This window comes from Acinonyx jubatus, chromosome B3, assembly GCF_027475565.1.
Source record: "Acinonyx jubatus isolate Ajub_Pintada_27869175 chromosome B3, VMU_Ajub_asm_v1.0, whole genome shotgun sequence".
Taxonomy (NCBI): domain Eukaryota; kingdom Metazoa; phylum Chordata; class Mammalia; order Carnivora; family Felidae; genus Acinonyx; species Acinonyx jubatus.
Genome location: NC_069386.1, coordinates 143,242,358 through 143,312,380, shown reverse-complemented (window position 1 = coordinate 143,312,380; position 70,023 = coordinate 143,242,358). Strand labels below are relative to the sequence as shown.

The following is a 70,023-nucleotide window of genomic DNA, read 5'->3' as shown; positions in this document are numbered from 1 at the left end:
CCCCCCGAGGGGGTCCCCCGGGCATTTTACAGATGGGGAAACAGAGTCATGGGGGAGGGTGCTCGGACGCACCAGAGCTCACCCATGGGAGACTTGGGGCCTTCCCCTCCGACCGAGGCACGGCCAGCCCACTCGCCCCCTCTTTCCATGCTGGGGACCCTGGCGATGCTCGCTAATAGCCCCGGGACTTGGGGGCAGCCCTGCCTGCCAACAGCCCACTGTGGCCGTGCACCCCTCCCTCCCGGGGCCCCCGAGGCTGCCTCGGCGGCTTCAGCCGCTCTTGGCCGGCAGGTGTGTGTGGCGCTTGAATGCACTGGGTGCCCGTGAGCCCGGGGGTGGGGGGCACAGGTGGGGACCAGGGATGTGGAGAGCAGGAGGACTGGCCCCGACCCCCCCAGCTGTGTTCTGATTCTGGGGCCCCCCTCCCGTGGGTGCTATATCACCGTGCCCCTGCTAACAGCAGCTACCTGCTGCTTCGTGCCGAACTTACTCCCCGGAGGGCGGTTCATCCAACACAGTCCGTGCAGACACCTGTCGGGACCCCCACGGCGGGGGTAGCGTCCGAGATTCCAGGGGACTCTCCACCCCAGACTCTGCTTCCTGACCGCTTCCCGCCAGGCTGACACTGGACGAGCAGGGTCCGGTGTGGGGGTGTCTGACTCTCCCTTAGGTGGCCTTACCAGTTTTAGCCAAGGCCCAGGGATCGACTGGTCCAGAGGCCCGACCCTCTCCGCTCCGAACGTGGCCTCACCATGCCACAGAGGAATTCCTACTCCTTGTTTCTAGCACATACTTTCCTGACGTTGGGGCTGCTGTCCTCACTGCCATCCTCCTGGTGCCGTGGCTCAGGGCCCAGCGCCGAGACCAGGCATCGGGCTGCTCTGTAGAACTACCGGGCAGAGCCTCCCAGGGTTGAGCAGTGCACCACCCGCACACCACACCCAGTACTTCTGCCTGTGATCTGAGGTCACGGGCCTGGGCGTGGAGAGGTGCAGCCTGGCTTTCATGGCCCATGTCCTCTCTATCACTCAGAAATCTCTTTAGGAAGTTAAAAGCGGACTCTCAACTTGCTCCTTGCCGCAGGAGGAAGCCAGGGCTTCCTGCACGGAGGGGCTGAATGCGCTCACCTGCCCTCCCCTTGTTCTGGGCGCAGATCCGTAAGTCAGCGGCAACGGGTGCAAGTTCTGAGCTCTACAGCCAAGGCCATTAGAAGGAGGAGGGGAAGCCCAGCCCAGGGAAGGAAGGAAGCAGCTCAGACCTGAAGGCAGCTGAGAAATATGTAGGGACAGACGGTGGGGGGGGGGGGGGGGCAGGGGACAGGGAAACCCCTTCAGTGTCTGGGAGGCTGTTGGCTCTTGGTCAGGGGGCTCTGAGCTCTGGCCTTTGTGGGGCGAGCCAGAAGGCAGGCCCCTCTCAGAGACAGCACTGGGCCTGGAGGTGCCCTTCCCTCAGACCACACTTGGCGCACAGGGTGGTGGCTGAGCCCCTGTCACAGGAGGCAAGAACTGGGTGCAATTTCTCCTTCTGACGTGATTGATCCGTATTTGCTCAAAATTTCATTTTGTGAACAACTTATTTTGTCTGATTAGAAAAACATATATGTTGGCAAAGAAAATTTGGGAATTCTGGGTGAGAATCAAGGAGAAAATCCAAATCCCTTGTAACCCATCACTCAGACCAGATTTGATGCATTTGTTTTGAATTTGTTTGTATGACATTCTAACTCTGTAATTATTTCTGCACTGACTGGTTGACTTTCTGGGAAATTCTGAGGAATTTGTCTCTTCATTTTTTATTTATGTTCATATGGATTCGCACGTTCTTAGTGTGTGAGGTTCCTACCCATTGCTACCACTCTTTATTTGTGTGCTCACATCGTCCCCAATTTGGCCTGTGGGAGCCTCAGGAAGCCCCAGTGTCCTTCGTGACAGGCCCCTCATTCTTTTTTTTTTTTTAATTTTTTTTTCAACGTTTATTTATTTTTGGGACAGAGAGAGACAGAGCATGAATGGGGGAGGGGCAGAGAGAGAGGGAGACACAGAATCGGAAACAGGCTCCAGGCTCTGAGCCATCAGCCCAGAGCCTGACGCGGGGCTCGAACTCACGGACCGCGAGATCGTGACCTGGCTGAAGTCGGATGCTTAACCGACTGCGCCACCCAGGCGCCCCGACAGGCCCCTCATTCTTACAGCACGTTCTTACCTTCTGGCACCAAAGGTGTTTCAGGTCCATTTTCATGTTCCATGGAAAGAGCTATATGAGAAGCCTTGGTTTCTTTTAGTGGAAAATGGTACGTAGAAGCCAAGATCGGGACCCTAAGTGTGCTTAGCACTCTGGGAGTCCTTGCTCCCGGACTCTCCTTGCCAACAGGGTGGTTAATGTGCTTTTCCACAGACCATGCGTAGAAGGACGAACCTGTATCCAAATACCTTATTGGGGTTTCATAGCTGATAGCTGCATTCCAGCGCAATGCTGTAGGGACCCATCTTTGTTTTGCAACTTGTCATAGCTGTAGCTTACACTCTAAAGGGAGAAACTTGGCTCACCTGATCCCCAGTGTATTTTTTTTTCCTTGAGCCTAGAATATACAGGAAATAGTTTCTGAAATGAAATGAGGGGGAAAGCCCTACTAACTGGGATTCAATATTTGTTTTCAAGGTGTATGAGACAGAGAGAGAGAGAGAGATGGAAGGAGAAGGAAGGGGAGGAGGGGGGGAAGAGGAAGGGGAGGAGGAGGAGGTGGGAAGAGGAGGAGGGAGGAGGAGGAGGAAGGAAGTGGGAAGAGGAAGGAAGAGGAGGGAGGAGGAGGAGGGAAGAGGAAGGAGGAGGTAGAAAGAGGAGGAGGAGGGAGGGGGTGGGAAGAGGAGGAGGGAGGAGGAGGAGGAGAGAAATGAAGAAAAGGAAGAAGAAGGCAGTGAGTCAGAAAAGAAGAGTATTCACACCTAGTGCAATGCTCAGATCTCAAGGGCAAGATTTGAGGAGTTTTGTCAAACACGTATACCTATGTGTTCGTCCCCCTAATTAAGATATAAGACATTTCCATCACCCCAAAACATCTCTAGTGCCCCCTCCAGCAAGCCCCCGGCCCTCGGGCGACCACCGTTCTGACTCCTATCACCATGGGTGAGTGTTGTCTGTTCCCGACCCTGATTTGAACGGAAGGATACGGCCTGCACTTCTGTTCCTGGCTGCTTTGGTCAACATGATGATTCTGAGACACAGCCACGTGGCTGCCCGCGTCACGGCTGACTCAGTCCTGTTGCTGACAGCACGCACGGCCGAGTGTTCCCCATCCCCCTGCTGATGGGCACCTGGGCCGTGTCCAGGGTTTGGCCGTCATGAATAAGGCTGCCATCAGCACCCTTGCACAACCTCTCTGGGGACGTGTGTTTTCATTTTTCTTGCCTGTGGACACATACCTGGGAGCGGACCAGCTGAGTCACAGGGTAGGTCCACGTTTCACTTCACAGGAAACTTCCAAGCTGTTTTCCCAAGTGCTTGCCATTTCCCCTCCCACCAGTGGTGCTCCTTCCTCGGCGACGCCTGGTCTTTCGGTGTTTCGTGAACCCGGGGCGATGGGAGGGGTAGCTCCTGTCACTGTGGCTCCCGCTCGAACCTCCTGATGACTGATGGCGTCGAGCACCTTTCCTTCCCATTGTAACTGGCCGTTTGTATTTTGTATCTGCCGAAATGTCTGTTGTAGTATTTTGCCTCTCTTATTGTTCTTTGTCTTTTTGTGAGTGATTTTCAGGGTTTCTTTATTCTGGATACAAGTCCATTGGCCGATTCATGAATGGCGAGTTATTTTCCCCAGGCACGGCCCTTGTCTTTTTTAGTTCCTTAGTTATGTCTTTTGAAGACCAGAAGCTTTTGTTTTTGCCAAAGTCAAATGTAACTGTATCTTTTTTCTTCCGGGGGTTGTTGTTTTTTTGTTTTCTGTCTGAGAAAGCTTTGCCTTTCCAAGGTCATGAAATCATTCTTACGTTTTTTTTCCTAGAACCCCTACACCTATAGCTCTTGGGTTTACCTGTATAACCCATCTCGAATAATCCCCGAATGTGGTGTGACCTGGGGACTGAGGCTTTTGTCTCCCCATAAATTCATCCTGCTGGTTCAGTGCTATTTGTTGATAACCTCCTTTCCACGTTGAACTGCTGGGTATGTTATTCAAAAATCAACCAAGCGTGCAGATACGGGTGTGTTTCAGGACTTTGTATTTGGTTCCATTGAATGACTTGTCTACACTTACACAAGTATACATCAAACGCCTCCTGGTCTCCGTTACTGCAGCTCTACAGTGAGTTTGAAACGTGGGGGTGCCAGCTTCACTTTTCTCTTTCAGAATTGCTCTCCTGTTCTTGGTTCTTTGCGCTTCCAAACGAACTTTTTAAGATTAACTTGGCAATTTCCGCATAAACGTCTGTGGGCTATTGAGTGGGATGGCCTTGAATCTGTCATCCAACGTGAGAACTGACCTCACGATATCAAATCTGTGGTCATGTTCCATTTCCCCACTTATTCCGGTTTTCCTTAGGTTCCTTCGAGATTTTTTAAATTTTATTTGGGGGAGGAGGGGCAGAGGTGGGGGTGGGGGGTGGAGAGAGAGAATGCCAAGCAGGCTAGCAGACTTCACGCCCGTTCGGAGCCTGAAGCGGAGCTCGACCTCACGACCCTGATCGTGAGCGGAGCTGAAATCACGGGTCCTGATGCTTAACCGACTGAGCCACCCGGGTGCCTCAAGATGTTTTTTTAATGAAAAAAGTGGGATTACGTTCAGTTTACAGTTGTAGAGGCTTGTTTCACTTTCAGTAAGTTCGCAGCCTACTCATGTTTAAATGCCACTGTAATTGGAACTGTCATTCTAGTGTCATTTTCCTCTTATAAGTTGAAAATCTACGGTCATAAACTAATTTTGGTGGGTTGACCTCGAATTCTGCATTTGACAAAATTCACTGATCAGTTCTTCTAGTTAATGTTTCCCAGATTCATTACAATTTTCTGCATAAGAAACTATCTGTGTTTAAATAGCGTTGAACTTCTTTCCAAAGGCACGCATTTTCTATCCTTTCCGTGCCTCAGTGCCCTGTGAGGACCTCTACTATATGATAAATAATAGCGTTTCTGGCTCTGGGCGGGGAAAGTGTCCCACATTTCACTATTAACAATGACGTTGGTCATCTCCACATTTTTAGCAGGAGGTTTCTCAGCAGTTATCTCCAGGTTCTTTATGACGCTGAAGAAATTTTTGCTGTTTGCACTCCGTCCAGAGTTTTTCATTTTATCCTGAACAGGTGTTGGATTTTGTCAAACGCTTTCTCCATTCCCGTGAGATGATGATACAGTGTTCCTCCCCTGGAGTGACCAAAGTGAGTTACATGGGATGGGCAGGGCTTTTAAATATAAACCAACCCTTCACCCCTGAAATAATCCCAGTTGATCACAGTGTCATGTCTTTTTTTTTTTTTTTACTTTACTATTCATTTGCTAATATAGATTTAATATAAGTTGCTAATATATGATTGCTTACATTCATTTTGCTATTATATAATTCGAGACATGCACCCGGGTTTCATAAGGAATATTGGTCTTTTTTTTTTTTGTGTAATGTCTTTGTCACATTTTGGTATCGGGATAACGTTGGCCTCATTAAATGAAATTGGAAGTGTTCCCTCCTCTTCTAATTTCTGAGACGCTCTGTGCAAAATCGGTGTTAATTTTTTAAAAATGTTTCGTAGAATTTGAGAAAACGTATGAGCCCAGAGCCTTCTTTGTGGGGAGGTTTTTGGTGATGAACTCAAGAATTAAAATACATATAGAGCTATCAGATTTTATTTTATCTTATGTCAGTTTTGATACGTTTTCTGAGAAATGTGTCTGTTTCACTATATTGTCGTGTTAAGTTGTTCATGACATCTCGTTATCCACGGTCTCCTTGGTGATGTTCCCTTCTTAATTCCTGATCTTACTCATCTGCTTTTCTCTTTTTTCCTTGGATTACTCGAGTAGGGAGGAGTTTATTAACCTTCTCAAAGAACCACGTTTTTCTTTGTTGATCATCTCTACTTCTTTTAAATTTCATTTCTTTATGTTTGTATCTTTATCCTTTCCTTCTTTCTCTGGGCTTAAGATGCTCGTATTTTGCCAGCTTCTCAAGGTGGGAATTTATTGGCCAATGTTTTCTGCAAGGGAGGAAGATTTTTCCTGACCCCAAACAGGTGGCGTCCCACAATTCAACTCAGTTCTGCCGCTGTCTACCTGGAGCTGGCACCAGATCTCACAGGTTAGGGGCTCGGCCCCACGGGGCTGTCACCTGCACAGCTGACGAGTCAGGGGTTCCCCCGACCCCCGCCTTGGGTTCGGTACTTTGCTAGAACAGCTCCCAGAACTGAAGAGGGTGCTTCATTCACATCTACCTGTTGATTATAAAGAAGAAAGTGAGCAGCCAGAGGAGGAGGCATACCCCGTGGACTTGGGGTGTGCCACCTCCTGGCACTGGGATGTGTTTGCCACTCGTAGCTTCTCTGACCTCCTTATCTGGGGATTTGTATGGAAGATCCGTTAAGTTGGCACAATTGATTAAATCATCGACCGCTCCTCCCTGGAGGTCAGGGCCGGGGTCTTAAAATCCCAAGCCTCGGGATGTCAGTTGAGCATCCAACTCTTGATTTCGGCTCAGGTCTGATCCCAGGGTGTGGGATCGGCCCCGGGGGGGGGGGGGGGGCTCCACACTCTCTCCCCTCGCCCCTGCCCTGGGTGCCTGCTAGGGACCTCTAACAGGGCCCCCAGCTTCCAGTCCTTAGTACACAAAAGACATGCTTAGCACTCTGGAAATCGCAAGAGACTTAGGAGTTGTGGGCCAGGAATCAGGACAAAACCACAATGTTTATTTCTTTTTAAATCGCATGGCCAAATAGCAAATATTTTGGGCTTTGTGGACCATCTTGTCTGTTGCAACGACTCCGATCTGCCTTTGCAGCGTGAAAGCAGCAGAGATAATACATAAATGTATGAGCATGGCTGTGTTCCAATAAAGCTTTATTTGAAAAACGTGTGGTTGGCCCACAGGACGGAGTCTGCCAACTGCCGCCTGGCTTGATTTTAACCTCTTCCTCTCCTCTAACGTAAGAATTTGACACTTCCCATCTCCCTCCCTGCATTGCTTTAGTTGGTGCCCACAAAACCCGGCAGTTTCGTGGTTACTCTGTTTGAGGTACTTCCGGGTCCCCCTGGGGATTTCTTTTTGACCCACGGGTTATTTTTGAAGGGTGTTACTTCGTTTCCATGTAGTTGGGGGCTTCTCTCGATGTAATAGCGTTATTATTGATTTTGAATTTGATTGCACTAAACTGTAGCCTCACAACCCGAGACCAAATCCTCCGCCTGCAATCTTTTGACGACTTGTGAGCACGATCCTGTATCCCTTCACACGGTTTGTCCTGACGAATGTTCCAGACGCTCTGGAGGACAGTGTCTTCTGCAGTCGGTGGAGGAACACCCACAGATCTTCAGGTCGGTCGAGGGGCTCGGTAGCCGCGTGCAAGTCCGCCACACGCTCGCGGAGCTGCTCCTTGGGCCCGTGTCTCAGAGGGTGGGGTCAAAACCTGCCCTGGGGGTGTCCTTTTCTCATGTTGGTTTCGCTGGTGTCTGTCCCATGGGTTCCAAAGCCCTTGGCAGATGCAGGCACATTGTTGGCCGTGATGTCTTCCTGATGAGCTGACCCTGTGTCATAATGAAATGTCCCTCCTTCTTCGGCTGACAGTTACGGTCTCGAATTCCACTCTATCCAATATTCTGCAGGCCCCTCCACTCTCTTGGGGTTATTGCTCTTGGGTGTTACATCGCTTTCCGTCTTTTTTCCTTTTACTCCATCTGTGTTTTTACATCCAAAGTGGGTTTCTTGCCCGGGGCGTGTAGTTGGGTCTTCATTTTGTCGTGTCTGACGATCGTGGCCGTTTAATCGGATGGCTTAGTCCGTTCACCGCAGATACCTTCGTTCACGTGCTGGGACTTAGTTTACCGTTTTGCTCGTTTTCCATTTGTCTCCTTTCTTTTACGTTCGGCGTTCCTCCTCCTTTGGAGTTAATTGAATTGTCTCTTATGTCCGCTTACTTCCTTGTGTACGGTTTTCATTTTCGTGTTTGTGTTCGAGCTCAACCTCCTTGTATTCCATTTCATGTTTGCTCCAGGGACTTCAGTCCACATCCTTAATTTGCCAGTCTGCTGAGCGTTAATGTTGTACATGTGTATACGGTGGAGGAAGCTGTGGCCGTCATTCCCACCCAACCCCCGCCCCCGACACTTGTGTGGTTGTGATTACTGTCATCTACCTCATGTCTGCGTATGTTATTAACCTGACTGCACGCCTTTTGCTTTAAAATGTACAGAAATGGAAATACAGGGAGAAGACAGTGTTTTGTATTTCCCCATAACTTTGCCTTTTTGTTCCTTCCAACTTCGCTCGCGACGTCCCTCTGCCGCTATTTCCCATCAGCCCTGGGAACTTCCATTAGCATTGCCTGTAGTTCACTAGAGACAGAGCCTCTCTACTCGGTTGTCCAAAAATATCTTCACTTTTTCTTCATTTTTGATGGATAAGTTCTTGTGGAATTCCGGATTTTGCTTTGCTTTCTTTCTTCCTTTCTTCTTTTCTTTCTTCCTTTCTTCCCTCCTTTCTTTCTTTCTTTCAGCACTTAAAGATGTCGATCCATTCTGTCTGTCGAGTCTCTACTGTGAAGGGAAGTCAGCCATGATGAACACCCCTGTTCCGTGCGTAATCTGTCATTTTTCTCCAGCTGGTTTCAAGATTCACTCTTCACTTTTGGTTTTTAGCACTTTGACTATCATTTCCCCGTGGTGGTTTTCTTTGGGTTTTTTTCTTTTTTTTCTTACTTGAAATTTTCTGCGGTTTTGATTCTATAAGCTGATCTTTTTCACCGAGTTGGGAAATTTTTGTCGTTAAATTTTTTTTGCTCCATTCACTCTTTTCTGTACTCTTGGATCCCGGTCATGCTTGTATTTCCGGGCTTTTGTGTGGCCTCATGTGGCATTGAGGAGCTACTCATTTTTAAAGATGGCTTTCTTCTCTGTTCTTCAGACTGGATAGTTTTTACTGACCTGTCTTCAACCTCACGGTCCTCCTCTCTTACCTTTTCCCTTCCACTGTTACGTCATCCGGTGAGGTTTTCATTTCAGCTACTGGAGTTCTCAGGTTTAGAATTTTCATTTGGTTCTTTCATGTATTTTCCACTCTCTTGACGAGATTCCCCATCCGTCTCCTCACTGTGTCCGTATTTTAAAGTCCTTGACTATATTTTAAGTCCTTGACCATATTTATAATGGCCACTTTTGTAAAATTCATTTCTGCTGTTTCCAACATTCGGGTCATCTTCAGGCCGGGCTCTATTGGCTGCGTATTCTCCTCACGATTCTAGTAATTTTTATTCCATGTTGGACATTGTGCGTGCTACGTCGTAGAGCAGCCAGATTCCGTTTTCTTCTGAAGCATGTTGACGTTTGTTCTTGAGAGCGATCAGTTTCGCTGGACAGAAACTGCAAATTCTGCTTCACTGGCAGTGGATATCAGCTGACATAATGTATCTGCTTGGTTATCTCAGCCTGTCAGCTCGAGCTTTGTGCTGGGCTCCTTGGCACTGGCTTTGAGCCTGTGCGGTGAGCTGTCAGCTGACGTGAGCAGCGCTTGTCTGCACATCTGGAGGCTTCTCGCTCTGTGGTTCTCCCCTCCAGGATTCCATCTCTATGTCTACCTTCTCTGGCTCCCCCCCTCAAGCCAGAACACTTACAGCTTTCCGTTTCAGTGTTAGCTGCCCCGAACCATGAGGATTAGGGATTTCGCTAAAGCCAAAGGTCCCCCAGCTCAGCTCTCTTCTCAAAAGCCAATCTTCTGTACTTTCTGTTTGCTTTTGGCTATCCTCTGGTGTCCTCAAATAATAGGCTTTTTTATACTTTGTCTAAGTTTATATTTGTTATTTGTAAGAGGATTAGGCTGAGACGAGTTCCTTCTGGCGGTTTTCGATGCCTATGTCATCCCACCTCGTAGGTAAAAATGGCAATGTATTTCTTTTTCATTTCTTTGACTATAATATGGTCGGGCACCTTTTAAATAACTTTTTGTCATTTGTAATCATTCATTTATGAGTTGTCCTTTGCCAATTTACTTTGAAATGATAACGCCTTTGTGGGGCGGGGTTTAAAAAATCTTTTTTGGGGCACCTGGGTGGCTGAGTCGGTTAGGCGTCCAACTCTTGGTTTCAGCTCAGGTCACGATCTCATGGTTCGTGAGTTCAAGCCCCAGGTTCGGCTCTGTGCTGCCCATATGAAGCCTGCTTGAGATTCTCCATCTCTCCCTCTTTCTCTGCCCCTCCCCTACTCTCTCTCTCCAAATAAATAAGTAAAACTTAAAAAAAATATTTCGTGTGTGTGTTATATTTGTTGCAGATATTTTCAAAATTTGTTGTTTGATTTTTAGTCTTGCTTATTATGTTTTTAATACATAGAATTATTAAGTAGTTACATGGGCCATGCTTTTTTGCATTTAAAAGACTTTACAATTCACTAGGTGTTTTTTATCAGGAATACATTTTCAAATGTCCTGAATAATATTTCAACATTTATTTAGGTAATATTTGGAAGCCTATTAATGTATTATATGCTGCTAACTGTGTTATATTAACTCATTCTTCCTTGCCTATAATAAACCTTCAGAGATTGTTGGTTAAACATACAGCTGCGTTTCATTGGTTAGTATTTCATTTTATTTTTAGGCTGAAATTTTACATTTGATAGCAGACCTTCCTGAAGGATATTCCCCAGAACACCACTCCCAAGGGATGCCTCCAGGTTGACAGTGTCCTTTGATTGACAAACAAGATTGGGACACGCTGCAGATAAAGTTTGCAACACACATGTGCATGTTACAGACTTTTAACCATTCCACATTCAAGCTTCTGTTGGCTTTGTTGAACCCAACTGTTTTCTTTAACCCTCATGAGATCATGGAATCTTCTCTTTTCATATTATACCTATTTAATATAGCTTGAAGAATACATGGTGGGTTATATAATATTTGTCAAAATTACTTAGCGAGTTTTCCAAGTTTATAAATGTCTAATACTGAGTACCTAATTTTGGAATTAATGGCCCTGTCATATTTCACAGTATCTCACCAATGAGAGTGCCTGAGTCCAGAGGTGATTCTATTTTCAACATTTTCCCTCCCCCCAGGGATAATGACTTATTCATATTGCTTAGCACTTTCAATGTCAACTTTGATCATTTATCTATTTCATTCAGATTTGTTAGCATACAGCAGTGCAAGTAATTCCTTGTTAATTTTTAAAGGTGTCTGTATATTTGTTTTATTTCTTACATGATTTAAATTTGTTTAATTGTGCTTTCTCACCCCCCTCCCTTTGTAATAACTAGATTAGCCAGAGTTTGGTCTGTTGTGTTGGATTCTTCAAAGACTTGGCTCTTTAATTTGCTTATCTCATAGGTCTTAATCTACTTATCAAGTCTTACTTGTCCCTTTTCTAATTTAATATTTTCTGCTATTATCTCCACTGTTTTAATCTTCCTTGGAACTGGTTTTAAAAACCTCGTTGACTTCAAAGTTTTGATCTTTTTTTTTTTCTTGTTGGGTAATGAAAGCATTTAAAGATGTGACTTTATCTTTGAGAACAGCTTTATAGAAACCCATTAGTCATTAGCAATTTCATTATTTTTTTGATGGTCTAGTATTTAAATAATATTTTTTTCCTCAAATATTTTAAAATTATTTTTTAATTACCAATTGGTAAGAATTTTGTATTTAGAATTTGGTTAATAATTTCTAGTTTTTATCCTTCAACACCAACTGATGTCTTTGGATAATCTTAACTTTTTTCCCATATTGAAGTTTTATTTATTTATTCGTCCAGGAAATGTCATTTTTGGAAATCTTTCATTGATCCCTTGAAATATATATATATTTTTAATTTTTATTTATTTATTTTTGAGAGAGAGCGAGCAGGGGAGGGGCAGAGAGAGAGAGACACAGAATCCGAAGCAGGCTCAAGGCTCAGAGCTGTCAGCACAGAGCTTGACACGGGGCTCAAACCCATAGACTGTGAGATCATGACCTGAACTGAAGTAGGACGTTTTACTGACTGAACCACCCAGGTGCCCCTTGAAATATCATTTTTAACTACCCAAGTTATTATGATTACATTGTCACAGTAGTAAATAGCAAACGTATTTGAACCTAAAACACCCCTGCCCTCTGCCCCAGCGCCAGTCGTCACTTGGTCACTTTATCTGATAGAGCAAATCCTCTGTTTTGTTCTTCTTCAAGATTGTTTTACCCTCATCAATTGGTGAAAAATCCCTTGGATCTTAACATAATTCGTGCTGCCTATAGATTATTTTGAGAGTTGACATTAAAATGTCAATATTTAATCTTCCGATCTACGAACACGAATATTTCCCATTTATTTGGGTCTTTGTTAATTCCTTGCAAAGATACTCTGTAGTTTTCAGTGTGGAAGTCCTATACATCTTTGGCTACAAACGTCACAAAGATGTCATCTCGAGGTTGGATTTTTCAACACTATTATAAATAGTATGGGTTTTAAATGTTTATCTTCCAAAATTGTGTTGCTGACATATAAAGATACAGTTGGTGATTTTGCCAAATTCACTTCTTAATTCTCAGAGTTTATGGTTAGATTGGCTTGGCTTTTCTGTGTAGTACCAGTAGTCATGACATCTGCACATAATGAGTTTCTTTCTTTCCTATATTTCCATTTATTTTTCTTGCCCGAATGCACTTACTACAGACCACAATATCATCTTGGGTAGAAATATCGATATTGGGGACCCATCCAGGTCCTGCTTGTGATACCCACTCTATGTCTGCAATGTATTCTCCTTATCAGTTTAAGGAATACTAGTCAGATCTCTTTCAAATCGTTGAGAATTTTTTCACGACTGTGTATCATGGGATTTTATTAAATACGGTACTAATTGAGGTGAACCGGCCATGTCTCTTTTATATACACTGGCTTTTGAATTCTCTTTGAATTGGTTGCATCCCTAGAATAAACCCCGTATGGTTCCAGTATATTATTAGCCTTCCGTATCATTGGATTCACTTTGCTAACACTTCCCCATCTTCATGAAGGCAGTCGGTTTGTTATTTCCCTTTCTTCTCATGTGGAGTTTCGATATCAAGGTTATACAGACCTCATAAAATGACTTAGGATATGTTTTCTTTTCTACTCTTTAGGACGGTCTGTGTAAGATCACTGTTGTCTCTCCCTTACACGTTACACCGAGGTAGCCATTTGAGATTTGGGTCTTCTTGGTTAAAAACATTTTAATAATGGGTACAATTTACTTAATGAATATCAGATTATTCAGATTAAGTCAAAAACCGTGTGTCAATTCTGAAAAGTTGTGTTTTAGTTGGGGCATGTGCCCATTGAATCTAAATCATCAAATTGGCTAACAAAGTTATTCATAGTATCTCCTCCTAATTTTGTTAATGCCTTGTTTTCTGCTACTATTTATGTTTTCTCCCTTTCCCTCACTTTGATCACTTTTACTAAAGATATATCCATTTTATTCATCTTTTAAATTTTTTAAATGTTTATTTATTTTTGACAGAGAGAGACAGAGCATGAGCAGGGGAGGGGCAGAGAGAGAGGGAGACACAGAATCCGAAGCAGGCTCCAGGCTCTGAGCTGTCAGCACAGAGCCTGATATGGGGCTCAAACCCATGAACCTCAAGATCATGACCTGAGCTGAAGTTGGACGCTCAACACACTGAGCCACCCAGGTGCCCCTATTCGTCTTTTTAAAAAACCAAATTTGGCTTGGTGCGTTTCCTCTGATGTGTGTTTTTTCTCTATTTCATCAATTTCTTGTCGTGTCTTTATCACTTTGTTTCTTCTGCTTTCGCTGGGCCTGGATTTTTTTTCAGTTTCTGGAAATGGAAGCTTAGATAATTGGTTTCCAGCCCTTCTTCTTTGTAAATGTACATATATGAGGCTATAAATTTCCCTCTGAACACTGCTTTAACTGAATTCTATTTTGATATGGTGCCTCTGTTGGCAAGCAATCACACTGTGTTCTTATTGCCTTTGTGACCCATGATTTAGAGGTGCGTGGCTTAATTTCCAAGCAGCTGGGGATTTTTCAATTGTATTTATGTTTTGATTTCTAGCTCAGTTCCGTGGTGGCCAGAGAACACACTCCTCGATGATTTCGAGCCTTTGGAATGAGACTTGCTTTATGACCCAGCACACGGTCATCATAACGAGCGCCCTGATGTCATTAAGAAGAAAAATGCTGTTGTGGGGGCAGAGGTGTGTACCAGCCTGCAGTGAGCCAGGTCTGTCAACTGTATCATTCAGAACTTCCAGATCTTTTCCGATTTTTTTTTTTTTTTTTTTTTTTGGTCTGCTTAGTAAATCATCCATCAAGAGAGGTGTATAAATCCTCCCTCTAGGAGTATGGATTTGTCCTTGAATTTGGTTAGTTTCTGTTTCCTACATTTCACATCACTGATGCTCATCTAGGGCTGAAATGTCTTCCTCGAATATTGATCCTTCCGATGCAGGTCTGTACTAGCCTCCAGCACAGCATTGCAGCCTAACGTCTGCTCCAACAGTGGTGCATATCCACCGGCTTCCTTCTGGTTCCTGGTGGCACTTTCTATCTTCTCTCCCTCTCTCTCTCTCTCTCGTTCTCTGTCTTTTTCTTTCAACCTGTTTCATGCTCTTAAATTCAAGGAGTGTCTTTTTTTAAGTGGCTTATAATTGGGTTTACATTTTTTGGTGACCTGTCTGACACTATGTGTCTTTTGCCCGAGATAGCCTGTTCTGTGTGATTCAATCTCGGTATTGTCGGTTTGTTCTTGGTCATCTGCTTTCCGATTTGCCTACCTGGTGTGACACCTTCGCGTCCTCCCATTTCCCATCTCTTGCCTCGCTAGTTACACACTCTTTTTCCACTTCGGGTGGGAATCGTAGCAGTTCAGGCTTTCCCCCTTGACCCCTGTGTACCCATTCGGCATGAACTGCTCTGCTCGATCACTGGAGCATTTTCTCCACTTACAGTGCAGCTTTTTCCTTCCCGGTTTCATTGCGTTTAAATCTCACATGTATTTTCTGTGCCAGAATCCGTTGTTGCTGCTGTTACACCGCACATGCCTGTTGGTCTTTACCCAAGTGCCTTCCTTCTCCACCCGCTGCTCTCATTCTGTCTGACGTTTCCACGTTTCTGCTGGGATCATTTTCTTCCCTCCTGAAAAACTCATTTACATTTTTTTTTAGCTCAAGCCTTGGGGTGATGAATTCTCTCAGTGTTTCCCTGCCTGAAATGTCTTCATTTTTGAAGTGTCTTCTTACCGTCGTGGAACTCTAGATGGGAAGCTTTTTAAAAAAATTCCAGTGCGGAAACCCTGTCAGCCCAGCACCATCCAGCTGCCTTCTTTCCGGCGAGGACTCAGCTCTCAATCTCATTCGTGCTTTTCTCAAGATAATGCATTATTTCCCCCTGGTTGCCTTTAAAGATTGCTCTTTAACTCGTGTTTTCAGTGCCTTCACTGAGATGTGTCAAGTCATGGCTTCCTTTGTATTTATCCTGCTTGGGGATCGCAGAGTTGAACATCAGTTCTGGAAAGTTCTCAACCACTATTTCTTCAAATGCTGCCCCTTACCTTCCCTGGGCTTTCTTTTCCATGGCACACAGGACAGGCATCTTTCCTGCTTGCCCTGACTGTCCGCTTCACTTTGGACGGCTGTAAATTCACTGTTTATTCAGTTCTTGGACCCAGAGTCCTGCTGTGTCTGAAATGCTATTAAATCCCCCCACTGGCTTCTCAATTCCAGATATTATATTTTCCAGTTTTAGAACTTCCATGCAGGTCTTTGTACGTGTTCTATTTCTTCAATAAAGTTCTTTTTCCTCTATTTTCTTGAACCTGTGGATCACAGGTGTTTTAAAGTCCCTGTCTGCAGTGTCCCAGCATCCAGGCCGCCTCTGCTTCTGCCCCTGTTGTATTTGTCATTCTTGGTTTTTAGTCACGCGTTTCTTGGCACACCTGGTCATTTTCTGTCTGGCTGGTGGTTGGTTGCTGGACATCATGTATAAAGGAAATCTGTAGAAGTTTCCCAGGGTGCCTTCCACCAGAAAATATCCCTCCTTCTCTGCAGAGTGTGGGGAATGATCACCCGGTGCAGAGACCTGAGCCGAGTCAGGGCTGAGGGTGCAGCTCCTTCAGAAAGTTCAAATGTAGGCCTGGTGGGCTCACAGGGGTGGTGGTGCCCAGGGGGCTCCGTCCTTTAAGTGCGGATCATCTGCAGGACATTGTGCTCTGCATTTCAGAGGTTTGAAACTCAGATTGGAGCTTTCCACACCAGCAGCTTCAGGACTCAGGTCTTGCTGGCCACGTGCTCAGGCCCACGTCCCGAATCTTAGGGACCCGCCCCCGCACCGTGGCTCTGCCCGGACCCAGAGCCACAAAGGCCCAGGGGAAACGTGCTGAGGACCCTTATCTTGCCTCTGGGGGTGATACCCCCTCGGGGCTCTGGCCCCTCTCATCCTTGTTGCTTCCTCAATGATACCTTTAAACAGGTTGGTTTGTATTTCACGTAGCATTTCCATTTGCTCTCAGCCTGAAGTGTTAGCCGATGGCCCAGAGGGAGCTGCACTGGGTATTTTGGAGGATTATTGCTAAGAAGTGGGTTTGCTGAGCCACACTTAAGAGCATTTAACACTTTATTAAGAATGACCAAATTGTCCCCTGGGTCAGCCGGGAAGGGCTGGGCTCTGCCGCGGTAGCAAACACCCCGGAATCTCAGGGGTCGCGGCAGCGAGGGCTCCTTTCTGGCTCACGCTGGCTCCCCATTCTCCTCACTGTGGGAGCCGTGAGGGGGCAGGCCTCTCCCCGGTCACCGTTGGCCACGGTGACAGTCATGGTGGCAGAGGAGAGGCCAGCACCGTGGGCAGCATGTGGCCGGAGCTTCCACAGGGAGGTGACTAGAACGCGTCATGTTGGTCACACAGGAAAACCAATGTCTGGATCACAGCCGACACCGCCCTCCAAAGACGGAGGTATTTTTCTTCCCTTTCTCACCACGATTGTTATTTAAAATACTTTAGAAAGTCTTTTTGATGTTTATTTTATTTTTGAGAGAGAGAAAGAGAGACAGAGCCCGAGCTGGGGAGGGGCAGAGAGAGAGGGAGACACAGAATCAGAAGCAGGCTCCAGGCTCTGAGCTATCAGCACAGGGCCTGACGTCGGGCTTGAGCTCATGGAACATGAGATCATGACCTGAGCCGAAGTTAGACGCTCGACCGACTGAGCCACCCAGGCTCCCTGAAAATACTTTTAATCTTGCTAATCTGGCAGTTGAACGATAGCCCATTTCTGAACAATGTCTATGTCCCTAATGAATGGACAGGGTCACTACTTGTGTGTCCCGTGTGTTCCATCGACTCACAGACCAGTGGGTCGTGTGGGTCTGGGGTAAATGTCACATGGAGGACACGGGTGCCCTCCTTGTTCTGACACATCCAAGGCCCAATTGGGCACACGCTTCAGACGCTGGGCTGGAGCTTCCGTCACAACCGCCCCTTGTGTAGACAGCACCCCCATGTTCCCGGTGTAGACAGCACTGCCCTTAGTGTGTTCGGATGTGACCTGTTGCACACGCGAAAGCTCAGGGCCGTTACAGCCGTGACCGAGCGCCGCGTAAGCCTCCCGCACGCTGGTGGCTGGGAGACGCTGGGCGTTCAAGCAAGAGTCTGAACAGACCATTCTTAGCAAACTGAGTTCACTTCTCTCCTCGCTGGAGAGCCCCCCGCGGGCGTTTCCGGAGTCCTCCCCTGACGCCCCACACGGCCTGTTCTCTGTCGTGTCTTGAGTGGCACGAAAGCTGATCGTGTGGTTCTCAGATGCAAGTCGCCCGTCACAGCCCCTTCCCCCCGCAGCCGCTCGAGCTGACTTTGTGGTCGATAGGGCTAATCAGCTCGGGGGGGGGGGGGGAGCCACAGCCGCCCGGCCCCCACCCCCCCCCCGGCCTGCAGGGACGTGCTTCCGTTGCCTGGGAGACAGAGGGGGCCCCCGCCACAGGACGTGGGGCAGAAAGCCAGAGCCCGGGGTCGACATGGTGACGGTCGGTCGGAGCAGCCGGCGGGGGGGGGGGGTCACCACCGCGGAGGTCGCTGGGTCTCCGTGCTCCGCGCGCTCAGTGCCAGCCGCACGGGGGTCTCCGCGGGCCCTGCCGGCAGCGAGGCCCTCACCAGCAAGGCTGCCTCTGGGCGTTGGTGGGGGCCTCGGGCCAGGCCTGAGTCCCGGGACCCAGGGAGGGGAGTCCACAGTCAGTCACGGGCCGGGCGCTCGAATGCCGTTAGAGAGAAATCCAGTTCCCGTGGGCCCTAGACTTCTCATGGGACCGCGTTCTTCAGAGCAGACCCCGAGCCAAGGACGCACGGCAAACGATTTCTTGAGAAGCCAGTGCTCCCGGAGACAGGGAGGCGGGCCGTGGCCGGGGAGCACAGCCCAGCCCCGCCTGAGCCCGAGGGAGCCCCGGGGGTGAGTGGTACCGTCTCTGGGTACCCTCCCACGCCCAGGGTGGGAGGCGTGGACTCCCACCAGGACTCCCACGCCCCAGGGCCCCCAGGTTCAAGGACCGAACACCACTGGTGCCTCGTCCCCATCGGCCACGGAGGCGGTAAAGGTGGGGGAGGCTTGGTGGAGAGTGTGTGTCTAGGGTGGGCGACGCTGACTCGGAGCCCTGCCTGCGGACCCCACGGGCTGTGCCACCATCGCGTGTGAGCCCTGCACACCTGCAGCCTTGCTCCCAGCGCCCCGGCTCGGATTCCCTTCTGCTCTTTGCCTCCTGGCCGATGCCCATCCATTTCACAAAGCACTGGGGTCGAGCGGCACCCTCGATTCACGAGTGCGTGTGGCAAGGCTGGTTCCTGGTTCAGTTTGAACAGTGGTCGTAGGACCTCAGCTGACACAGAATCCCCGGCTCCTCCTTCTGTCCCTGAGGACAGCGTGGGCCTGGTGTCGCGCTCTCCCAGGGCTCAGCCCGCAGGTCGCGCCCTCTGCCTTGGGCGCCTCAGTGTCGTGGCTGAGGCCACACTGGCCGTGGCGTCCCGCGATTTCTTCCCCATTTTCTTTTCTTTTCTGCCATTTTTCTTTAATCCCCCGACCTCTGTTCTTTTCGGTCTTGTTTTCCTCGCTCCGTCCGAGCCCACCCGCCTCCGGCTGTGTCTCAGCGCCGTCTCCCCACTCTGGCCCCACCCGGCCGGCGTCTTGGGGCCCTTCTTGTTCCTACACCTGTTTCTTGAGCCTGTTCCCCGTTTCTTCTTGTGTGATCGCTTCTTATCTAAGCCCGCGCTGGCTTCTGCCGTTCCTGACTTTAAGCAACAAGGTGAAGCGTTGGTGCGCCCTCTTCAGGGTCCCTCCCCGAGTGTCTGTGATGCACCCCCCCTTCTGTGTGTGCTTCCTTTTTCAGGCAGTATTTTTTTTTAAGTTTATTTATTTTGAGAGAGAGAGAGAGAGAGAGAGCAGAGGAGGGGCAGAGAGAGAGAAGGAGAGGATCCCAAGCAGGCTCCACACTGTCAGCACAGAGCCTGATGCGGGGCTTGAACTCACAACCATGAGATCATGACCTGAGCTGAAACCAACGGTCAGATGCTTAACTGAGCCCCCCGGGCGCCCCTCAGGCAGTATTTTTCATGGGTCCTTGTTTGTTTTTGTGTGAAGGGAGTCCTCCCTCAACCAGCCATGTGCAGAGTTGAGGGCAGTGGGTCTGGGACAAAGCACCCCTACCCCGGGCGGGGGCTCCATCAGTGCCCGTGACCTGATGGCCCTGGCGGGTCTGCCTCGAGCCCCAGAGGGCCTGCGGCTGCCGTATTTCCTGTTTTCCGGGAAGATAGAACTCTCACCTCCAGGGACGAAAAGGGAGACAACTTTGTTAGAAGTTCACTTTAGCATGACCAGACCGGTTCTGTTGGGTGGGTTTTCGTGGCCTGCCTCGTTCTATTTGCCGGAACGAAAACAATAACCAGGAAAACCCAGAAAACCCTTCTCTCCGTCCTGCTTCCCACGACGTTTGCCGCAGACACGCACGGCCTGGTCTGGGGCCTCCGTGGCAACTGTCGTGGACTGAACACGAGTGCCGCCCCCGATCCGTATGTCGGAGGCCCAGCCCCCGGGGTGGGGGGGGGGCGGGAGGTGGTTAGGGTGAGGGGTCCAGTGTGTGGGACCCCACGGTGGGCTCAGCGTCCTTATAAGGAGAAGGCGGGACCAGAGCTCTGTCTGCCATGTGAGGACAGGGAGACGTGGCCACCGTGGACGAGCCAGGAAGTCCTCCCCAGACAGCAGGTCGGCCGGCAGCTTCCTCTTGGACGCCCAGCCTCCAGATCTGTTAGGAATGAGTGCTGACGGGGCGCCCGGGTGGCTCAGTCGGTTGAGCGTCTGACTTCGGCTCAGGTCACCATCTGGCGGTTCGTGGGTTCGAGCCCCGCGTCGGGCTCTGTGCTGACAGCTCGGGGCCTGGGGCCTGCTTCGGATTCTGTCTCCTTCTCTCTCTGCCCCTCTCCCGCTCAGGCTCTGTCTCTCTCTCTCAAAAGTAAATAAACATTAAGCCATTTTTAGGAAGGAATGTTGCTGCCGAGCCCCCGTCTGCGCTACTCTGGTGTAGTGGCCCATCCTGGCCAGCGCTCGCGCTCAGCCCTTAGTCCATTGAACACCGCCCTGGCGCACGGCCTGTGTGCGGTGGCCACAGAGCTCCCGGCTCCGGCCACACGGCACGGGTGGGACATGCCCGGTCCTGCCCGCCGGGAGTCCTCTGTCCTACCCTCAGCCTCCTCACTTCCCAAGAACGAGACGTCCATACCGCGGCCCCTACCAACAGCACCACATCTGTGTCCTGGGGTAAATACCGGCCGGGGCCACCTCCGCCAGGGCGCCAGCTCGCTCCCGCAGGTACGTCCCATACTCACTACCCTTCAAGAACATTTCCGGAACCTCACCACTGCTCCCCACCCCCGCCACGGCCCCAGGCCCAGCCGCCTCCCCCGGCCAAATCAGTAGTGCCCTCACTGGGCTCCAGCCCCCCTCCTGTTCAATCAACTCTGCCCTCGGCAGCCAGAGCGACCCTCACAGTGGAGTCCGACCCTCATGCCTCTGCACTCGGGTGTAGAATAAAATCCACATTCCTCAGAGCTTCACCGGAGCCTGCGGATCGGGCCCTGCCCGTGCCTCCAAAAGCACCACAAAGCATCCACCACGCACCGTGTCAGCCCCATGGGTCTTCTTGTGTTCAAACATGCTGAGCTCCTACCGCCCCAGGGCCTTTGCACTTGCTGTTTCCCCCGCCGGTGTCCTTCTCTAGACTTTTGCAAGCTGCCCTCCCTCTCTTCAGTCTTTGTTCAACTATCACATTCTAAGAGAGAGCTTCCCAGATCTGGAGTGGCTCCCACCCCCCCCCCCCCCATTCCTGCCCTGCTTTTTTGTTCATCACGCTCAATGTCTGAAAGTCTATTCCATTCTATTCTCTTCTCTTCCTTTCCCGTCCCTCTTTTTTCCCTTTCACATTACTCTTCCCTATCTGAGCGGAGCCTGTGCACCCCCCGCCTGCCTCCCCTCCACCAGGACGTCACCCCCGGCAAGCACAGCCTGTCTGCACCGGCAGCTGAATCCCGCCGGGCCAAGGAAGGTGCCCGGCACTAGCCGGAGATCTCTTGGCATTGGCGAACGAAAGGCATGTTCAGGAGGAACCATAGCTCATCTGGGCTTTGCTAAGAACGACGGAGCCCACGGCCCAGCAGAACTGCCCCAGAGGCACGGCTGACAGGAGCACCCATTGGAGACGAGGGACAGAAAAAGGGAGACTCATTTAGACAGCGTGATACCCTGGAAACTTCCATGTGGTTCTCCGAACCTACTCACCGTTCTCCAACCTGCTCTGGACCCCCAGCGGCTGACCTGCATGGACCACACGAGGGACCCCCATGTCCTTGGCCGGTGTGAGGGGTGGCCCCACCCCACTTGGACAACTGGACAACACTGAGGCAGTTTGGGCTTGAAAAATCACAGACCCCGGGGGCCCTAACATACTTCCTAAGCCGCTGATTCCAAACAGTTGGTTAGCAGGCAGTTTCCGGCTAATTTGCAAATACTTCAGATGTTAATCCCATTTTTTCCACTAGGAATAAGCGAGCTTTTAAATTAGCTTTGTCTTGTGGGGTGGTGACTTTTATTCATCGTTTTAGCTTTCGCACCACTTCCCGGAGTCGGTGGGGGGAACCTGGATGTAGAATTTGCCAGAAGATTTCAGACGCCAGTGTTTCCAGGGACCCTCCAGTACACCTGCTTGGCCTTATTTTCCAGGGATGATGCCCCTTCCTCGCCCGGCCAGGCATGGAAGGACAAGAGCAGTGTTGGGGGGCAGGGGGGACCCCTGGTGGGTCACAGGACTGGCCTCTGGCCCTGACCCTGCATGGCGACGGAGCACGTGACGTGTGGGAGGGGCCCACCGGTGACCGGACCTCACCTGTGACCTGGCCCACCTACCTTGCAAGGCTGGGAGATGCTAACTGGGGACCCGTACGGGGCCTGCTGCCTGTGGGACTCTCCTTCCCCTTTGCCGTCAGGAGCACAGACAGCCGAGTCCCAGGTCCCCTCCCTGCAGCAGCAAGGGGTGTGAGGTGGGCGACACTTCAGCACCTGGGGGCCTAAGGGCAGACCCCAGAGCTGGAGGTCGTGGGAGGGGTCCAGAAGGCCAACCAAGAGGCCCCAGCAGGGCTGTGCAGAGGGCGGGGGTGGGGGGAGATCTGAGAGGGAGGCCACAGAGGGGTCATTGTGAAGAGGTCTCTGGAGACCCTCCACACACACCCAGGAAGGGAAGTCTGGGTTTGGGAAGAGCCCTGGGCCCCAGACGTGCCGTCAGCCCAGCGGCCCAGAGGCTGAGGTCACACTGTGTGCTCAGGCTTAGGGCCGCTGGGGGCTGGGATCAGGAGCCCTGTCCCGCACCCCTCATCTGTACATGGACCATCACCCCGAAGGCTTCCTGGGGACCACAGTGACACCAAAGCCATCACCACGCGTGGCTGGAGCCGAGCCCAGGCGGTAACTGGGGACAGAGGCGTGGCGAGGACGCACCTCCGGGCCCCGGAGCGGAGTTCCAGCTGGCGCTGTTCCGTGGATGCCCGAGAGGGCCAGCCGGAGGCCGGTCCTGACAGTGGGGTCTAGACGGGACGGCCTCTCCCAGAACGTCAGGTCTTCAGGCCCAGGCACCTCCGTGGCTGCTCTGGATGCCGGCGTGGGGCGCGGAGGGCGCCCCAGGCTCCACGGAGGTGGGTCCCGCGTGCTGGCCTTCCTACCGAGCGCCCCACCTCCAAGGTGGGGACCCAGCCGGGAGGGGCGAGGGTGCCCAGATGGGCGGGGCGGCCCCCGGGCTCTTCCCACAGCAGAACAATGCCTCCCTGAGAGACAGATGCTCCCAAGCCTCGGGCCCTGCAGGCCCGGGCGCCTGCCTCCTAACACTGCCCGGCAGGATGTGGGCTCCATTAACTCCGCGGCCGTCACCCAGTGGGGTCAGCGAGGGCTGGAGAGCCAGGCTAGGCCAGCTGTGGGCTGTCACAGGTCCCACAGGTCAACCGAGGTGGCTGCGAGGTTGATGGGGGTGGGGCACCTAAGACCCCAACCCCTCTCTGGAGCCACACCTCTCGGAGCCACGCCCCCTGGCCGCACCCTTCCCACACCAGCTCCTGCTGCCCACCCAGACTCCCCGCCCGGCTTCCGGTGTCCACGTCACGCAGGCCAGGAGCCGGAGGGTCTGGTGAAGGCCACCTTGGCCGGGGGTCACAGCATCAGGGCAGAGGTGGGTCTTACTCAGATCTTCTGGCCCTGGCCCAGGCTGCGGCGTCCCCAGAGACCCCCACGGCCCAGGCTCTACCCCATAGAGGCCCCCACAGCCTGGGCTGCACCCCCAGACCAGCTGGTCCTTATCGAGGCGCACAGTCTCCCCCCTTGTCGCAGCCTCCTTGCACACCCAGCATTGAACCTAGCCTCTCCTCAGGAACCCCCCAATACCCCCAGAGACTTTGCACGGCTGCTCCTGCTGCCTAGAGACTTCTCTGGCTGCAGGCCTTGCTGGAGCCACTTGCTGCTGGAGGCCCTCCCGCCCCCCTCCCCGCTCAGGTTCCTCCACCACACCCCAGGCCCCCAGCCCTTCCCGTCAGAGCACGTCCGCAAGAAACTTTGCCCGCTTTCCCTTTTAGACTGTGACCACCTCCCCTTCTGCTGCGGCCCGGGCGCCCAAAGGAACAGGGGGGGACCGTGGGGCACGGACCGCCCTTCCCCAACGGGACCCTGCTGCCAGGTGTGGGCAGGAGGGGAGGGGAGCCTGGGCCCAGCTGGGGCACCACGGCGGGCAGGGGAGGGGAGGAGCAGGTGGCTGAGAAGTCATCACAGGCACGGGGATAGATAGGACCCTGCGTGAGACCGGGGTCCGGGCCCCTGGCACCTATTCCATTGTCCTGTTGAATTTGGCTGACAGAACCCAAATCCAGAGGTAGAATGATGAAGAATTTCAAGCTGCCGTCTCCTGTCCAAGCGTGGGACCCCGCCGCATGCCCGTGAGGGTGGCCCTGCTCAGGCATGTCGGTGAGCGGGCCACACGTGGTCCCCCTTCGGGCCCTCGCCTGGCCCTGGCTGTGGCCCAGCCGCCTGCCTCCCGACAGGCCCCCGGCTACTTTTCGGTCATCTCTGGTTGCTCTTAAACCTTCTGGATGGTTCCAGGAAGTCGCTCTGTGGGCGGACGGATGCCACAGACAGGCCTGTGCCAGCTGACGGGCCCGCACCCCGTTCCCTCGGCTCCCGTAACAACAGCAAAACGCGCAAGAACAGCCTGCCGTTGACAAAGAGGTTCTTGTGAGAACGGCCAGTGCGTCATGTGCGCTAAAGCCCTCAAGCTGTTCCTGCCGCAGTGAGCGTGCACGGTGGCGCCTTTCCCTGGGAGGGGGGCCAGCCAGAGGCTCCCGTGAAGGCAGGGGGCTCGAAGGGGCGCAAAGCCGCCCTGAGCGTTGCCGCGGTGCCGGCCCCGAAGGTGACCCCACGCGGCCCCCGTACCGTGCCCTCTGCTGGGTCAGGCCTCCTGTGAGAGCTGGGCACAGCCTCATCAGGCAGGCATCCTGGGCTCCTCTCCCGCTCACTCACTCGGACACAGCAGCCGCCTCTGGGGACCCAGACTCGGAGAGTGTTAGAAACACAGGCGCAGGATGTCCCGGAAGTTTCCAGAAACCACAGCCTTGACCCAACTGCAACGTGTTGAGTGCTCCTGGGTGCCAATGTGGTCCTCCTGCCCCCGGCGGCTGTGCCCCCGCCCCCTTTGGAGGAGGGGGTGGATGGGGGTCTGAAGGAGCCCAGGCCACAGGGCTGGCGAGGGGCAGCCGGGACGTGTGGAAGGGAGGGTCCCTTCAACAATCACCCCTCCCCCAGTGCAAGGCTGCAGCAGTGGAGTCAGGCTCTCCAAGTCCTGGAAACAGGACGCCCCGAACCCCCGCTGGCCCACCTCAGAGGAGATCCCCAAGGGCTCCTGACCTCTGGCCTGAGCGTCCCTTTCAGGGCGAAGTGTCTGCTCATGCAGAACTTTCCAGAAAAAGACCGCAAAGCCTGACCATCCCTTTCAGGGCGAGGTGTCTGCTCATACAGAACTTTCCAGAAAAAGACTGCAAAGCTCCGTGGTGGCCACGACCGTCCACACGAGCTCCTGAGGGCCGCCAGAGTCCCCTCTTCCCACAAAGCTCCTGGAGGTGGGCTCATGGCCCAGGGCCCATATAGGCTTCTGGAACGTGGCGCAGGGGCCCCGACAGACCCAGCCAGGGCCAAGGACACCAGGCCCCACCACAGCTCTGAGGACGCAGTGCCTGAGCGGCCCGGCATCGGGGGTGAGCCCTCGGATGGGGGTCTCGGGTAGACTGCTGCCCTCAGGGTGGGTGTCAGGCCCGGTATGAGATGCAGGGGGCGGTCTGCTGGCCTCTGCTCGCATGTGGCTGCTGGTGGCCTGTCTCCCATGGAGCGGAGCCGGCCAGGAGTCTGCCCCGGCCCAGCCCGGCCCGGGTGTAGGCGGCCTTGCAGGCAGGTGACCCCAGGTGAGCGCCAGCAGCCATCCCCAGCGGGGACTGCCTCGCGCCTGGACACGGCAAGCCTGCTTGTCGCTAATTTATTGCAAATTGTTTGGGAAAGCCGGTTTAATTAAAATCTAAATGAGCCTCCCAGGAGGGCCCGCTCCCCCGGCCCCAGCCAGCATTAATGAGGAGAGACGGGCGTTTCTGGACTGGCGTGGCTTTCATGTTTTTGTCATCCGAAGCCCCCGAGATAATACAATTTATTCATGGAATTCACACTCCAGTGGTGTGAGTAAATGGTGGGCTGGGGGACATAGAGAATGTCGTGCAATCCCAAAGCAGAAGCGAGCAGTGATTCAGGGACAGCTCTTCCCGTCGTAAATTGGGGCGCCGGGGAGGTGCTGAGGGGGAGGCAGGGGCCCCCTGGGCAGCGGGTCGGGGCGCGGCCGCTTTCTGGAGGTGCCCAATAACACCCCGGGAAAGCATTCTTCTGGCTTGTCTCGGGAGGACACCGATGGACCGAGAAGCAAGGTGTCCTTCAGCGGCCCAGGCCACGCCAGGGCCAGAAATAGCCCACGGGCAGGTGCCCTCCCAGGCCAGGCGGGGGGCCTCGCCATGTGCCCCCCTTCTCTGGAGACTCGGTTTCCCCATCTGCCGTGGGAGGTGCCTGGACCAGCGATCCTGCAGGGCCTGTCTCCCTCCGAGCGTCTGTGTTCTGTGAAGCAGATTGGCAAGTACCCAGCACTGTAGGGAGGGATGTGCTGGCTTGGGGTCCCACCAGACCCACCGGTTCTTCCTCCACCTGGCATCCACCCAGAGCTGACGTGACCCAGGGAGTGGCTGTGTGGGGCTCTGAAGGCATACACCCCTACGTGCCAGCCACTAGCACATAGCAGGGGACAGGCAGGTGGCACGGCCTCCAGGGCAGAGGTCAAGGAGGCCTGCTCCAGAGACAGACAGCTGGGCACACGTCCCCAGCCCTCGTCAGCGTCTCAGCCGTCAGCCTCAGCTGTCGGCTGGGGAGAGTCACGTGGCCCCCGTTCCAGCGACCCTGACGCGCTCCTGTGCAGACAGCGAGTCCGGGACGGGCCCCATAGCGGCCCCTTCCTCATTGCCGGTGCCTGTCCCTTCCCCGGGCAGCACCCGGTCTCACGGGCCTCGCCTCGCCCACCCCCACTGCAAGTCGGTGGATGGGCGGACGGGTGCACGTGACACCCGGCAGGCTGGGGGGTCTCAACACACCCGAGGAGCTCGGCCACCCTGTTTTGTCCTGGGGCCCCATGGGTTTAAAAGCTGCAGCTGCCGAAGGGAAGAAACCCGCCTCGTCTTAAGATCCCGTTGCCAGCTCCAGGCTCCCATGGGCTCCCTGGGCGGCGCGGGAACAAGACGTCATCTCCAAGCGTGGCGAGGCGTGGCACCTCCGTCACCGCCTGGGGGGGCAGCGGGACCACGCGGCCCGCCCCAGCCCGCTCCCCTCCGCGGGCCTGCCCCACCCGTCCCCCGCGCCGAGGCTGCGGCTCAACACGCTTTGGCGCTTTGATCGGGGCCTCTCCGGTGTCGCGATAAATAATTGAAGCTAAACCGCGTGTGTCGAAGTAGGTGAGCCTCGTGCGGAGGGGAACGAATCCGCATAGCCTGAGCCGTTGTTCTCCGGGGACGCCGTAAAACGAGGCCGCAAGTGAGGACGGGACCTGCCGCCCGTGCTGCCAGAGGAGGGGGGGCCCAGAACAGACGCCGGCCCCCTGGAAGGGCCCGGGGGCCACCTGGCAGGCGGGACGCTGCGGCCCTGCCCGTGGCTGCCTGGGGCAGAGGAGACTTACCAAGCCCACCGCTGCCCTCGTCTCCCGCCAGGGCCAAGGGCCAGGCCTCAGGACCCACCAGCCCTGTGTGGCTTCGAGCTGGCTGCCTGGCACGCAGGCGTGGCCCGAGAGCCGTGGCACCGCTGTCCTGGGACGCGGCCATGTTTGTCCAAGCAGACGGCGCAGCGAGCGGCTTCTCCAAACGCGGTTCCAGCTGCCCGGCCAGGCTGGGGACGCGGAGAGGGCCCGGAGGCCCAGCCACAGCCTGTGAGCCGTCCTCTCTGCCTGGGCCCGGGGCAGAGCGCCCCGCGCAGGCCAGCCGACCGGGAGCCCGGGCCGGGGTCGCGCCGGCCGGGGGAGCCGCGAGCCCGGTGGGCGGGAGCGCGTCGTTAGACACCGATTTACGCTTACTGCCACGCGCCCAGGTGCTCCTCCGCGTTAAGTACACTCCGGTTTTTTATGCAAGGTTGAACAACTTAACGGCCTGAGCGAGTCGGATGACAAGACTTTAATTGCTATTTATCTCCCCCCGTCCCTCGGGAGAGTAATGTGCAGGCATTCGGAGAAGTTCATAAAACAGGAAAGAAAGCAATTCACAAAGTTCTGTGCACACTCACTTCTCGAGCATAACACGGAACCCCCCCCCCCCCACGGGGAGGGCTGTCACTGTCTCCAGGGTCCCCAAGGCCTTGCAGGGAGCCCCCGGGGGGCAGGGAGAGGAATCCCCGAGGGCGAGGCCAGCTGACCAAGCAGGGGCGTAGCGCTGAGAATCCAGCAGCCTGTCTCCGACCCCCCCAGACTCCTGGTTTCTCGTTCCCCCATCCTGGCACCGAGGGTCCACAGAGCGACCAGCACGTGCCAGGCCCCGCTGCCCGCTGCCCCCGAGGACGCCGATGGCCCGCTGAGGAGTGGGTGCCGGGTGGGGGAGGGGCGGGGGCCCCTGGAGCCCCGAGTGTCTCACTTCCTGGGCGGGGGATCCCAGGGCCGCATGATCAATACCGTCGATACTTGGCCGCGGTGAAGACGTGGGACGCCTGTCTGCGAGAGCGTTTTGTCTGCAAAAGGCATAAATTCCAGCGTGGGGGATGGGAAGGGAGGCAGAACAAGAGCGATCCTCATTTGTTAGCCAAGGCCCCCACCTCGCCTTCGGGGCCGCGTGACAAACAGCTTCTTAAGAACATTCAGGAGGCCAGTGGAGATCAATCTCCTCTCCTCTCTGGTTCCCGGCGGCGACTCCGAGGGCTGCCTCTGCGGCTCCGTCACTCGTCACTCGGACGCGTTCAAAGGACTCAGTGAGGCTAGACTTTCCCGTTTAGAAATCGCTCAGGACGGCAGGTTCCCCAGAAGAGCGTCCCAGCTGACACCTCTCATTAGCCGCCTCCAGGAGGGCCTCCGGGCCCAAGTGGAGGAGGACAGAGGAGGACGCTGTGGGGGGCGCTGCTTCAGAGGGGGGGGGGGAGGGGGGGGGGGCGCCGGCTGGGGCGCTGACCCCCCGAGGCAAAGTCGGCCTGACCTTCGGGCCTGTGGCTGTGCTCTGGGCACAGACCTCGGGGTTGGACGAGTTTGTACAAACGTGGAGACTGAGTCTGCAGAGGGCCTCCGGAGCTCAGGACCTCCCCGCCCAGCGCCCCCCAGATCCTACCCCCCACCCCCCCAGGAGTCTTTGCTCTGCAGCCGGGCCTGGTGCTGGCCCCGCACGGTCCGTGGAGGACGGGAGTGCCAGCTGCCTAAAGAGAGACAGGAACCAGGCTCAGACCTCAGGGGCTCCCACAGACATGCCTACATGTGCACACGCATACACGCACAGGTACACGTGTGCATGCACGTGCCGACCACACACACTCGCAGGCACAGATGTACACGCAACCTCGCAGCCCCACGCGTACCATGCACCCCCACGCGTGTGCACAAGCATGCACAGACAGCCTCACACGTGCAGTGTGTGTGCACACAGCCCTGTACACACGAGCACCGGGAGCAGAATCAGGCAGGCGGGACTGGGGCCCCGCGAAGGGTGACCCGGCCAGCAGAGGCTGACAAAAGCAGGGAGGGACGAGCTCCGTGTGACATCATGTCTCAGGGCGGGCGGCTCCTCAGGCAGCCTGGACCTGCCCCTGGAGGGGGGGCGGGGCACGCCTGGAGAGGGAGCTGCTTGGCCAAGGTCTGGGGTAGGACCCAGGGCGTGCGGGCAGGAGGCCAGGCTGGCAGGATGCTCGCAGCTGGTTACCAGCCGCAGCTGGGCCAATGGCTGGGGCGGGGGGGGGGGGGTGCCTCTCTCAAAGGCCAGACGCCACCGCCGCCCCTGGCCCAGCCTGGCCCCTTGAACAGGACGCCAATGAGAGGGGAGGGGAGAGGCCCCTGGCGGGGGATGGGCTGAGCCACAGATGAAAGGCCTTTGAGGATGGGGGAGGGTGTCGCACTCGGCAAAGGAAATATTGAAATGAAATCATTTCCCAGGGTTGGGGGAACTTTCCGGCCTAATTAAATAGCCGAGACTCTCGCGGCCTGCTGTCAGAGAGACGCGCCCGGGGGAGGGAGGGAGCAGATGCCGCCCTTGGAAGAGGGGGATTAGCAGGCTGCCTTCCTTTGATGCCCCCCCACCCCCACCCTGGCTCCCAGGGGCGGAGGGAGCAGCCATCGCGCACTAATTAGGGCCGGAGCCTGCCACCGCCTGTCCTTAGGCACAAATCCATATTCACGTGCTGGGGCGGTGAGGCCCCTCTCACTCCTGGGCCACCAGCTCCACGGCCACCGGCCCCTCACGCCTGTCTACAGAGGAAGACATGGCTGGTGGCCCGAGGGGGCAAGAGGAGAGGTCAGCGCAGGCCCGGGAGGAGCGGCCCGAGGGCCTGGGAGCTGAGCGCTCGCCCCTCTGGCTCTGCCCACCCTCCCCACCCCAGCCTGCGCCTGGCCCCAGGGTGCAGAGGGCAGGCTTGCGGTTCTTGGCTTCTTGCGGGCGGACAGAGCCCTTGACTTAGACCTGGAAGTTAGGGCTGAGTTCCCCGCGAGTCAGGGGGGCGGAAGGAAGGGATTAGCAGACCCAGTGTGAGCATGGAGAGGGGCACGCCTGGTCACCGTGAGCGGTGGCTGCGGAGTGAGTCAGGGGTACAGAGAGCAAAGAAGCCCCTTCCCCGGCCTCTGACGCCACAGCCCTGACCCCAGACTTCTCCCCTGGGAGAAGCCAGGGAGCCAGGACCCCACAAACCGGCTCTGAGAGCAGAGGCCGCGGCAGGGCCGAGAAGAACTCTTCCTGCCCTGTGGATGAGACGAGGGCTGGGACGCGGGCACCGTGGCTGCACACAGCCCCCCTGCCTCAGCCCCTCATCTCCCTGTGGCTCCGAGAGCCAGGGAGCCCCGGAACCCCAAACCTGCCGTTCCCAGACCTCCAATGCCAGAGGCGCCTCGAGGCCTGAGGCCCCAGCTGGTCCCCCGTGTTCGGCACGCAGAGGCACAGGGGTGAGGCCATTGGCCCAAGGTGGCACCACTGGGCCCTGAGGCTAGCCCCCGACCCCCCACGCCGGGAGCCAGAGCCCCTGGGCCCCTGGCACGGCCTCTGGCATGACCGCCAACCCCTCGCTCTGAGAGAGCTGCTTGAACGAGCTCCTCCTCCCCTCCCCTCAGACCGTGAACCTGGCAATGGGCCGCCGTGTGCCCAGGCCGTGTCCTAGGGGTGGGGGGACACTGCAGGGCCGGGCACAGCCACCCCGCACCCAGCGGGCATTTCGTGTTCCCCACACGCGTGGCGAGGCTCCTGGGGACAGGTCCCAGGCGTCTGTCTGGGGTCATCTCACCCGTTAGAAGGGTCTTCTTCAGCATCTATGTTGGTGAAAAATTCGCGTTTTCTTTTATCTGAAAATGTCTTTCACTTTCATTCTTGAAGAACAGTTTTTCTGTTTATAGGATTTTTTTTTCCTTTTAGTACATTAAAAATATCTCCCACTGCCTCCGGCTCTGTTCATTTCTCACGAGAAGCGAGCATTTACCCAAATTATCGCTCCCCCGAGTGCCGTGTCGCTTCTGGGCAGCTGCTTCCAAAAGTTACTCTTTGTCCTGCTCTCCAGCTGTAACGGGCTTTGACATCATTTCCCTGACTTGGACTGACCGGGGCTTCCTGAGCTCGTGAAATCTGTGAAATCAGTGTCTTCCGTCAAATTCAAGCAATTTTCAACCACAATTTCCTTAAAAATAATTAAAATGTAGGGGCTCCTGGTGGCTCAGTCGGTTAAGCGTCCGACTTCGGCTGAGGTCATGATCTCACAGTTCATGGGTTCGAGCCCCGCGTCGGGCTCTGTGCTGACGGCTCGGAGCCTGGAGCCCGCTTCGGATTCTGTGTCTCCCTGTCTCCCCGCCCCTCCCCCCTTCACTCTGTCTCTCTCTCTCTCAAAAACAAACATTAAATTTTTTTTTTAATAATTAAAATGTAAACATTTCTGCTCTCTGTTCCCTCCCTTCTGAGCACACGAATATCACACGTGTCAGATTTATTCCATGGGTCTTGGAAACACTCTGTTTTTTATTGGGTTCCCCCCCCCTTTTTTCCCCTCTTCTTCAAATTAGACAATTTCTGTTGCTCCCTCTTGAAGTTCGCTAACTCTTTCCTTCGCTGTTTCCATTCTGGTATTGAGCCCATCCCATGAACTTCCATTTTGGATTTACATTTTTCAGTTCTAGAATTTCCACTTAGCTCTTTCTATCAATTCCTATTTTCTACCACAATACCCAATCTTTTTATTTGTTATGAACATATTTTCTTTTATTTCATTGGCCACAGTCGTTACAACAGCTTTGAAATCCTTCTCTGCTCAGTTCAACGTCTTAGTCACCTTGGGGTTAGTCTTTATGATTGTCTTTTTTTTTTTTTTTTTTTGAAAACGAGCCACATTTTCTCCTTTCCTCTTACCCCGAAATTTTGGATTGCATCCTGGGTTTTGTAGACATTCCGCTGTGGGGCCTCCGGACTGAAGTGCATTGGTATTCATTATCTTAACAGGCAATTCATCTGGGGTGATTCAAACTAGAAGATGTCCCTCTAGGGTGGATCCCACATGGCCGTGGCCAGGCTGCTTGGGGTCCGCCCCGCCCGAGTGTGGTTCAAGAGCCGTGCGGAGACAACCCGGGGTTTATACACACGTCTTCGGACCCACCCCTTTCTGGGATTGTCTCTTACCTTCCTGTGGTTGAGGCTGCCTTAAACTCAGTTCTCTGGTTTTCAAGCCATGAATACTGCACACTTTTTGTTGGACTTTGGACGATGTTTGTGACCTGCGTGGTGTGAACTCGGGGCTGCCCTCAGGCTGGAAGCTGTTAAAATGGGAACGTTCCTCAGTTCTGGTCCTTTCTCCTAAAGGCTGACTCCTGCCTGTTGTTCTCCCGTGACTTCAGCTACTCGCTCTAGCATCTGTTTGGTCCAGTGTTTATACTTGTTGCCTCTGGGAGAGTCGGCCTGATAGGAACTTACCGGCTGCTACCAGAGTCAGAGCTCTGAGGCTTAAGTCGAGGCTCCCGATCGAGCCCGGCAGCCTTCCCCCAGGGCTAATCTAGTCCTCCTACTGAGATCCCAGCCCTTCTGGAATCTCTCTGAATGCCTTGCGTGTTGCTGAGATGGAATCGTGTCTCCCACAACATCTGGAGGTTGAAGCCCCCGTGTGGCTGGACCTGGGGAGAGAGGTTTCAGGAGCTTAAATGAGGGCGTAAGGGCGGGGCCTTGATCCTACAGGACGGTGACCTTACAGAAGAGGAGAGCGTTTCTCTCCCCACCTGCCACGTGAGGACCCAGTGAGAAGGCGTCTGCAGGCGGGAGGAGCCCTCAGCTGAGCCCGACCACACCAGCACCCGGAGGTGGGGCTCCCGGCCCCCAGAGCTACGAGGAGCAGAGGTCCATCGTCTAAGCCACAAGGTCTGCGGCGTTTCGTTCAGGCAGCCCAAGCCGGTTAATGCCGGTGTCGGGAAGGTTTTCCCCCTCCGGCTGCTCAGAACTCACACGTGTCCGGAGAGATTTCTAGAGCTGTTCCGTGGACAGCCCCTCCTCTGTGGCCCTCTTCCCCACCACACCCCAGCCTCTCAGCCTCCCCAGCCCCAGTCCGTGCCTCCTCACCTCGGCAGACGACTTCCCAGCGGAAAATGGGGCTCCCCTCCCGCCTCCCCCCCCAGGGGTGCCCAATGTCTGTAAACGCTCGCTTTATGCCCTTTGGTTGGTTTGCGGTTGTTCATGGCAAAGTCCCTTCGGCTTCATTGAACCCCGAGCGTGACGCGCGCACCCACGGAACACGGACACGATGTCAGGTGACTCGCGCAGGTAGCGCACAGACAGCGCCCACCGGTGGCCGGAACCCGCCTGGAAAAGGACACCCCCCCCCCCCCCCCCCGCACGCCGCAGTCGCCCGGTGTCCCGGCTTCGAAGGCGGGCGCTGTGTTCACTTCCAGCACCACCGACCAGTGTCCGTGGCTTTGACGTTCATGGAATGGGGTCCTCGCGTCCGGCCTCTCACCCGCTCTGTTGCTGAACTTCCAACATGTTGCTGCATAGAGCGAGGTAGCCGCTGGCATGAATGGTTTCCGGCCTTCCGCTGGACGGTGCCCGGCCTGGGCGCGTGCTCACCCCACCGCGGGCTTTGTGGTTACTTCTGGACTTGAGCCATTGAAAACTGCTGGAAACATTCTCATACGTGTCTTTTGGTAGAAACACGTGTGCACTTCTGTTGGGTCCATACCCAAGGTCGTAGAATTTTCCCAAAGCTGCCCAGCACGTCATAGTCCTCCTCGCCAACGCTCAGCCCTTCCTCCCTTTCCTGGCCTCCGTCGGGGGAGGTGACATCACGTGGCGTCAGGATTGCCTCTCCCTGCGAACTGGGAAAATCGAGCAATTCCCATTTCACGTCCTTAGAGGACATTCGGGCACCCCTCTTGCGAAATGCCAGTTTAAACAGTTGGCTTGGTGGTTTTTTTTTTATTATTATTTTTTTAATGTTTATTTTTGAGGCAGAGACAGAGCTTGAGTGGGGGAGGGGCAAAGAGAGAGGGAGACACAGAATCGGAAGCAGGCTCCAGGCTCTGAGCCGTCAGCCCAGAGCCCGACGCGGGGCTCGAACCCACGAGCCGCGAGATCATGACCTGGGCTGAAGTCGGACGCTTAACCGACTGAGCCACCCAGGCGCCCCAATAGTTGGCTTGTTTCTTCATCCATTTGCTCACCCCTTTTTAAAATTGTTTGAGGGTTTTATCCGGTTGTAAATCTTTTGTCAAACGTGTATCGCAAATATCCCCCTGACTGATGGCTCTTAATTGTAATGTGGCCCAATTGATCAGTTACCTCCTTTATAGGTAGCGCTGTTTCCGTCCTGTTCAAATTTTCTTTTTGAGTCTTAAATCACGTCCACGTTGAGAGGATTCTGAATTACGATTCCTCCTTGCAACGTACCTCCTGTCCTTTGTTCTAGCAGCAAAGTGACAGGCAGACCTTTTATTTCTTCATATAAATCATTGATAAGAACGTTCGACAGCCCAGGACTGATGTCAGAGTCCTGCGGGAGCCCGCTGGAGCCCTCCCTCCAGGGTGACACGGGGCCATTAGCTAACTCCCTTTGTCTCTAATTCCCTGTAACAGACAAAATGCACCTAACAGTTCATCTGGGATGTACTTACCATTTCATCCTCAAGGATAACACAGCACATTTGGCAAATGCCGTGGAAATCACAACAGTAACGGGCCCTCATCCGCCGGGCTAAGGACCATGACAAGAAAAGAAAATGAGGTTAGTCTCACACGATCGCCTCTTGGAAAACCCATGCAGTCAGAGGGCAGATCTAAGGGGGGCTTCCCAGTGACCTGAAATTGGCTGGATTCTCCCCTCTTCTCTGGGACTAAATGTGCTCTGAGGTCTGATATTTTAAGAAACTGGCAGGGCCCTTCCAACCACAGAGCGGTCCCCTGACTGCGGAGGCCGGTTGCCTAGTAACCACCTCTGATGATGTCATCACCTCCAGCAGACCCAGGCAGTGAGGGTCCCCGGAAGGGTCTGCCCCCGTGGAAAGGAAGGAAAGGGTCATTGCGGATGCCAGCACAGGCCAGGGGGAGCTCCTGGGGGGGGGGGGGAGGCAGGGTGTGATCTAGGCTCAGGGCTGCGTCAGCCCCAGCAGAGGCTCCGGGACACGGCCAGGAGGTAGGTGTGTGAGGGGTCATGTGGGTGGGGTGGGAGGAGGGGCCGCCACCCTAAAGTCTGGAAGAATGGAAGGGGCCCCCCAGGAGAGAACCCCCCCATCTGGCAAAGGAGAGATTCCCCCAAACAACAGAGCGGGCGACACCGAGCACCCCAGCTCGCTGGGACAGGCCCAAGGACCCCTGTGGCCCTGGGCCTGTTGTTAGTCTCCATCGCTCCCGAGGGCCCAGGGCGGGCCCTGAAGACGTGGTCTCTGTACCGTGAGCGCCAAGCTTGGGGCTCCAAGTCCCACCGCCTCCGGGGTCCTGTGGCAGCTCTGAACAGGGCCTATCCCAGTCCTAATGGGCCCACAGGGAGAGAAACAGGTCACAGAGCTGCAGATGTGTCTGAGGGCCGGTCTCCGAGGCTGCAGACAGAAGGGCGCGGGCGGATGTGACCAGCAGCCCAGTCCACGGCGCCTCAGACAGACATCCAGGCCCCGGGCGGCGTGGCAGACCGCGGGAAGGGGTCAGACAGGAGACCCCTCGTGAGCAGGGCTGGACCCTGAAGCCCCATCCTGCGGGACTGGGAGCGGGGCGGCGGATCAGAGAGGGCCCCGGGCTCAAAATCATGCAAATAATCCAATTACTCCAGGCAATTTACTGATCCGGCAAATCGAAGGGGAATAATGGACATAAGTAAAGCCACGTCCCGCTTCCTAAGGGCTTCACCTCCTGCTTCCCCATGCCCCTGGCTCCTTCCAGGCTCCCCCTGCAACCGTCCCCCGTCCTGCGAGGGGGACCCAGGCTCTCCCTGCACCCCGTCCCCCGTCCTGTGAGGGGGACCCAGGCTCCCCCTGCACCCCGTCCCCCGTCCTGCGAGGGGGACCCAGGCTCCCCCTGCACCCCGTCCCCCGTCCTGCGAGGGGGACCCAGGCTCCTCCTGCACCTGTCCCCCGTCCTGCGAGGGGGACCTCCTATCACCCCTGCTGAGCTGTGCCCACTTGTGTCATCTTACCCTGAGGCCTGAGTCTGCAGCCTGGCCCCTCCACCCTTCCTGAGCCCTCTCGCAGACATGCTGACCCGGGCCCTCCATCCACACACCCTCCTCTCTGCCAGCCGGTGTCCTTCACATTTAGGGGGTGCGGCAGGCTGGTTCGTGGCCCCAACCGTCCTGACCCCTGTCACCTGTCAACGTAGGGCCGTCCATGGCGAAGTGAACCCTGGCTCAGTGTGGTCACAGGGCAGGAGGGGTGAGGACAGACGTGGCCGCTGGCTCTGCGGACGGACGGTGGGCCTCGGGCCAAGGATGCCTCCAGGAGCTGGAAAAGGTGTGGAAGTGACTCCCCGGGGCCCTACCAGCAAGGCAGACTCTGACCTCCAGACCGCAAGGCAGTCACGGGCTGTGGCTCCAGGGCAGAAAGTTTGCAACAACTCCTCACAGTTGCTGCAGGGACCTCGTACGGGACCAGCCGCCGTCCCTGCAGGACGCCTCCCCCCCACCCCCCACCCCCGCCAGCCCCCTGGCCCGCCGCCCTCCCCGGGGCTCGCTGCAGGGCCCGCCCGCGCCCCAACTCAGGACTCAGCTGGAGGACGGACGAGGAGAGGAGTGGCCGCGTCACGGCTCCCCGCTCAGGCCTTAACTGACAGCAGGAAAACACACATTTGCTGTGGTGACCTGTGCGGAGTTAGACGCTTGCGTTATTTTAATTAAGGCTTGTGACGGATGAATCTCAATAAAGCAGCTGTTCTGGACGATGCAGGTGTATAAGTAAAGAAAACATTAGGAGGGATGCCGGGCTCCCAGAGCTGCCGCGGACGTGTCGGCAACAAACCCTCGGAGGAAAGGGATCCATCCTGGCTGTCGGCAGGTGCGAGGGATCCAGGCCCAGGGGAGGACGGGGCCCAGGGGAGGCTGGGAGCCCAGGGGAGGACGGAGCCCAGGGGAAGATGGGAGACCAGGGGAGGACAGGGGCCCAGGTGAGGACGGGGCCCAGGTGAGGACGGGGCCCAGGGGAGGATCAGAGCCATGTGCAGGTATGGGGGCCTGTGTGAGGATCAGGGCCGCGTGCACCATCAGGACCATGTCCGGGGTCGGGGCCGTGCCTGGAAGGGAGAGCGGGGGAGGGTGCAGGGCAGCCTGGCCTTGTCACATGTGGCTCCGAGGCCTCAGCCCCAGCGAGAGCCCCGCTGTGGACGGGCGGAGGACGATCCGTGGGGAGGGGGGTCCCGCACGCCCAGCCCCTCTGCCCGCCCTCCCCGGGACTCCGGCCAGGCCGGCCCAGCAGAGCACCAAGCACCGAGGGGCCGTCGGACGCGCAGTAAGGGTTCCCCTGCACCGTAAAGACGGGGTGAGGGGCTAGCCGGTGACGGGAAAGCTGAGCCCGACCCCCAGAGTCTGAGGCTGGATGGAGCACGTGCAGTTCCCAGCCCACCGTGTGCGAGGGTCGTCACCACTGTAGGCGACACGTCAGGCAGTATGGCACCCACCCGACAGGGAGAGCAGCCCCCTCCCCAAGGCTGTCCTTCCCTCTTCCCTGGGATTCTTCCCAGACGTCTGGGGTGGGCAGGGCCTTGGGGAAGAAGCCCCCCCCCCCCCCCCCCCCCCCGCCAGGATGCGCTTGCCACCTGGAGGCACAGGGGTGGAGGTGACCTGACAGAGGTAAGGGAGGGGCTCTGCCCGGGCCCTGCCCCTCCGTGGGGGCGGTGTCAGGGGGAGCGGGCCGACGGGGACGCGGGACGGCGCAGCCAGGCTGTGACCGACGACATCCCGGCAGGTGCCCCTCCAGAGACAGGCAAGAGCGGGCACCCAAGAGAGGCGGCTGGGTGGTGGGGGGGACCCAGGACTCCAAGCCCTGAGCCTCCCTTTCTTCCCGCTCTCTCAGACGGGCAGACCCCTGTCACCATCCCCTCCTTGCCAGTAGAGCCCGCTTATATGGGAGGAACCTGTGCCCAGCTCGCGACAGGACTTATGATTAGTCCGAGCCAATCAGAGGAATCTGTCCCCTTTGCTATGGACCGGCCCAGAGTAGCCACATGGGCTCGGATGGACCTCGCCTAGCAGGTGCCTTGAGATTTCCCCCCAGATGAAAGAACCATACAAGAAGTCTCCTGTGCCTCAGCCTTGATCCCTTCCTGCTTTGCACTGTCCTGTGACGATGTGATGCCTGGAGCTGCGGCAGCTAGCTTGTGGCCATGAGGTGACAAGCCACAAGACAGTCCTCGATGGCATCATTGCCTCCTTCTCAACGCTGGCGCCCCACCCACCTGTAGACCTTCTTTGGTTTCCTTTTGCTGCTGGAAAAAAATTATCACCAACTCGTTAACTTGAAACCACAGGAGTTTTTCTCTTGCATTCCTGGGAGCCAGGAATCGGAAACCGTTTCTCCAGGCTGAGAGCAAGGTGTCGACAGGGCTGTACTCCTCCGGAAGCTCCCCTCTTCCCTCCCTGGTGGCCGCCTCACCCTGGTCTCTGTCTTCTGTCCTCATCAGATCCCCCCTGCCTCCCTCCTGTAGGACAGAGGGGATCACATCTCCGGCCCGCCTGACTCATCCAGGGCCATCTCCCCATTTCAAGATCCTTGATTAAATCCCACCTGCAAAGTCCCTTCTTCCCTGTAAGATCCCACCCACAGGTCCCAGGGGTGGGGACCCGGTCCTCTCTGGGACGTGTCTCCAGCGGCTCTGGTGATGGAGCGAGTTGCTCTGCTGGGCAGAATGGGGTGTATGAGGAGCAAGGGAAAGAAAACACGGGAAATAACATCCTGTGAAGGAAGAGAGTGGGGCCCGAGGGTCCCTAAGACCCGCTCTTGGACTTGTGGGTGACCGACCAGCCGCGAGGTCATGGTGCCGGGAGGGCAGCCCTCGCACGGGTGCCCTACCTGGGGGCCGTGTCCTCTGTGGCCTCCCGCCCCCGCCCTCTGCCGTTGGTTTGCGGCCCTTCCCAGCGCAGGGAGGCTCAGGGAGGGGCTCGTGCAGATGGATGGACGGACAGACAGCCGTCCATCTGCGCAGGGAAAGCCCTCTGGCCGCCCTCGGCCATCTCCCGCACTTCCTCGCCAGCGTCCCCAACGCCACCGAGAGCAGCTTCGCGGGCCGTCATTAATTGCCTCCTGCCCGTTAACTGTGAAAATAATGATTTGCAAAATTGGGTGGAAGTTATACTAAGCAGCTGGGTGGTCATATGTGACGCTGTCGCTGTTTCTCTGACAACTCGGCACCTCTCTTGTTGAGGAGCTCACGCCCCGTGTCATGGGACACTTAATACTTTTGTCACAAGCCATTTAACTTGGGTCTTGCTTGAATTCCCCTCGACCTGCAAACCTCACTTGAGGGACTGGGGCCGGACACGCGGTCACGCGTCTGCAAAGATCAACCCCGGGCCCATCAGGGGACATTTCCGAGGGCCTGTCAGCCCATTCCTCACAACCCCCGAGAGCAGATCGTTACCACCCGGGAGCTCGTCCTCCAGCCAACACCAAGGATCCATCTATAACCTCGGCGGCTGATGGACAGCTGACCCTGCGGGTCTCCGCGGGAGCAGAAGGCAGGGTTCCCACCCCCCCAGCCGGCTGCCCGCTGGCCACGTCGATTCCCGGAGCATCTGCCCGGTCCATGGGCAGTGCACCCAGACATGACCACTCCCTGGGGGACTTGAAATGGAACATTACTCCCTGACACCCCAGAGGCAAGAATCCAAAATGTGGGAGTCACAGTCCGTGCTCCCTCCCGAGGCTCCAAGGTCTGCAGGCTGAAGAGGCCAGCCCCCGCTGCCCCCACCTCACTGCACTATCTCGGTCCTCCCCCGGAGCCTGCAGACGGCGGCTTCCCCAGGGCGCCTACCCCATCCACATTCCTGCCCCCCAGGAGCTGGGAGATAATACAGGTGCTCAGTGTGGGGCCGCGTGCCCCCCACAGCACCAGGCTGCAGGCTGCACGCCCCCCCCAGGCAGGCCCGGCCCCGAGGGGCGGCAGGGCGCGCTCCGGGTCACTGGGGAGCCTCCCCCGCTGGGTGCCTGTCCTGCCTGGGGCCATGTGCCGGGGGCTGTGGTGGCCGGCAGGATGGGGCCACGCCCCTGCGGCCTGTCCATCCGGGCAGGGGAGGGCAGACAGGGCTGGCGAGGCGCTGCTGTCCCCGGGCAGGAGTCCCCGCGGACACTGGCACACGCAGGGCTCCGTCAGGGGCTGCCCGGGCCAGGGGCCACTCACCCCTGCCCCTGCAGCCCCCCGTGTGCCCACCGCCAGCAGCCGTCGCTGGAAGGCCAGCCCAGACTGTCCTGACTTCGGCAGACAGTCACACATTTCATGGTCACAGGGCCCCCCCCCCCCACGACTGGGCCCTCACTCCGCCCACGCCGTGCAGCCCCACACCCCAGTACTCTCTTGGTGGGCACCAGAGCCCCCTCCTTAGGCGTCCGTTCCCCTGGGAAACTGCTGTTGGATAGTCCCGGCTCAGAGCCAGGCACAGGCAGGCCGGCGTCCAGAGCAACGGGGAGGGGGATTGGTCCCCATCAGCACGCTGTCACCACAGAAACCAAGAAGCTGCCTTTGTCCCCAGGCGGGTGGAATGAGCCAGTGACGGAGAGGCCCCGGGTGACCGGGGAGGGAAGGTGCAGGGGCCCTGGACAGCCTAGCAGCAGGACGGGACGGTGAGCAGATCCCCGCCCCCCCCCCACCCGGGCCGCGCCGCCGCTCGCCCAGTCACCCAGAGCCGCAGGGTCACGGCCGGCCTGGCTCTGGGCTCCCTCTGGGAGAACAGGGCTCTGCTGATTAGGAATGAGATACTGGGGACAGACCGAGCTGCAGCGGGGCGGGCGCGCTGCTGGGGACATGTCTGCAGGCCTATTAGCTGCATAACCACATGTCTCTTGCACTAACACTGGTGTTTGTCACATTAGTGGAGGGGCGGGGCTCCCGGTGAGGGTCGGGTTCCCAATGAGGGGCGGGGCGCCTGGTGGGGGGTGGGGTTCCCAGTGAAGGGGTGGGGCGCCGGGTGAGGGGTGCGGCGCCCAGACGTACAAGGCAGCCTGTCCCCCACAAGGAGACCAGCGCCCGCGTCTCCGGTTCCGGGGCCCCGCTGCCCCTCGGAGCGTGGCCCTCCCGAGGTGGACGCAGCTTGCGGCCTGTTCCAGTCTGCTGCTGGGACCCGACCCCGCCACCCGCCACCTCGCGGCGTCCACGCTCAGGAATCGGGTCACAGCCGCGGGCAGCGCTGGGCAGGGAGGCCCACGTCCCTCGCAGGGAAGAACCACCACTCGGCGCCCCCCACCCCTCCACCACCGGCTCCAACAGTGTCATCCAGCAGACAGGGGCCTTGGACACCACTCCGTCCCTGGGCCTCCCTGCCCTCCCGCCCCCCGGGCCGAGAGCCTCGCCCTGCTCTGCCGTCCGGAGAGTCCCCGTCTTCTCCAATCGTGGGGCCAAGGAAGGAGGAGGGGGGACCCGTGGAAAAGTGGGAGGCAGGGAAAGCAGAGGCCGTGGTGCGGCTGGTGAGGACCACCCTGCCAGAACTCCGGATGACGGTGTCACCGCGGGAGAGCCTCAGCAGGCCGCCCAGGAACACAGGCTCTTCCAGGAGGAAGCAGCCAAGCAGGGAAAGGCCTCCTCGGGTGACCCGGCTCCATTTGTCCTCGGGCGCGTGCTCACACTCGGGGTCACGCCCGCCTGTGTGTCGGTCACATCTCAGGTGATAACTGGGGCATCCCGCGTGGGCTGGCCTGGCTCGGCTCAGAGGACCATTTGTCTGGAGATGTAAGACCACTTGGAGCTGACAACAACGTGCCTCCCCGAGTCGGTGCCTCCCGGGGCACCCCGCTCACCTCCAGGCTTTCTCTGGGAAGGTGCTTTGTGGGCAGGGAGCCCAGGACCTCCCCACACTTTGCCCGGAGGCCTCAGAGGTGGCGAGAGGCGTCCTGCCCCTGCACCCCCCTGCCTCCCCGCCGTGCCCACCCAGGGCGCGAGGCAGAGCCGGAGCCTGGAAGACGTGCCAGGAAGAAGTAAGGGAGACGTGTGTGTGGGTGGGGAGGGGGCCTAGAGGCTACCCTGGGGGCAAACCGAGGTCCCCGTCGAAGCTGTTCTGGCCAAAAGGGGCTGGAGGGTCATGGTGTCCAACAGAAGAAGGGGAATCGGAAGGGGCCCCCGGAAGTCCTGAGGGTCATGCTCGCAGGGTTACAGGATGCTCTCCTCCCTCGGGGCCTGGACACCCCCTCACGGGCCTTGGACCAGCTTGTCCTGCTCTCTTACAGGGTCCACTCTAGTCTGATGCCCTGGGGGCCACCGGCAGGGGCTGAGGACAGAAATGGCACTCGGGATGGTGAGTTTACATGTGAAAGGAGCTGAATGTCTGGACAAAGGCCTCCCACCATTGCAGGTGGCCCCCCACCCCATCACCACCCCGTCACCACGATGATCTGCAGAGCCAGCCCGGCCAGCTGGGCCTCCAGGGCACTGGCTGCTTTGGACTCGCCTCCCTGGCGGACCAGCTGGCCCTTGGGCACCCGCCGTCTGGTTTGCGGAGTGGTGGCCCTGAGTCCCCGCGGGGCGGTCGGTGGGAGATGTCCACCCTGTGTCCCCACCCACACCTGTTTCCAGCCTCCTTTCTTCTTCTGTGTCGTGTTATTCCTTGTCTTCCACTTTTTTTTTAATCTGAGAGAGAGAGAGAGAGAGAGCACCCAAGCAAGTGGGGGTGCAGAGAGAGGGAGCGAGAGAATCCCAAGCAGCCTCGGTGCCCAGCGTGGAGCCCAGTGCGGGTCTCGATCCCACAACCACGAGTTCATGACCGGAGCTGAAATCGAGCCCAATGCTTAACCAACTGAGCCACCCAGGCATCCCCTGGTCCTTTACGTTTTAAAATAAACTGGAGAATTTCCTTGACGTGTCTGTGGAGACCGGGGACGGGGGCGGGGAGAGGGAGAGAGATCTGCTGGGATTTCAAATAGGGATTGTTCTGAAATATTAGATCCATTTCTGGGAAATTTAAACGTTAAAAATACTGAGCCTTCCAACCCATAACCATCATCTTCACGGTCTTGAGGTTCTAACGAGCCCCTGTCAGTAATTAACGCTCTAACGACCCCCCCCTCGAGGGGGTCGACTTTTGAGTAGAGGCTCCACCGAAATCAACTTCGTCCTGGACACTCAGGATCTCTGATGCTACTACAGATAGTGTTTTTGTTCCAACTTCATCTTCTGTCTGTCGACTGCTGGACCGTAGAAACACCACTGAATTCTCCATACTATTTTTTATCCGACGACGTTGCTAAACTGTCTTATCGATTCCAATAACTAAGCTAGAGGCTACGGTATTTACTTTGTACTCAACCATTTAATCTGCAAATAAATGACAGTTTGTTTCATACTCTTCAGATCTTGAGGCCTTTCCTGCTTTGCTCTTGCAGGGCTACCCGCCTTGTTCCTGATCGTACTTCACCAGTAAGTGTTACGTTGTTGTATAAAACATCCTCAGCCATAGAAAGCAGTTCTTCTGGGGGCGCCTGGGCGGCTCAGTCAGTTGAGCGTCCGACTTCGGCTCAGGTCATGATCTCACGGTTCGTGGGTTCGAGCCCCGCGTCGGGCTCTGTGCTGACAGTTGGGAGCCTGGAGCCGGCTTCAGGTTCGGTGTCTCTCCCTCTGTCTCTGCCCCTCCCCTGCTCATGCTCTGTCTCTCCAAAATGAATACATGTTAAAAAAAATAAAAAATAAATTAACAGACACTAGCGTCTATGTTTATTAGCAAGATTTTCCTTTCTCGCCCTTTCCCTGTGGGTTTTGTCGTGAGGTCGCACTCACCTGTCAGAAGAGGTTGGGAGCAGCCCCTGCTCTCCCGCCATCTGGAAGTGTTTATATGCAGTCATCATCAGCTTTTCCTCAAACGTCCAGTGACACTTGCGAGTGAAGGCCGTCTGGGCCCAGAATTTTCTTTGCGGGAGGGTTTTAAATAATAAATTCAATTTCTTTAATGGTCACAGATGAGGGCTTCCCAGGGTTTTTTTCTTCCTTCTGTGGTAGTTTTGTTAACTGTTCTTGAAAGGGTCCTAAATTTCACCAAGCATCATGTCATGAGACAAGTTATGTCAGTAATTGGTCTATAATATTCACTTGGGTTTTTCCCTTCCTCCGTCTCTACAACCTGTGGAGAGTCTCTGCGCGGTCAACTCCCGACGTCGGGCGCTCACGCTCTCCCGCATCTTTCTCGGTCAGACTTAGCAGAGTTCCCAGGCTGCGTAAACCCTCTCAACACTTAGACTCGGGTGTTATTGTCCCTTTGCTGTGATTTTCCTCTTTCATTAACTTATGCTCTTACTTTTATCATTTCCCTCCTTCTATCTTTGTTCCTCGTTTTCTAATTTACTGAGCTGGATGCTCAGCTCACTGGTCCCGGCTTCCTCGCTGACCGATGGGCTCTGTTCTTACTTCCCGGTCTGGCCAGTGTCCCGGGCGTCTTTCTGGCTTCGCAGCAGTCACATCATGACCACTGCACGGCTTCCCGGTCCCGGCCTCGCTTCACGGCTCGAGGACGCTCCAACCCACCCCGTGACGTCGGTGTCCGGGGGCTCGTCTCGCTCACGTGGACACAGTCAGGGTGACGGTGTTTCCCTGCGGGGACCCCTGCCGAGCCTGAGGCCTCACCGGTTCCCCCACCACGGTCCCAGTGGTCCTGGCGGCCACGTGACTTGGAAGAGGGACAGGCTGTGGAGAGGAAGGGAGGGAAGCCACCTTTCCCCCCTCTGGTCCCCTCTGTATGAGCAGAGACGAACCCCTTGGTGAAGGAGTCAGACGATCACTTGCAGAGACGGTGGGCAGGTGCGGCCTTGGCGCCACGGGTCTGCTGTACCTGTGCATGGCCCAGAGGGAGGACAGTCCCGGCAGGGGGAGGACAGTCCCGGCAGGGGGAGGAGTCGTGGCTTCATGGCTGAGTCCACCCAGTCAGTGACAACCCTGCTGACCCAGCGACTTGGACAACACTCACCCCATCCTTCACCTGCTGGGAGTCCCTCCTGGGAGTCGCCGGATGGTCATTCTGGGGCCCGTTCACCTCCCTCTCTGTCCCTGCCGGAATCCCACTGAATTGTTCCCCGGGACGCACTCTCGGGCGGAAAGTGCCGCAGAATGAGGACGAGGTGACCCACAGCATCTCCTAACGGAACCCTTGCCTTCCATGTTTGGCTGAGGAAAGAGGACGGGACTGGGCCCCAGCCAGGGGGTGAGAACCCCGGCCGGGACATCCCTTCCAGCCCAGCACCGTGAGCCCCGAGCCGACCGCCAGCCGCTCAGTCCCCCGAGGCACAGCCGAGCGCAGGAGGCCCTTTCCCCTCCATCAGGTGCAGCCCAGGCACGCGACGCCCTGTCCCCGGGCCCCAAAACCACTGAGCCCAATAACTAACCGCTCTGCCCTGTGCTCTGCACCATGAAGTCTGGCCTTACAGAACACCCAGCAACTTCTGGGGAGGACAAGATCCCACCTGCGAGAAACGAGGGTGCGGATGGTCAGGCACCACGACGGGGTCGCAGAAGCAGGGGCTGGGGGGTGGGCTTCTCCTGCACACGGGGTCCCCTCGCGGCGGGGGTGGGGGCAGTGGTCTGGCGCTGTGTCCAGGGAGAGGCTAGGGCACAGACTCTGGCCAGGATCTGCTGATGCCCCAAAGGCCCAGGGTGTGACCCGACTTCCCGGCCAGCCTTACCGGTCTCCAGACTGGGGTCAGAGAGAGCTGGGCTCGCCATGTGCTTCCGGGGGTCCAGACAAGCCGCGGGAGTCTCCAAGCCTGGGGCCCCTTGTGCCAAGCGGGGGGGGGGGGGGGCACGAGGCCCGCCCAGCCTCTGGGAGCACCGGACGTGGTCTGAAGGGCTGTGCGTGTCCCTCACTGGACAGTCATCCTCACCACGGTCTCCATACAACCCAGCCCGTCCCTCCCAACACTCAGCCCTCAAGCCCGGTGAGTTGCTGTCAGTTTCTCCCTGGCCAGCGTTCTCCTGGATTCCAGAAGCTCCAGCAGAGATGCCAGGGGCTTCAGAGCTCATGATGTCGGGCAAGCCCCAGAGAAAAGGCAGGAACATACTGACCTTGGTCCCTCTCTTCTACACGCAGCCCTGTGAATCATGGAGGGCTTCCCAGAGGAGGCAGCACCTTTGCTGACAGCTTTGACGCAGGGGAGGGCTTGCTGGCTTCCAATTCTACAGTAGCCTCTACCCCCCTGGGGCCCCGTGTGCAAACCCCCACTCCCTTCCAGAGCAACTCGGCATCCACCCCCAGGCCCTCGAGAGCCCACAACACACTCTGGTCCCCAGCCCCCCTTGTCCTGGCCAAAATCAAACTTTCCCTCGGGAACAAGGCAGGTCAAAAGTCCAAGGAAAATGCCGAAGAAAGGCCAAGAATCCCTCATCCCAGACAGACCCTGGGACGGCAGATCCAGGAGGGCTCTGGGCTCCGTGGAGCCAGGGGGCCGGGGGGAGGGCACGAGCTGGGCCCAGACAGCTCCACCCTGACCCCGGCGGATCCCCTCCCAGCTCTGTGCCTCAGTTTCCCCATATGTACATCAGAGGGCCTGGACTCCATGGTTTCAGGGCATATTTTCCTGAGAAGCCCGAATCCCAACCCAAGCATGTGGGCCCCCGGAAGGGAAAAGGTGGGAAGGGCCTTGGATCCCCAGGCTCCTTTCCTAGGGACCGGGGACCCCGATCCTGAAAACATGGCAGCCCCAGTGAGGGTCGGACAGGAACCTTTCAGACCCAAGGCGTGTGAGGGTACCGGGACCCACAGCCACTCACGCACCGACTTCCTGCGCCCGGCACTGTGGAGTAGGGGAGACACTCGGGACCCGTCTCCCAGCCCCAGGGATGTGGGTGGAAAGCCAGGGAAGCTCAGCTGATTGGGGCGCTGGCTGAACATTGGGGACAGGGAGGGAGCCCCAGAACAGGCCAGGCCAGTGGAGGAAAGGCCCCGGGGGGGCCCCCCCAGGTCAGGAGGTGGGAGCCTCCCCCAGGGGCCCTGAGATGTGAAATGTAAGTGTCCCGACCCCTGGAAGGTGTTGGAGCAGGAGGGAGGGAGGGAGGGGAGTGGCATGTGCTTCAGCAGGGCTGAAGGGGGCTGGGCAGGCAGAGCAGCCGGGGTCGGGGGCACCGGCCTCCAGCCCAGCCCCAGCACCACCAGTTCTGACTATCCAGGCTCAGGTGGACGCAGGGTCCCTGCTCTCCAGGGGCCCGTGACAAGCGGCCTGTGAGCAGGGCACCAGTGGAGTCTCCAGACCCCGCCCCAGAAGGTGCCTGCCGGGCCTCGCAGACACTCCCCTCCCCGCAGCCACCGCCTGGCTCTGTCCCGGCCAAGGGCCCCACCCCTGGCAGGTCCCCTGGAGGCGGGGACGAGGCCCCACTGCCCAAGGAGAGCCTTCTAGACCCAGGTCCGGGGCAAGCAGGGAAGTGGGGGACGGCCCCCAGAAGGAGGGAGCTGGGAGGGGCCCCCACCTGAGCCTGGCTCCCGTCCCTCCCAGCGGTGCCTCTTCGGGAAGCCCCTGACCCCCCGGAGCCCCTGTATTCCATCGGCCCAATGCGGATGCCGGCACGCTGCCCTCGGGGCCCCGAGGGCTCCCCATGGAGGTCATGACCCCCACCCCACCGGCGGGAACAGCTGCCTCCGTTCCACCAGCTTCCCGGAGCTCACTGCACCAGGAGCCCGAAGCCAGCTCCCGTCATCCCACTGCAGGTGGCCCCACAGGGTGACCCAGCCCCTCATTCCACTGGGGCCGGAAAGCCATGGGCGGTTCCTGGCGCCTCTGAAGCAAGTCCGGTGACACCCCACCCCATCCTCGGCACACATTTCAACTTGGGGCGGGTTCTGGGGACACCTGCTCCCATGTGGACGGCTTCAAGTTGTCACAGCCTCCTCCTGCAGCCGTCGGCCGTGGCGGCTGACCGTCTCTGTGCTCGGCAGAGCCCGGAGCCAGCGGCACCGCGGCCACGTCCTGCCTTCACCTTGTCCCCACCCGAGTCTCGGGGGACGGTCCCTCCCGCCTCTCCAACTTCCGGTGGCCATGGGTGTCCTGGGCTCGTGGCTGCTGGGCTCCCGTCTCCGTCTCCGTCATCCCATGGCTTCCTCCTGCCGTGTCCTTTTCTGTCTCTTACACGGGCACCAGTGTTTGGATTGGGGGCCCACGCAGATGATCTGGGATGATCTCATTTTGTGATTCTTAACTTATTCCATCCACAAAGATGCTTTTCCTAAACAGGGTCCCATCTGTAGCTCCCCAGGCGTACGTGGGACATATCGAGGGCTAACATTCGACCCACAGAGGCATTTGAGGACCAGCTGGGCCAAGTGGGACGCCCGGGCTCAGCCCGTGGGCAGCACATGGCTGCCTGCTGGCCTTCTAGAGGCCACACTGTCGGGGGGGCCTTCGAGGTGCGTTTCTGGGGAGTCTGGGGGCAGAAGACATTCCAGGGATGGGAATCTGGCCAGCCCTGTCTTCCTGCCCTGGGGCCTCCAGGAGCCTGTGCAGCCCCAAGGGTGTGCAGGGCCATTTCCTGGGCCCCAGAGCTGCAGGCCCGCCTGCCTCACCCGCCTCAGGCCACGGGAAACCTTGCTGTGCATCTGGGGCACAGGGTCAGGAACCTTCCACACCAAGTTTCCCAGCAGGAAGAGAGGGTGTCTCAGCAGCCACCCCGGCCAAGGCAGCTGCTGGCAGAATTTTAACACGACAGTTGGCCATTCCTTCTTGAAGGCCTGGGTTGGAGGGCGGGGGGTGTGAAATGGGAGGGAGAGGGGATCGTGAAGCCCCCCTGTGGGGTCTGACCACGGCAGGGTGGGGGGCTAACCCAAACTGAGCCCCGAGGACCCCCTCTCCTCCAAGCAGCTGCCCCTCAACCCCCCTCTCTGCCGGGGCCATGGTGCCCATCAAGGCGAGGGGGCTGGCAGGCCTCTTGCCCTCACAGACACCCCGACGGCTCACCCAGAACGCCCGTGGCCCCCATGCTGGCTCTCCAAACCCCCCAGCCCCAGCGGAGGGGCCTGGGGGAAAGGCCTCAGGTGCACGGTGGGCGGAAAGAGGAACTTCTCTCCACGGCAGTGTCTAAGGAGGCCAGAGCCACAGCCCAGGCAGGGGCAGAGGGCCTGGCCGTGGCCAGAGAATGTGCTGGAACCCTGCCACGCCGAGCCCATCTATTCTCCTGAAACAAGGACTGGTGCCATTGGGACCATTCTAACAGCCTTCTCTCTGCGATGATAAAATGCACTTTTAGTGAAAAGCTCTAAATTACCTCTAATTTCTTTTCTTTTCTTTCTTTCTTTCTTTCTTTCTTTTTTTTTTTTTTTTTTTTTGAGTGGAAATGGGAGAAAACAAAGACGGAAGGAAGAAAGAAGCCTCTTCCAGCTGCAGCAAAACCCCAGCGGTTGTGGCTTCAGCAGCTGGGACCTCGAAGCCTTGTGTCACCCGGCTGCCCGGGGGGTGGGGTCCGGGGCTCTGGGAGGAGAGGCCGTCCCATCCACCCACACCTGCTGCCACGCCGCAGTGAGCACAGGCGGAGCCGGACTCACCTCTGGGAGGGAGAGCGGGAGGGGGACTGCCCCACCTGCCCATGTCCTAGCGTCTGTCCCCAGGGTGGGGACGTGGGGGCTGGGCCCCTCGCTCGCTGCGTGATGCCTCATGACCCCTCTTCCCTCCATCACAGGGCTGGCAGGGAGGGGTGCAGGGCTGGTGAGAAGGGGAGCAGGGCTGGCAAGGAAGGGAGAAGGGTCACAATATGGGGCCTCCTGGGGCCAGGCTGGGCCAGGAGTGGGTGGGGACAGGGGGGGAGAGGGGAGTGACCCTCCAGGTTGGTGGCTGGAACTGTGAGATGTGAGGGCACCGGGCCGGTCAGGCAGGTGTCTGGAGCGGCCCACGGTTGGAACCTTGGTCCTGAGCTCCTGCCCGAGGATCACCGAGCAGGACTCGAGAGTGGGGCTCAAGTGTCCCCCGGGCCATCTCGGTCCCAGTGTGTGAGCCCCACATGGTGGGTGCACCCGGCTCATTCTGGTGGCCACATGTCCCAAGCCCATGGACACCCTGGGGCAGGCCCGAGGGCTTCCCAAGCCCAGACAGCAGGCCCGGGGCAGGGGCTCTGGCAGCCCCAGGCCCCCCGCCCACCCTGCAGAGCCAGGCACTGGGCCCCACGACAGTCACCTGTCGCCTCCCAGTCCCAGACGCAACCTCTGGGTTGCCACCCCTCCCAGCCCTCCTGCGTCTTGTGGTTTCCGTAACACAAAGTCATTCCAAACCCAGATAGCATTTTAGCTCCGCTCCGGCACCGTTAGGGTTCGCTTGACAGGCAGCGGCAGTAACAATGAGTTTCCCCGACACCGAGTGTCACAGCCAGAGCCAGCAGAGCACGGTGACCGTGCAGGCTGGTGTCCCAGCAGCCCCGGACCGACTCCTGGATGGACCAGGGCCACCGCCTGTGTGGTGGCAGCAACGGAGCCCAGTGACCCAGGCCAGCTCTTCCCGGCACAGAGGACCGGGGACCACAGGGAGGGGTGCAGCGAGGCCCACGGCAGAGGGGACACTTGGCCCCTGAGGCCTCTGGCACCTGTGATCCCTGGTGTGCCATGCCAGGGTCCCCTGTCCTGTCCCCTGTCCTGTCCCCTGTCCTCATCTTGTCCCTTGTCCCCTGTACAGACCCCCAGGCCCTGCAGCCAGCCTCCCTGCCTCCCCTCCACCTTCCGGTCCTACAGCCCACTCAGCTTGGTGACCTTTGGGAAAACAGACTGGGGGTCGTGTCACCCCCTGGGACCGTGGTGGTTTCCACAGCTCGACACAGTCGGTTCCACAGCTCGACACAGTGGGCGCAGCTCGACACTCCATTCAAGGGCATCCCCGGCCCCACCCTGACCCCCCAGCCTCACGTTGCTCTCCCCCACTGTGCTCCGGCCACTGACTTCATGTCTGTCCCCAAGCACACGGAGCACGCCGGGCTCTGTCCTGCCTCTATGCACGTGCCCTCGGCTTCCCTCTGCCTGGAAAACCTGTCGTCAGAACACGTGATATCTAATCCCTCCCGAGAACCTGTCGGGAACGCAGCCCCTCAGGTTCACGCCGTTGCAGCCTCCTGACTGTGGGCGCAGCCCTTTCATCCACTTTACAGGCAGATAAACTGAGGCTCGGAGAGATGAAGTGGGTCGGCCGAGGTTGGAGCCGGCAGCCAGCCCGGCAGCCTAGACTGGGTCCTCCCGTCTGCCACTGCCCAGGCCCTCAAACGGGGTTTGATGTGGGGCCGGCCGTCTGCTGCCCACGGTCCTCCCCGCTGGGCTCTGGGTGCTCCAGGAAGCTCACCGCCCTTCCCAGGTGAGGGCTGGGCCCGGCACTGCCCCTGAGTCATTCTGTGGGGGGCACAGATGGGGAAGGGGGTACCACGGAGGCAGCGACAAGCCCCCATGACACTGAGGCCCGAGCTCTGAGTGGGGGCAGCCATATTGGCCAGGGGGCCCTGCCCACGGGGTCCACAGCCTCGCCTGCACCGTGCACTCCCTACCCCCACCCCGGCACCTCTCAGCCTCACCCTCGTCCTCACCCGTGAAGACCCCTTGACCTCCTCCTGGGCCCGCTCTTCCTTGGGACCCCAGCCACCCCACTGGCCGTCCAAGCGCCGACCGCTCCCGTGCCCCTGACCGTGGGCTGCCCCTGTAGGCACCTGGGGCCCAGAGCCGCCCAGGTTGGGAGTCAGTGACTGGGTCCCCCCCAAACCCAGACCCCAGCACAGAGGCCCGGAAAGATCCACCGGTCTCTTGGTGGGGACTCAGGAGCTGAGAAAGGCCTGGTGTCCTGGAATCCGGTGGGGGGCCAGGGAGGCACAGGGCTTCGGGCGCCGGGGCAGTCAGGATGGGAGCAAATCTTTGCTTCTCTCCCTGGAGGAACGGGGTCTGATGTGCCTGCCCCCCAACCCCGGAGTCTGCACTGGCCTTGAAACTGGGCCCCGCAGGGTGGATGAGGTTGAAACGCACAGAAAGCCAAGGGCCTGTTGGTCAGAGAACTGTCTCCCCCTAACCAGGCCCACTAACAAGTCCCCTGACTGTCTGCAGCAGCCTGGCCGCAAGGTCAACGGATGTGGCTCCAGCCCGAGGAGAAGCAAGGCCCTGCACCTGGGTTTCATGGGCCCTACAAGCACACCCACAGCCCTCTCCTAGTCCTGAGATGTCGTCCTCATTTTGGGGAGGACGGTGCCTCGTTCTGGACCCACCCACAGCCCTCTCCTTGTCCTGAGATGTCGTCCTGACCTCGGAGAGGACGGTGCCTCGTTCTGGTGTTAGGTCTCCGCCCCCAAAGTGAACACAGGGTGTTAAGTTCCTTGCGTGTTCCCTCCACACACACTCTGAGTTTCCTCACAAATCATCATAACCCCCCCCCCACACACACACACACACTTTCATGACGTGTGTGTAACCTCAACCCCTGTGATCACAGAAAACCTCTCTCCCTCTTCGGGGAGGAGGGTTGGAGGCTGGCCCTGCTGTCTCCTCGTCTGGCTGCCTCTCGAATAAACCCCTTCCTCGCTGCACGCTTGGTGTCTCAGGGATGGGCTTTGCTGCACGTCGGGCAGATGGACTTGGGTTCTGTTCCAGCCTCAGGGAGGGCTTGTCCCACGGAAGGTGGCGGAAGTGACATGTGGGGCTCTCGAGGGCCTGCAGCTCGGCCAGGCTCACCTGAAGGCTCACCCCGGGGAGAACCAGAGAAGAGAAAAGGCAGATCCAGAGCAGCAGGTCGGCCAAGGAAGCTTCCGGACTGTCGGCAGAGCCTGACGCCTCACCTAGTGGCCCACACTTCGGTGCAGAGCTGAGCTCAGTCAGGATCAGCAAGGCGTGTGCAGAATTTAGAGGAAACGTCAAGGACCCAGGACAAGTCAGCCCCTAAAAATAAAACCCCGCGAAGGTTCTCAGTGGTTAAACATGACTCCCGCCAAGACACATGGCGGTCACCAGGGCTGTCAGACATTTTGTTCAGACCCCAGAAAGATTCAGGGTCATGTCTGGGCTGCGGTCCCTGTTAAACAAAGAGGCCTCTAGGGACCAGCCCTCCAGGCCACTGGGAGTACGGGCCGTCTCTTGCACATCAAAGTGAACTGATGGTGAATTTTATGGTACGTGAATGGCATCTCAATCATTTTTTTAAGTTTATTTATTTCAAGAGAGACAGCACATGTGCATGTGTGTAAGCAGGGGAGGGGCAGAGAGAGAGAGAGAGAGAGAGAGGGAATCCCAAGCAGGCTCCACACTGACAACTCAGAGCCCAACACAGGGCTCCATCGCACGCACTGTGAGATTGTGACCTGAGCTGAAGTCAAGAGTCGGACACTTAACCGACCGAGCCCCCCAGGCTCCCCTCAATCATCTTTTTCAAAAGTGCATGAGGCAGTGCCTGCCAGCCAGGCTTGCATTCCTGCCATCAGACCATCAAGGCAGGCCGAGCCAGAGGGCCGGGTCCCGCCCACAACCTGCCTCCGAGGAGGGGGCCCAAAGGCTCGTGGTGGCAGCTGTGTTGAAGAGGACAGGGCGATAGCAACAGACCTTCACTCGGGCAGTGTGGCAGATTGGCTGTGCAAAGACCTAAAACTATGTCGTATTTTTAAAGCACACCTGAGTTTGTGAGAAATTAAGGAAAACAACCAGAGGTCAGAAAAACACAACTGCAAGATGGAAAGTAAGTACAGACATTGGCGTTTACCCCAAGGCACCAGTGGCCTGGAATGGCCTTCAGCCCGGGTTTCAGCGAGTTCATGCATGTACATCCAGGTGGCGGTCTGGGCAAGGAGAAAAAGCCCACATCCCTGGGCTGACTTTTCATAAAACCAGGATCCCAAGGTCAGCTTTTCATAGTGGAAAAACCAAGGAAGACCCGGGCAACATGTCTGGCTCAGCCCGAGGTCTCAGTGGAGGGGAAAGGGGAAAACTCCTAGCCATCATCCCTCATTCATGAGGATTTAGAGGCTGGAATCCACACGAAAACATAATTTATTTAAAGCGGTCCTGGGTTGGTAGCATTCCCCAGACACTTGGCCAAAAAGACACAAATCCCTTCTGAGAAAACAAGACTCTGGACATAAACATCAGAGAATTTCTGTAAATAGACCCCAATGAATATGAGCTCATAGACAAAACTCAAAAATATCTGAGAAATGTGGCATCCTGAGTAAGCCTCAGCAGAAGAGCAAACAGCAGATACAGATCTAATAGGACATACGGTGTTGGAAATTATCAGATGTGAAATTTTTTAAAGGGTGTTCAATACTTTTGAAGGAAGTTCTTGGGGAAACTGAAGACACAAATTTGTGAAAGAGAGGAAAGTAAAAAAAAAATGGCAGAGTTGGGGAAAAATGGACTTCTACAAATAGAAATTATTGAAATTAAAGATTCAAGAAAAGGTTACAATGGCAGATTAGATGCAGTCAAAGAGAGAATTACTAAATCAGAAGATAGAAGTGAAGGAGTCACGGAATGCAGCTCAGAGAGACAAGAGGCAGAAACCATGAAGGGACTTGCAGGACAGTTGGGGAAGTTTCTACTGAACCACCTTCAGGCTCATGGATGTGTCCCTCTGCTGTGACACATTTATTAATGAAGCGTATGTCATTTCTGTTCAATGATCTTTATTTCCAGCGTATCCCTTTGATTCTTTTTGGCATTTCCATTTCTCCATTTACACTACTCATCATTTTTGCACGGCATCTTTTTCCATTAGAGACCTTAATTATATTAATCACAGTTTAAATTCCCTGTCTGATCACTCAAACATCTACATTATATTTGACTCTGTTTCTGACGGTTGCACTGTCTCTTTGGATAGCATTTTTCCGTATCTTTTGTCATGCCTTGTTTTTTGCTGGGGGCCCAACATATTAAATTGGGTAGGGGGAACAGAAGTAACCAGGTGTGATGTTGGTCTCTCTGGGAGTTGGCCTCTGTCTGACGTTTGCCACAGCTGAGGGGGGCAGAGGCTTCCAATCCCTCTGATGTCTGTTTTTGCCTCCTTTGTTGACTCTGGGTCTCCCCAAGTCCTCCCTGTTAGAGAAAGCCTGTGTCTTTCCCAGAATCCCCATGATTGTAGGGGAGGCCTGTGTGGGAGTAAGCTTACTCTAGAACCCTCCAACTAAATGTCATTCCTTTGCTGGGCTTGTGACCCTGGGCTGTGACCTTCCCAGGTATTCCCCACTGCCCCCACTCCTCTGCCTCAATGTTCTCAATCTATTTCCTTGAAGTCCTGGCCCTTGTTCACTATTCGCTTGCTTTTATCTGGAGGTGGAACAGGAGGGCTGGGGGCTGATGGGGGAGGAATCCCCTTACCCCAGGGTGGAGTGAGGTTGGGAACCTGCTCTCTGACAGAGCCTTTTCCCCAGAGGCTGGGCCTCTGCTATAGAGAAGGCTGTGGGCATATTTCACATGATGTCTGTTCTCCACCCTCTGCCAAAGACACTGGGTCCTTCCTTGGATCTACCCTGTGAGAACCAGGGCAGCTTTCTGGAGGAAAAGCCCATGAAAATGTCAGGGACCCCTAGGACTGCTGGCCCCCAGGAGCGTCTCGCTGTCATCTGATTCACACTCAGGTTCTAGAAATTTGCCTGAGTTTCCATTGAAGTGTTCCCAGGAGTTTATGGCTCCAGCCTCTCCTGCCCCAGGTGAGCAGTTCCCAGATCTGCTTCCCTGTGTTTCCCTGTCTCTCCATTTTTCTGGTGGGTGTGAGGAAAGTCATACATTTTCCACTTGCCCACCTTTTTCTCGTTGAACGGACTGAGGCGATGACCTCCAAGCTCTTTACGTGTCGGACCCGAAACTGTGAGTCCTGACCATTTATTTATTTTTATTATTTTGTCCAGAGGGTATTTCTTGCAGGGCCAGCCCAGCTGGAGCTTAGTTGGACGACAGAAGTGGAGCTGATCAAAAACTCTGTAAAATGTCAGCTTCCCTCACTTCAGAAGAAATTCAAGGCTGGCCCCTCTGGTTCCCCGGCAGAGAATGAGCCGAGTGTGGCTGGGTGGCTTGGGCTGGGGCCTGTCATGTAGCGCTCTGTTGAGCAGGTGTGTCCTCTTCCTGGAGATGGAGAAACCAAGGCTGGGGCGGCGCATGGTGGGTTTTAACCACAGTCTCCACCCGAAACACTCTGTGCTGCCCTCAGGACAAAGCCCAACTCAATCCCTTGCTATGGCTCCCATAGCACTGGGCGCTCCTCCTTTCGCAAGCTGCACGTTCCCTTTTCCTCGTTCAGTGTGTGTGTGAGCCCCGGGCTGTCTGCTAGGGACCGGGAGGAGCCAGCTCCGTGACAGGGGACCCGATACAGAGGGAGGAGAGGGACGCCACGCCATGCACAAATCCTCAGATGGCCACACGGAGCCGTGACCACAGGCCCACTCTCGTCTTCTCTTCCGGTCCTCTCTCCTCTGTCTTTGTTTCCTCCTACTCTTTCTTCTAGAACTTACCCTCAGGTGAAGCTTGCTGCTGCCAGCCTCCTCCATTAGGGACATAGTGCTTCTGTGCACCAGTGACTGGTGTTCGACTCCAGTTGGCCCGCGGGCTCTCTCCAGCCACTGAAGCTCTTCCACTCAAGGGTCCTTCACTCCCTCCATCTTGCTCTCAGCTGAGAAAGGGCAAGGCCCACGATGGCACATTTCCCGAGCCTTTGCCCTCATGGCTGACGTGTACCCTTTGGGGCTTGGGGCTCGGCCTTGGGCTCCCTGTGGGCAGATGCGGCCTGACTTCACCCTGTCCGCCCGCACTGGTGGTGGCCCTGAGAGCTGGCACGTAGCTTCCAGAATGCAATTTACAATATGCCGTCAGAACAAGGTGCACCGTGCCACAAGGAGCTACGGCTGGGGACACCCTCGGCGCCAGGCACCAGAGGAGAGCGAAAGAGAGACACTCAAGGGACACACAGCCCTTCTGTTGAGCCGCACGTGGGCAACACAGGTGGAAATGGCAGAATTCCCAGAAATGTTCACAAAGCCCACGTGGAAGAGGGGAAAGCAGCAGGACACAGAGATGACCTGTGAGCACCGACTGCTACCTGTGCAGGGGCAGACCTTGTCTGGAAGGGGATATGCGGCTAATCACGAATATGTGTGTTCAACAGCTATTTATTGAGCACCTACCGCATGCCACACAAGGCTCTTTGTGCTAAGGATTCAGCCTGAAAAGAAATGTTTGCACGGAGCTCGCATCCTAGTGGGGAGGGCAGAAAGTTCACTACTAAGTGAACAGGTCCTTCTGGGTGATAGCACTGCCGAGGGAGACAAAGCAGGGGCGGGAGGCAGGAAGGACAGGGCAGCAGAAAGTCCTTCCCCAAAAAGATGTGAGCCAAGCCGACTCCAACCCACGGACAGAGGCACAGTCTGGTGTTGTCACCAGACTTATTTGAGGCCATCAGACTCAGCTCAAGGCCCCGGGCTTCGGGCTCTCTTCTGGCACCTGCTCGTCCATCCTGTGTATGCACAGCTGGTACCGTCTGCTTCCGAAGGCAGGACCCAGGCCTTGGACATCGGGGGGCGGGGAGGGGCGGGACCAGCACACAGCTTCACAAAGCCCAATACAGCTTCACAGAAGTGACTTCAACTCGCTCCAAACTGAGTGGTCGGGCAGGATCCTGCAGGAGCCCGGTGTTGAAGGAGGCTATAGAGCCCTGCAGGGGTGGAGGGAAGGGTTTGGGGGGGTGGGCTACAGATCTCTGTGCAGGAGCCAGAAAGCACAGGGTGTGTGCAGAAGGAGAGAGGAAGCAGGCTTGACCCAGCCCAGGGGTCCCTGAGAGGCTCGTGGAGCACGCAGCCTGATGGTGGAGGCCCCAGGGACCTGAAGGGCTCTGACCCGGCCCTGCGGGTGTTACCCAAAGTCGGGGGAGGTGCTGAGCAGGCCTGGACGGCCACTGCGTTATGGGACAGCTATTCATGTGACCGGCTAATGTCTCCGCATGGCTGCTGGAGCCTGGTGAACTCCACGGGTCTCCGGCCCCCCTCGTTGTGTCTGACACCAGTATGAGCTCCTGAGACACACACAGAGTGAGTGATGTGTCTCTTACCATGGACTGGCCACAGGGTTCCTTTGTGTGGCCCAGCGTGGCTGGATGGATTCCCCAGGAGCAGTGGCTGTGGCAGAAGTGGATGAAAGCAGAACGCCATAGGGGGACTCATAGATTCCACCCTTTGCCAAGCCTCCCCCCCCCCAACCTCAAGCCTTCGAACCTGCAACCCTCCGGCACGCCAAGTTCCCAAGGGCCAGAAAGTGTGCACCAAAGATCCAGATCGTTTCACAGAGAGGAAACTCGGGCCCAGAGAGGGGAGGCTCCAGTTTGAGGTCACACAGCAAGCAGCAGAACCTGTGTCAACACCATTTCTGCTTCCTCTCCTCTGAGGCTGTGAGGCTGAGCCAGATCCCTCCTTCAAGCCTCTGCTGATTCTCCTGGAAAGTAGATGGCGGGCTGGAATGACAGCATGAGAGAAAGGGCCTGCCCCGCCCTCGGCCCCGTTCAGCAACCTGCTTCTGCTCTCTCTCCTGTCCGTGCGGAGCGGCAGACTCGAAGGTGTGGGTGCCCTGACACCTGACACGTTGCCTGGCAACAGCAGGCGGCGACCTCCGCCCACCCACACGGGCGGCAGAGTGCCTCCGGCCGGGACGAGGGTGCCTGGCGGATCTGGGAGCAGGCGGTCACCGTGAGCGTGCCTGGCTCAGGCTTGCCCAGCCTGCAGACAACTGTGCCAGCCTACGGCCTTTCCCGGGCCCTACAGACAATAGTGCCGGGGGGCTGCCATGGCCCATTGGTGAGCCAATGGGCCTCGCCAGGGCTGCTCACCCCGACTCCCTGCCTCGTTAGGCAGCTGCCGAGCAGCCATCCCGTGTGCCCCAGCATATTGACACAAACAGCCTTATTACCTGGCTAATTAGAGCCCAGAGGCTCGGCCAGAGCCCCCTCCCCCTCCAATCAGTCTTGGTGTGTAATTGCTCGAGCAAGTGCTTTGAAGGGAGACTCTGTAGTGCGTCTGGTAGCAACTGCCCAGGCATATTTCAAACCAGCTTCTCTCCTTCTGCCTCAGAGAGAGAGGCCCCGTGCCTGGGCTGCCCCTGTCACAGGGCTGAGCCCACTGCCTCGGGCACGAGACCACAGATTCAGCACTTCCCGGGTGGACAGCGCCGGGCCAGGTGATCGGTTTCTCTGAGCCTGTGGGCAAACCTGCCTGCCCCACGGGGGTGGCCGCGCCTTCCTCACAAGGCTGGAGGGCTGCGCGCGTGCATTCCAAGCCCTGAGGCCCGGGTACACCGCGTGAGAGCAGGTGCAGGAGACCGCTCACTGAGAGGTCCAAAAAGTAAGTCCAGGCGGTCCGATCGCGGAGCACGGGAGAGGCAGCGTGGGAGACACCCATCAGAGAAATGAACGCAGAAATTGCTCTCTCCCTTCCGCCTCTGCAGCAAAGCAACATGGGAGCATCAACTTGAGCTGGCTGGGCCTCTGGGGACCCAGACGGGCCTTGGTAAAACTTGACTTTACCTGACCTGAATTTCGGATCCCCTCAGCTCTGACACAGCTCAATAAATAACTCCATGCTGCATGAGTGATGGCAAACCCCAGAACGGCTTTAATTTTGCAGAGCGATAAATTAAATGCAATGTCTGCCGTGTGTGCACGATTAAACTCTTTTTATAGCGTTTCATGTTGCTTTACGACTGGACCACTGCACTCTCCTTGGCAGAGTCTCCCGCAGGCAGGCAGCTCATCCAGGCCTGGACCCCAGGTCACGTAGGTGGAGAGACCACTATAGGGTCTAGTCCTCAGAAACCAGAGCCCGGCCAGGGAGGTCCAGGCCCTGAGCTGGGAATGCCATGAGCTCCTCCAGCCTACAGGTGGCGCTGCAGGCAATCGCCATGGACCCCATCCCCTGATTTCCTCCTCATGGTATTCCTACTTGTACTTTTCCTCCATTCTTTTCTTCCTCCCCCTCTCTGGACTTTATGAGAATTAAGCTTTTTAAAAATTTTTATTTCTTCTTTTTCTTCCTCTACTGGTAAAGAAAGCATGTAAAGAAGGAAGCAGAGAAATAAATGCATTAAAAGATGGAAAGAAAAAAAAAAGCATCACTGTTTGTAGAAAATATGATTGTCTAAGAACAAGCAAGACCAGACAAACATATATATATTTAATAAGAAATTTTAACACATTTTCCAGATACAAAATCACTATCCCAAACCCAATTGCATTTCCATACATCAATATCAACCACAATTAGTCAAAAAATATAAAATTTTAAATGCCATTTACATTACCAGCAAAAATATGTCAAAGTACTTAGGAATAAAACTAAAAAATATGCAGAGTTATGGGGAAAATTGTTAAAACTTTAACATTTCTTTTTAAAACAAAACCTAAGTGAAAGGAAAGACGTGCTGTGGGTTTCATAAAGACGTTAATTTCCCCAAAACTGACCTAAAAATTTAATCCATTTAAATTTTTTTTAATGTTTATTTATTTTTGAGAGAGACAGAGACAGAATGCGAGTGCGTTGAGGCGGGGGGGGGGGGGGGGGGCGCAGAATCCGAAGCAGACTCCAGGTTCCGAGCCATCAGCACAGACCCGAACCCTTGACCCTTGTGCCAGAGCACAACGTTTATGGAGGTGACATCGTAGCCATTAGAGAAATGCAAATCAAGACCACACTGGGCTAGTTGTGGAACACCCAGGAGAACATATGAAACAGAAGATAATGACAGCACAAAATACTGGCAAGGAGGCAGAAAACTGGATCTCTCGCACGTTGCCGACAGGAACGTAAACTAGTAAAACCACAAAACTGGCAAAAAACAAATGTCTCCCAACAGGTGAACGGTTAAACCTCCGTACCATGGAATACTACTTGGCAATAAAAAGGAACAAACTATTGACACGTGCAATAACGTAGATGCCTTCTAATTATTTTGGATGAAAAAGGGCCAACTTCAAAGGTCACATACTTTATTATTCTTTTTATGCAGTATTCTAGAAATGACAAAATTACATAGAAGAAAAACAAAATGGTGGTTTCCAGGGGTTAGGGGCGATGGCGGGGGAGTGGGGAGAGGTGGTGGGTTTGATCTTAAGGAGGTAGCATGAGGGAGATCTTTGTGATGATAGAATAATTTTGTATCTTGACTGCGGTGCAGTGAGGGGCATGTTCAAAGATCAGGAAATGGCCCCAGCCTTGAGAACAGCAACATGGAAGCAAGAAAACAACAGAGTTATGCCTTCATAATTCTAAAGGAAATTGATTTCCAATTCACATCTCCATATCCAAACCATCAATCAACTGCGAGGGCGGAATTAAATTGTTTTCAGACATGTGCATCTCCAACAATTTACCTCCTATGTGTCTTTCCTCAATGAATCATAGGTGAATGTGCTCCATAAAAACAAGGGAATAAACGAAGCCAGAGGATCCATAAAACAAGAGAGAAGTAAAGGGACTCTCAGGGATCATGATGAAGGGAAATCCCAGGCATACAGGGCAACCTGTCCAGATCAGAGGAGCATTTCCAGGAGACTAGAACACTGAGGGTTGTCATCACCATGATTTCTACTGATGAACCATCTTTTTATCCTCATTTAACCATCAGAGAATGGTACCCACGAAAACAAGGAAGTAAACCAGGAAAGAGGAAGGTATGGATGGCATTCAGAAAATAGGACTCCCACCCAGGACAAAGGCAAGACATCAGCCGAAGCACGTTCCAAGGTGACAGTGTGCAGCCATAGCAGAAGATGGCCAGTTCCAAAGCAGAGGAGAAAGAGACCTCTAGTCAGAGGGTCTCCGGGAACAAGTGATGGGAGAATGTGCCCCAAAGGGATATTGGGAAGTATGGGAAGAATTAGTAATAGGTGAGAAAGTATTAAACAAATGAAAAAAGGAAGGCAACTAAGAACACTAAGAAACACAAAGAGTGAGAAAGGAAACAACTGGAGTATACTCTAGGGCCAAGCTGTGATTGTTGTACAGATATAACGTGATCTGGGGGCAGAGCATTTGACTGCAGATATAACGTGATCTGTACCAAAACCCTTGATTTGATTTAACCAAAAAATTGTAACGTAAATCTATTGGGAGAGGAGGAAAGGAAAGGAAAGAGTGCAGCGTATGAGGGCTAAATCCTCATCTGCTATAATAAGAGATCTTAAAAGTTGTGTCTTAAATTGACACAAATTGACCATCAAAAGGTAGAAATATATATATATATATATATATATATATATATATACACACACTATTTAATAATAGGTGGCTGTAAATGCCAGAAAAAAAGTGTTAAAAGGTGATAATGACTGATTCTGGAAGGACACTGGAAGGATCAGGGAACAGAGGATTAATAAGCTACTGTATTTTGTCACAAGCCTTTTAGAACTATGCGTTTAGTGTTTTATTTATTACTACATATGTGTTTGATAATATATAATCAATTGTATTTACTTGTATTCATTTGTTAATTTAAAACAAAAACAATAAGACACCACCTTCCCACAACCAAATCTGTACACGTTAAGGAGCAAGTCAATTCCAGGTACTAGAAAAGACGTGGGGGCAACAGGATTCCCAACCATAGCGGTCAGAGCTACAGTTACTTTGGGAAACACTTCACCGCGCCCCGTAAAGGTTACTTGCATGTAACCCGTGAGCCAGCACTACCCCCCCGCGGGCCCATCTCTAGAGAACGACTCCTCAACCTTTCTCGCATCGTGGCAAGAAATGAGCGTTTGTGCAGCACAGCGGAGTAGACGGGCAAGGCTGCTCCGGGGCGTTGAGGCCGGCCAGGAAGTCCGGGGTCCAGGCTGCCCCAGACACGGCCTGGTCACTCAAGTGCAGAGGGACGCCATCACTCAGCTATACCTGCACCCCGGTCATGGCGCTCCAGAGGCTCATCCGCAGAAAGGCCCACACACGTGCACCTGGACGCCTATCCCGGCGCGTTTACAGCAGCAATGTGGCAGGAAAAAGCCTGGGGACAACACAAACGTTCATCAACAATGGAACTGATAAACAAATTGTGATACATTCACACAACGGCATACCAAGCGACAGTAAGACTAACAACGGACACCCGAAGCATTAAAATGGATGGATTTCACGTGTGTCGTGTTAAAAAGAAGCAACACACAAGCATTGTATATAGAGGAAGATTCTGTTCACATAAAGTCTCAAAAGCAGCTAAAACTACAGACGATATTATTCGGGGCTACAAACAGAAGTGGAAAATGATAAAGAAATGCAAAGGAGAGATTCATATAAATTCAGGTTTGGGTGACCGGGGAGGAGGGGACAGTACCAGAAAGAATGTGGCCGGAAAGGAGCAACCTGGGCTCACACACACATTGTATTCCCTTTCGTTGGTTTATTTCTTTATTTTGAGAGAGAGAGAGAGAGAGAGGGAGAGAGAGAGAGACGGAGAATCCCAAGCGGTCGGCTCCCTGTCAGCGCAGAGCCCGAGGCGGGGCTCGAACTCATGAACCGTGAGCTCGTGACCTGAGCTGAAACCAAGAGTCGGATGCCTGACCGACAGAGCCCCCCGGGCTCCCCCATTTTATTCTTGAATCTGAGGGGTGGCCACACGGAAGTTTGCATCGTTATTATTGCTGCTGTTTTGCTGGTGTCCTTTAAAAGGTACACGCGCACTTTGGACACGTGTGGACGATGTATGAGACGTCCGTGAACGTGACAGTGGTCAGCAAGACCATAAAGGAGCCGGCAGTCACTTTGTCCTCCTCTCCCACCGCCAGGACCTGGCGGTGCTGCTAACCCCTGCCCCCTCCACTCACGTGGAATTGCTTCCAGGCGCCTCATTTCCGTCTTGGTCTTTTCAGCCCCCAAGTGCAACATCATTATCTTTGCTCCCTATTGTCGACTCAGGGTGGCACTCGTCCACGTGTTTAGCTCCTGCTCGCTTGCCATTCCGTTTCTTGTTTCGGGACTTCCTCTTGAATCACTTCCCTTCCTCCCGAAGGAAGGTCTGTGGCTGACAGGTTTCCCCCTACTTTTATTCATTCTGGGTCTTAAAAATGTTTTTCCCCCTCACAGGCCGCCAGGAGTAAAGACTGCATTTCCCGGTCCCGCTTGCAATATTGTCCGGCCAAGTTCCTCTTGGAAAGAAATGTGACTCCTTGGAAGTGTTCTTATTGAAGAAGGGCACAACCTGCCCTTCTTTGTCCCTTCTTCCCCCCTGTTGGCTGGTTGGAATGTGACGCAACGGCTGGAGCATCAGCAGCCATCTTGGACCATCCCGTGTCCTCGGGAATAAGTCAGCACAGTGCAGCAACAAGACGGAAGGATCCGGGATTCCTGACACCACATAGTCCTGGGCTCACCCTTTTGGACTTCACAAACATAAGGAGACACGAAGTCAAGACTATATGGGGGCTTTCTGCCATGCCCTAATATGGTATTGGAGCAGAAAATGTTCTCAAATCAAAGCAGAACAACTACGAGCCACTATTTGACCCGCTCCCTCGCTGGATACTGTACAAATTTATTGGCGATTCAGTCTTCAGAGAAGCCTGACGAGGAGCGCGCACGTCCCTGCGTTAGCGCGAGGGGAAGCCAAGTCCCGTGGACAGTGTGGGGCTTGCTCGGCTCCGCACACACCCTGAGTTGTACGTGAACAGCACTCTCGGCTCCTCTCCAAGCAGACCCTTTTCTTGTGTGTTCCAGAAGGGCAGGGTCTCGAAGGCAGCGGATGCCAGGACATCACTGAGACACTGGCGGGTGGATGAGGGTGTTTCTCCCTCTGTGGCCCTGGCGCGTGTGTGTGGAAGGCCACAAAGCCCCAGCGCCGGGCTCGTTCTGGCCTCAGGTCCCCCCAGACTGTGTGGGTGACCCTGTCATCAGCGCCTCATTCCTCAGCGCCCAGGGCAGGGGACAAGCTTCGCGGCACACGCTCACTTCTGGCCGGTAGCACGGGACCCTGGGGGGCTGGCCTGGGGGAGGGGAAGTGTGGTGCAGGGGCTGGGCGGGACGGAGCCAGGTGGAGGTGGGAGGGGCTCCTTCAACCCTGTGCCCCACTAGCTGTGCACCCTCACACCTGCCTGTCCCAGGGCCTCAGTCTTCCCTTCTGCACTGCATGGGGACGGGGGCAGCAGACGTCTCCCTTTCCGGGCACGTCCTGCCCCAACGTGCCCTGGCCCGAGCTGGGCTCACCTCTGTGCCAGGCACAAGGGGGGCTCCATGCAGAGAAAGAGAAGAGGAACCAGGCATGTGAGGGCCCAGGACTGCGTGCTGTGACCTAGGGGAGGCTGGCGCTGTATACTCTGACCTGGGGGACCCCAGGGGAGCCGGGGCACTGGACTAGGTCCCCATCCTGTCACAGACACACCACTGGCTGGCTAGCGTGAGGCCAATCCCTTTAAGACTCTGAGCCTGTGCCCTGGCACAGAAAATGGTCCTCCAGCCCTCAGAGAGCCCCGCGGAGAAGCCCCGGGTAGGTGCCCAGGACGGTGCACCGGGCAGGGCCTCACGACAGACGCTCTCCCAGAAGTGTCCACAGCGGAGCACAGGACGTGCAGGGCCGGGTCTTGGAGGGCGTGGGGGGCATCCCAGGGCTGGGTGCCCGCCTGAGCACAGGGCTGGAGGCGGGACAGGCTAGCGTGGCTGGAAAGACAGAAGCTGGGGCCACACGCGTGGGCTGGGGGCCACGGGGCTTAGGCTGCCCGCACTGGGAGGAAGAATGGAGTCGGGGAAACTGAGTCACCCAGCCTGTGCCAGCACCCCCAGAGCGCAGCCCCCCGCATCAGCTCTGCCGCGAGGCTCGGTCCTCCGCTGCCCGGTCTCCGTGAACACGGAGCGGCTTTTGTTCCAGGATTTATTTTTCCGTCAGACTGATATTTGAGTCACTTCACGCGGCGCTCTCCAGCGTCAGCAAAATAAAGATGCAAATAAATCCCCTGACCCGGCTCCTGGGGCCGCCAGAGAACGCACGGCCTCCTGCCACCCTCGCCGCTCACGGTGGCTTTGAATTTTAAATTTCATTTTCCCATCGCTTTTCAATAAATGCTTTTCCCCGTGATGTCTCGAGTCCTGACCTTATAATGCCCGAGTTAAAAGGCAGTGTCTTGTTTCCAGCTGCAGATAATTTACTTTTCAATGGTCCAATTACACGGCAGCCGGGCTCTGCCCGGTCGCGCCGAGACGTCGCTGTTTGCCCGGGAGATAATGGTGTCGCGGGCAACCTATCTGCTGGCTGACCCGGGCCTGTCCTCGGGCGGCCGGCTGGCAGGAGAAGGCACTGTCTCCGGAGCCTTCTGCGTGTCCGCCCACCCACGGGGCTGGGACCGGCCCTCGAGAGACCGGTGGCCTCCGCGGGGCAAGGCCACGCTCTGGGCGCGCACCGGGGCTCCTGGCTTCCTCCGTGGCCCGGAGGCGGCGTGCGGAGCCCTCGGCCCTGGGAGGTGTTCAAGGAGGCGTGAAATACTGCCTTATGTTTTTGAACGAAGTGTAAAATCTGACCAATCCCTAGCCCTGATTCATGATCATCGTAACAAGGTGGCTTTATGGGTCCCGAACCGACGGAGACGTAGCTGTGCCTTCACGCGTCTTGAAATGAAACACTTGAGCATTTTGCTCCTTTGTAATATTTCTCCTCCGGGCGCAAAATGCTGACTTCTAAGAGGTTTTCTTTAGAAAAGTAAATAAATAAAAATAAAGGCCCGGTCTAACTGCTCCCCCTTTAAGGCCAAAAGAAAATTTCCTAACCGCTCTTGGAGGCGTCAGAGGGATGTCGACGCGATCCCTCTTCCCGTCCATCATGCAAGAGCCTGTCCGTCACTAGAAACTGGTGGGAACCCCTGAATTTTAAATACTTTCTCCTTGGAATTTTCTCTTAAAAACAAATCTAAAAAAACCTTTTTTTAATGTTTATTCATTTTTGAGAGAGACAGAGAGAGAGACAGAGCAGGAGCAGGGGAGGGGCAGAGAGAGAGGGAGACACAGACTCCAAAGCAGGCTCCAGGCTCTGAGCCGTCAGCACAGACCCCGACGCGGGGCTCGAACTCATGAACCACGAGATCGTGCCCTGAGCCAAAGTCGGACGCTTAACTGACTGGGCCGCCCAGGCACCCACTTGAAAACAAATCTAAATTGAAAAAAAAAAAATCTAAATTGTTAGCAATTTAAAACCAGAACAAACCCCCCCAGCACGTGGAAGCTGTGTGACACAGCGGCCCCACCAGCATGGATCCTGGACTGCTATTTCTGTGCCGGGGAACAGGGACGGCCAGGCGGTCAGCAGGGGCATCAATGGCCCTGTAATCGGAATGCAGCCCAGCCCCAGCTCCGGCTGGCTCCCCTTCCACTGGGAAGCTGGGGCCCGGGAGGGGCCGTGAAGGGAGGCCCGGGGGGACCGGAGGGTTGGGGGGCCCCTTCTTTCCTCCAGCCCTTCCTTTCTTCTCAGCCCCTAAGATGCCACCACCCCCACAAGCCTGTTCACACAAACGCGCAGAGGCCCCCGGGGGCAGCTCTGCGTCTCCAAGCTGGCGGCCATCAAGGGGAGGCCACCAAGGCCATCTTCGTTAGCTCTGGTCTGCCCTCTGGCCAGTTCACGTGCCGCCTGTGGGACAGGTGGCTCGGTTCCACCCAGTGCTGTTGCGGGAGCCCCGGCTGCGTGCCAGGCGCCGGGTCCCGCCCGAGATGCCGGACGTGTCTGTGGCGCATTAAGGACGGCTGCCCCGCTGGGAGGCACGTTCATTTCTCCAAGGCCGTGAACCTGAGCTGGCCCTGGGGCCGGCTCTGACCCAGGGCACGGGGCAGAAACGACGCTCGGCGGGTTCCAGAGCTAGACCGTAAGAGGACAGGCAGGGTCTCCCGCACTGTCTGCACTGGGAGGATCGGTCCACCTGATCTGGGGTTCAGTACCTGCCAACCCTCACAGCCTACAGGCCCTCACTCTCCTCCACCTGCTTCGTATGATGTACCTGTTCACCCAGAGCGTGGGTGGGAAGGAGGGCCATAGGACTCAGACCCCCCCTCCACCCCCATAGGAGGAAAAGGACACCGTGCTCCCTCCAGGAAGTCAGGCTACTTGGCCGTCCTTCTGTAACTAAGCAGCAATCGTTCCAGCACCTCCAGGATCCGTGCAGAGCGTGTCTGGGGCCCTGGCCAAACGCTCACCTTCGAACAGAGAATCGGGGGCTTTTCCTGCAGGGGCCGTGAGAGCCAGCCCGCAGGGGCTCAGCTTGGCCACAGGCTCAGGCAGATCCAGGCGGCAGAAAGAGGGGTGAGCAGGGCAGAGCCTGCTGGCCAAAGTTCCTGCTGGAAAAGCAGCCCCTGGAATGTTCTCTCTGCTGCTGCAGAGCCCTGCATTACCCAGAGGACTTCACAGGGTGACCCCCTCTTCCCCTGGGAATCAGATGACGCGAACCACTTCAAGGATCTGGCATCTCACGGCTCTCATACCTGAGGCTCTGCCAACACGAGCTGCCACTCCTTCGCCACTGCCGAACACAGAGCCTTGGGCAGCCTGGCCCACTGCCAGCTTCTCTTCTCCACGAGGAGGCCCCAGCTACCCTGGGCCTGCTGGGGCCAGCGGGGCACCTGAGCTCCCCTGTCTGCCCTGAGGCACAGTGAGATGCACAGGGCCCAGGCCCGGAGGGACTTGCCCTGCCCCAGGCCATGCTGCAAGTCGGGAACGCATTGACCGGACCTTTCAGAATAACAGGTGCTAGAGGGGACGTCCCTCTACCCCCAGGGACGGGGTTAGGGGTTCGGGTGAGGGCACCGGCCGTAGGCAGAGAGGTCTGAGGTGCCCACTGGCCTGGGCAGGGTGCAGGAAGGGTGCCGGAAGGGGAGGGAACAGACGTGCGGAGAGCAGAGACTCCATGGTGCCTCGGGAGTGGGGGTCTAGCCCGCTGGCTTCCAGAACCAGGAGGATCTTGAGAGTGGTCGCGGGGGGGGGGGGGGGGGGGCGGGGGGCGGGGGGGAGGGGAAGAGTGGTGCAGGCTGAGCCCC

The 70,023-nt window shown here is 56.2% G+C and overlaps 2 long non-coding RNA genes and 1 other non-coding gene across 3 annotated transcripts; 2 read left to right on the top strand and 1 right to left on the bottom strand.

Annotated features, from left to right (window-relative positions):
* The first annotated feature begins 18,282 nt into the window (after positions 1-18,282).
* LOC113601481 (uncharacterized) lies at positions 18,283-37,360 on the top strand. Its single transcript, XR_008299755.1, has 3 exons — positions 18,283-18,598; positions 35,607-35,701; positions 37,285-37,360. It is a non-coding gene; the product is annotated as an uncharacterized LOC113601481 (long non-coding RNA).
* TRNAR-UCG (transfer RNA arginine (anticodon UCG)) lies at positions 20,468-20,552 on the top strand. Its single transcript has one exon. It is a non-coding gene; the product is annotated as a tRNA-Arg (tRNA).
* Positions 27,474-35,902, bottom strand: LOC113601480 (uncharacterized). Its single transcript, XR_003422793.2, has 3 exons — positions 35,776-35,902; positions 35,592-35,671; positions 27,474-29,005 (listed from the first exon to the last, which is right to left on the bottom strand). It is a non-coding gene; the product is annotated as an uncharacterized LOC113601480 (long non-coding RNA).
* Positions 37,361-70,023: the final 32,663 nt, after the last annotated feature.